Source organism: Mastomys coucha, unplaced genomic scaffold (assembly GCF_008632895.1).
Source record: "Mastomys coucha isolate ucsf_1 unplaced genomic scaffold, UCSF_Mcou_1 pScaffold22, whole genome shotgun sequence".
Lineage (NCBI taxonomy): Eukaryota > Metazoa > Chordata > Mammalia > Rodentia > Muridae > Mastomys > Mastomys coucha.
This window is the reverse complement of record NW_022196905.1, coordinates 231,953,819-232,025,907: the sequence shown is the minus strand read 5'-3', so window position 1 is coordinate 232,025,907 and position 72,089 is coordinate 231,953,819.

Sequence of the window (72,089 nt, the reverse complement as noted above, 5' to 3'; positions counted from 1 at the left end):
GGTTAAGATGAGCAGCTTCCCATGAGGGAAAAAGAAAGCTCTAGATTTCACTAGCCTGGGGAAGAAAGATTTAACTTTGATGTTGTGTATCCACTAGGGAAGCTTTCTTCTGTAGAATAATTTGATGCAGGCAGATAGATCACTTTACCAACATGACCAGAAACTAAAATACCCTCAACAAATAGGTTTGCAGTTCTTTCTTATTTCCTTTTTTAAAACAAAGGTGGTCTAAACCAGAACAAAAGCAGAAAATCCGTTATCCTTACACTTTCAGTAACTAAATTGCTTTGACCGCTATCTTAACCATCAAACCCTTTTCCTTCTCGTCTAAACACAGTTGCGAATATGAATGTATCACATATCCTCTGCCCCATCTTGATTTCTATATCATAACAACTTGTAGCTATATATCCTCACCATGAAAAAAAACCTAGACACAGTTATAAGTGTTTAAAGTAAAATAGTCTCCCAAACCCAGCCCACCTCCTCCAGGAAGCCTTCCAAGAATCAAGTAGAGATCAAGATGGTGAGACACTGATAGCCTGTTGTGTTCCAAATTCATTTAGTTAATAATAATAATAATAATAATAATAATAATAATAATAATAATAAAACAAAGTCAATAGCAATTATGGCAATGATGAATTCAGATGCAAATGAATCACAAAACTAAAAAAAATTTAGATTTAAGTTTTAGGCTCCCTCACTTGCCTGCCCCTCACTCAAGGACCTGGAAGGGGTTCCAGCAGCGTCTTTACATGGTCTCACGTTCTGTGAGCTTTGCAAAAGAAAAGTATTTTCACCAAAGTCCAAGATCCACTGTCCCTTTTCATGCCAACTCTCCCCTTGTCAGAGTTCACTTCTATCATATGGCTTTGTAGTGACCATGAATAGATTCACTGTGCTCCTAAGCAGAAGCAAAGTGCAAGATGCATTGGTCTGACTTTAGTGGGGATACTTGAGTCAGCTAGAGAAATTCCCACAGTCCTCTGGGTCAAGTCATCCAGTGTTCAGAAACAAGGACATCAACCAGTGATTGGTGGGTCCTGTTCTCTCAGAATGAATTGAAGGTTAATCACATCATGAGAAAACCCAAAGTATTCTGAACTCTCTTAGCTCACATGGAAAAGAGTCCTTAGAGGATTTTCCATATTTGACTATAGCCCTAAGAATGGATACCTCACTATAAATAACAAGTCATAATGCTGAAGGAAATTTTTTTCTGAACTATATCAAGAGTAAGAAAGTGAATTTGACCAGCTAGGCCAAAGGGGCTGGGCTGTCTTTGTATTTTTCATTTTTCTGATTATTTATAGAAAAAAATTGTTTTCCTATGAAGGCATGGTTGAAAGCATAAAAACAGGAAAACATGTTATGAAGGTGTGTCAGCAGGTCATTGTCAAAAGTTTTACCCTCAAGGTTTTATGAAGTTTGCAGCATTTGTCAGCTTTGAAAAGCTGCACCATTCTCTCTTTTCCATTTAGAGTAGGTAAGAACTTCATTCTTTTTTTTTTTTTGTTTTGGTTTTTCAAGACAGAGTTTCTCTGTGTAGCCCTGGAACTCACTCTGTAGATCAGGCTTAAGTGGCACCCATAGCTCCCCATTCAAGTTGTTCCTAGTTCTTCATCTATATCAGACTCTACACAACTGGGCGGAGCTCTGGAGGAAACTCGGGGCAGGTAGAGGCTAGGTTATGGATTTCTCTCTCATTAGTCAGTCAGTCATCTGGAAGGACCTAAAGGTTCTCTCTGGTTCTTAAATGTGCTATGTATCAATGTGAAAGAGTATGTCTTTATACTTAGATATCCTTCAATATCCACTCCTGTTTTAGCAAAGCAACTTTCACCTTCAGTAGTTCTGGCAAACCTTGAAGGACTGGCCAGGGGAATTGTATGCTATTTATCTCAGTGCCAGAAGTTGCTTGCTTTCTGAGATCAAGTTAGGTTTCTGGTTTAAACTACCCTATACCTGCAAGGAGAAAGATAAACCTATTTTTCCAGAATAGTGTTTAGATTTCAATGGGATAAAAAAAAATCCCCCTTTGTGGGTTATTAACTTTAGGTTTCTTGGGAAGGAAGACAGAATATCCTTGTGGTGGGTTGAGTGAAATGGTCCTCATGCCGGGCAGTGGTGGCGCATGCCTTTAATCCCAGCGCTTGGGAGGCAGAGGCAGGCGGATTTCTGAGTTCGAGGCCAGCCTGGTCTACAGAGTGAGTTCCAGGACAGCCAGGGCTACACAGAGAAACCCTGTCTCGAAAAAAAACCAAAAAAAAAAAAAAAAAGAAAATGTTCCTCATAAGCGCATAAGGAACAGTACTACCATGATAAGATTTGGCCTTTTAGGAGTAGGTGTGGCCTTGTTGGAGGAAGTGTGTCACTGCTGGGGTCGGGGTGTGGGCTTTGAGGTTTCAAGTGCTTAAGACAGGCTAATGGTTTCTCTCTGCCTGCTGTCTATGGATCCAAATGTAGAACTCTCAGCTACCTGTCCAGGACCATGTCTGCCTGCACACCACCATGTTTCCCACCATGACTATAATGAACTAAACCCAAGAATTGTAAGCCAGCTCCAATTACGTGGTGTCTCCTCACAGCAAGAGAAACCCGAACTAAAACAGAACTTGGTACCAGGGACTCGGGTATTGCTATGACAGGCTTGATGCTTTTGTTAGGAGGAATGTGGTCTTTGGGACTTTGCATTAGGAAAGCAGTCAAAGGCTTTTAGTGGACCACACTAGTAGAGGCATGGAAGACAGTGGTGCTGAGGGTGGTTTGAACTATGGAGGCCTGGATCAAGAGGTTTCAGGGACGAATATATTGTTATATGGTCTAGAGACTATTGTGATATCTTAGGGGAGAATGTGGCTGCTTTCTGCCCTTGTCAAGTAAATATATATATATATATATATATATATATATATATATGTATGTATGTATGTATGTATGTATGTATGTATGTATGTATAGATAGATAGATAGATAGATAGATAGATGGATGGATAGATAGACAGATAGTTCTACCTGAGACTAAATTTAAAAGTTTTGGGTCAATAGCTTTGCCAGAGGATATTTTTAGACATTTACTGCCTGAACTGTACTTACTGTGTTACTTAGTTATTACTGGCCACACTTATGTAACTCTATAATGAAAAGGAGCAAGCCAGGAAGCTGCACTCTTCCATGGGCTCTGCATCAGCTCCTGCCTCCAGGTTCCTGCCTGTTTGAGTTCCTGTTTGGCTTCCTTCAGAGCCAGACTACAATGTGAATGTGTAAGCCCTTTCCTCCCTAACTGGCTTTGGGTCGTGGTGTTTCACCCTAGCAATAGAAACCCTAAGACACTTCTGGATTCATCTTCTAATATAGATAGGCCTGGCCTTACCAATCAGGAGTTCTTCTACAGATAGCACAGATTGAAAGGAAAACAAATGCCATTTATCTGAAAATGTTCCCTTCCATTGGTGGTAACTAAAAATCTTTTTATATTAACTTAAAATATGAATGCCCTCAAGACCTATCAGATGGAACAGTTCTCTCTATGTTTGACAAAGTGTCTCCAGCTGAAAGAGTTTCCTCACCCCACTTCAGAGAAAGGATGAAGTCCACATAAATCTCAGCTTTCCCCTTATGTATCTCTCTAGCTAGTTTAGCAGTAGCAGATGGTCAAGCATGCAGAGAGAAAATAGGAACTGAGCATTTTACTCTTTCCCTCCCATCATCTATGAAAGTCTAACTCACTAGACTCGCAGTCTAGTAGCAGATGGGATAGGAGGGGAGGTTTCTCCTCAGCCTCGTCTCCCCAAAACTCTCAAATCTATGCTACCACTAACCCAATGGTCCTTTTCATCCCTTTAAGACTGGGTTCATCAGGATGAACCATTTAGAAATGTAACTACACATAAATGTCTAGAACCCCACAGATGGGTAGCTTTCAGATTTCAGTCTCTTCCAGCTGATGTTTAACTGAGCTTGTTTACGTGAAGGACATCCTATGTAGAAGTGCCATGAAGAACTAGTCTTCTTCAGAGGGATAGCATAAGTTGGTTAATAGCATGCACAATTATCTTGCTAAGTCTTATTTTTTTTTTTTAAAAAAAAGAAAATTATCTCTGTGTGCTCAGTTTCTCATCCATGAAATAGGTGGAGTAAAGCTCTGCAAGTCAACTAACCGTTGGTTTGTCTTTGAGTCCATCCCTGAATTTCTCTGTTCTCATAGGAGAGCTCATTTCCCAGGACCTCTAGTCACCTGACCCCTTATGCAGGGTTAGCCAGTAGGAAGCCTTGACATAAGGTAGGCAAGCAACAGAGAGGAAAGGTCAGGTCTGTGCACATGCCACCCTGAGCATGCCCCATCTTATAAGCTAAGTGGGGTTGGACCTGGTGAGAACTTGAATAGGAGGAAGAGAAAAGGCAGTATCCCTTCTTGTTCATGTGGGGCGCTGGCTGTAATGTCCACCAGTGCCTACCACATAGCCCTCATCCACAGTCTCAGCTTCTATGTGCAGTCTTCACGGCAGCTGTGTCTAATGTTGGTTGGTTCCAGGTTTTGAGCATTACGGATTTTGTCTTCACGCACTGGCTCCCTAGCCTCAGGGTTGATGGCATTTTCCTAGTTTGCTCCTCTCTGAGCTGCCTCACAGCTTCAGGGCTCTCAGCATTTCTGCCACAACTGTGTCCTTTTATTCAATTCTGTATATTGGAAAAACTCGAAGAGGTTTCCATTTTCCTGGAGGTAACCCGGGTGGTTCTTAAAGATAACAAATTCCCAAGGAGGACCGAGTTGAGGTACGTAAGTGTTTGATATTGGTCTAGAACACAGCAAATATCTAGTAGATAGCGACTGTCAACACTGACCTTTCTCATCAGTGATTCAGAGTATTGTGCATGGATATTTTTTTTTTCTTTTAATCTTGTTGGTTAAAATATGACATCACTTAGAGAAGTCTGCAACGGTCACATCTGCTGGGAAGGACTATCGAGCATCTCTAGCTCATATGCACTCTCCAGTTTCCATAGAAACCAAGCAGAGGAAATTTGTTAAAAGAAGCCTGGAAAATAGGTAGATTCAGGTCTGTATGATTATTTCTCCAACCTTTTAGCACACAAGCAGCTTGCTATTCTGTATTGCAGAATACAGCATTGTATTGTACTGTATTGTATTGTTTACTTAATATCCCCTTTTTCTTATATGATCCAACAGACCCGGGTTCTTTTCTATGAGGAAGATGACATAAGGTTTAGGATCTCTTTGCCACAGCACAGTCCCTACCACAATCCCAGTACCAGTGACTCCAGGGCAAGCATCATTGTGCTTTTCCACCACATTGCTGCATAAACCTACCCCATTATCCTGTGTCTGTTCAAATGTTGTTTATTGTTTTCTGTTAAGAAACAAAAGCAAAGAAATAGCTAAACATATTATGTTAAGCAAAATTCCTGAATGTAGGGGGACCAATTGAAATCTCAATTACCATCCTGGCAGCGAGGGCTGAGCTGGAATGGAAAAATATTACATTTCTCTGTGTTGGAGTGGGGAAGCAGGAAGGATTCTTGGGTCATTTGATTACAAACCAAATCCTCAAAATCCCTCTTCAGCCATCAGAGCCGGTGGCAGTAACAGGGGAGACAGCTCTGAGTCAGATCTGGCAGAATCTGAATCAATAACCAGGCAATCTTGCTTCAATTTCCAAGCAATTTTAAATCTTTCTCTTTAAAATGCCTTGAGGGAGAAGGAGCTGAGGAGATGTGGGGGACATGCAGGCACCCAGAATTCCAAGGTGAACTTCAATTTTTCTGTCAAAAGATGCCCATGTGTTCCCAGAGGTATTCTCAGGACACTGGCAAGGCTGTGCTGCCCTGGGCACCATCAGAAGAATCCCCTGCCTCCACAACAGCCTTCCCTGAGCAGTTTCTATGGCTAAGTGCATGCTTAGTTAGCTTAGCTGGTTAGAGCAAAGAGAAAGGAAAAACAAACAAGCAATAGCAATGGAGGGCAGGATGCAAGAGCAGAGTCGCAGGCTGGAGGCCAGAGGCACTGGGACAATCTTGCTGCCTCCACTTTTAAAGCCGAGTGACCCTGAACAAATCATTTTCTTCATTTGTTTGCTTTTCACGAGTGACTTGGGACAGAGTGCGTGGCTCAGCACAAATATTGGCAGAAATCAGGAAGGCTTGCTTGGCGAGCACACGATGCCCACACAAACTTCAGAACATTACTGTCACAGTGACATTGTGTCAACAGCCCATGGAACCCTGTCCTTATGAGGGTGACAGGGAGCTGGGCTTTTTGTTTGTTTGTTTTGTTTTTTTAATGATAGTGAAGAGAACTTTTAAGTCAGAACCATTAAATCCATACATCTGCCACCCCCAGTTTCTGTTGGTCATCTTTAATTGTTTTAGGGTGACTTTTCTGTCTATGGTTTCTGAAATGACAGACAAGAATGTTGAATGTAGTTGACATCTTTGAAGGCATCCAGCAGCTTCTCTGTGTCCTTCTTTCCTAAGACAAAGCTAAGAGCCAAGTGCTTTCTCACTGGACTTTTTTTCATTTTTTTAAGGAAAGACAAGTCTTTGCTTTATGATTGAGTTAAAAATATAGAACTTCACTTGGAGTTCAGGAGTGACGACTCCATCAGGCTGACCTTGGTTGCTATGGCATCTAGACAGCCATTTAACCCACTCCAAGAAGAGTCATCCCAAAGGGGCTGAGGTGAATCTCAGATGTGCTATCATTTATGTTCTTCCGTGGTGAAGATCTCTACAATTGCCAGTGAGCTAATCCTCCCAACAGGCCTGGGCAGGCAGATCAATACTATTATCCCCTTTAGTGCACGGTATTATTACCCACTTTTAGGCTCATTATCTACCAGCCAATTAGTCCATCTTTAAAGTCGAATCAGTGTCTTATTGTAGTAATATCCCACTTTGTGGTTGTGACTTTGTGTTATCCATGAGACACTAAAACTGCTCTCACAAGAATGAGTGAGGCCAGAACTTGGGCAGGTGATGTAAGAACTATCGGGAGGCTGAATATCATCAGAATTTAAGAAGTCCATGCAAGGTGCCAAAGGCAGCAAGCCAGGGAACTGGACCACCTGCCTATTCATCCAGTGACTTTACAACATTCCTTCTTCCTGAGATTCTGCTAGAGATTCTTTGGAATAGGAAGCCACCTTAACTTTCTTGCTCTCTTTTCTCTTTTACAGAACTGGTGGGGTGAAGTGTGAAATGAGAAAGGTGTCCATAAAAGCAATAAAGCAGGAGCATCATTCAGGTCAGAGTACGAACAAACAGATGCACATCTGTTTAGATGGACAGTTTCAAAGAGATTAAAGTAAGCCCATCAATAAGGGGGCAAGGTGGAGACATCTCTTCGAGTTCAAGGCCAGCCTGGTCTATATATTGAGTTCCAGGACAGCCAGGGTTACATAGAGTGGTCCTGTCTCAGAAGACAAAACAGAAGAAGATGAAAATCTAATGGTGAAGAAATTAAGACCTACTTTGAAGTCTTTCAGTGAGACAAATGGCAAGGTCTCCGGAACAAAGTCTAAGGCCATGGAAGCGGCTCATCTCATTTTTCTTAGGGTTTCCTAGGGAATCTGATGGCTGTTTGACTCTCCCTGAGTCTAGAGCCCCCTGTCCTTACCCTTCCAGGACTGAGGATGTTTATGACAATCATGGGTAGCATTCTCAGAAATGATTTACCTAAGGTGAAGCAGAAGATTCTTTGTCAACTTCTGGGTCAGTGCTAGGCAGGCACAAACTGAGCTGTACCACCATCCTTTTGGATCTTGGAATTTAAAAATGTTTAATATTTATTTATCTGTCTGTCTATCTATCTATCTATCTATCTATCTATCTATCTATCTATCTATCTATCTATTTATTTTTGAGACAAAGTTCACTTTGTGGCTCTGGCTGGCTTAGAACTTTATATGTTGACTAAGCTGACCTGAAATTCATAGACATCTACATCCCTCTGTTGCCCAAGTTCTGGCATTAACGGTGCCACCACACTAGGTCATGGATGTTGGAGTCCTTAATGTTCACCAAGTTCACTTTCTATTGAAGACTATTCTAGGAGTTTCTCCTTTCCAGAAAGTCACTGAGATCTATGAAGAGGCTTGATATTATAGAATTGGGGGAGGGGTCAGGAAGCTCTCTGTCAACAATAGCCTACTTCCTCAGGTTTCCAATCTATGCTATTAGATAGTCCCTGTGATCAGGTAAGAAGGAGATATAGAAAAATCCCTGAAGCTCCTGAGCCAGCCAGCTTGGTGTGCGTAGCATCAGAAAACAAGAGGCCCTGACTCAAACAGGTAGGAGGGAAGGACCAACTGAGATGTCCTCTGACCTCCACATGTACACCATGGTACAGGCATGCTCAACATCAACACACACACATACATGTACACTTGCAAACACACACACATACCTGTCAGCATATACATACATCAACATACACATACATATCAACATGTACACACATACACACAAACATACACATGCACATACATCAACACATACATACACATCAACGTGTACACACATACACATAAACACATACATGCACACACATCAACACACACATACACATCAACATATACACACACATCAACACGCATGCACACACAGACACATTAACATATACAACATACACATCAACACACATGCATACATATCAACATACACATACACATCAACATATACACACATACACATATATACATACACATATCAACATACACATATACAAATACACATACACAAGAAAAAATGAATATTTAGGATCTTACCTTTGTTACCAATTTGAACATTATGTGTAATAATTGATACCATCCATATTTATTTTGGAAGTTCCATATGTATAGCTTGATGTAGTCATTAGACCACTGAAAGTACTCCCTTGACCCTTCTGTCATTCTCAAGTGGAGATTTTTACATACAATACCTATTGTGGATGGAGAAGCTTGGGCAGGTGAAAGCCTGGCTTGCCCTATGATGAAACAAACAAACAAACAAACTCCCTGCCGGCTATGCAGGGAACATTGACTAGCTGAATAAAGGCACTGTTCACATAGGAAATGGGGAGTTGTTGAAGGTGGAATCCATTTGGGACATCTGTCTCTGGGCCTTGACATTGCTACTCCTTTTCAATTCTATTCTGAAAGTGAACTTCCAGAGTCTCTGTTAGAGTCCATGGGCTCCATTCTTAAAGCCCTTCAGAGTCTTTCTGGATAAAGGTGGCTGGAAAGTTAAAGAAACCAAGGTCAAATGGCACGGTAGGAGTCCCATGGCCCAGGCAATGATGGGAACCACAGTGGGGTTAGAGGGAAGAAATGAGTTTGGCTGATAATTCCAAATGTCAAGTAATAACATAGAATCAGAGAGGTCTCACAAGCTGTGCTTCTGGGAACACTCTGGGCTCCCAGCGATTAGCTGGGATACAAGTAGGTGGCCTGGGCCTGGTGTGTGGTGCTGGCCATGGCTGGGTGGGAACCAGGTCACTGACAGATGAGTTCTCTTCCTCTTGCAGAGGAACTATTTTTCGAGACAGGATCTCATGATGTTGCTCAGGCTAGCTTAACCTTCTGGACTGAAGTGGTCCTCTTAGCTAACCCCCCAATTTCTGAGACATGTATTAATGAGCCTAGCACACATTTTATTATTAATGAGCCTAGCAATATTTTATTCTTTTCAGATGTTCAGAACCAAAATATATAAGATTGCAATCATATTGGAAATGGTTATAGAAATGTTTTAAAAACCCTTCAACTATATAATAAGGTATATGTTACTTATTTATCTTTTCATGTTGTGGACTGGATTTAGGATGCTAAGCATATACTCTATCACTAAGTTGATCTCTTGATCTCAGCCTGTATTTATTAATTTATTATTATTATTTATTTAAAATTTATTACTTATTTATTCATTTTTAACATTTTAAAGTGGTGAGATAAAATAGTAGTTGTGTTATTGTAACTTGGCGGGTAGAATGCACACCTACTGTGTGTGCTGGCACACAGATGCAATCCTAGCACCTGAGAGGTGAACACAGAAGGATTACTTTAAAGTCATCCCTGGCTACGCAGAAAACTTCTACCCAGCCTGGACTGCATGAGTACCTTCATAAAACTGAGAAGAAATTAATGCTGCAACAATTGTTCTAATTTTGAAAAATGGTTTAAAATGACATCTTATGACACACGGTGCTGGGCGGTAGTGGTGCACGCCTTTAATCCCAGCACTTGGGAGACAGAGACAGGCAGATTTCTGAGTTCGAGGCCAGCCTGGTCTACTGAGTGAGTTCCAGGAAGCCAGAGCTATACAGAAAAACCCTGTCTCGAAAAACAAAACCAAAAAACCAAAAAAAAAAAAAAAAAAAAAACCAAACGAACAAAACAAACAAAAAAAAGACACATGGCAACCAAAGACATTTGAAAATTCTGTTGGTAAAAATGTCACAGGTCCAGTTGTTTGTTGCCTTTATTCATAGTTGAAGAAAATACTAATCCTTAGTTACAACGGAGGTGGTCACACTTTTTCTATAAAGGTCCTGATCATAATCAGTTGAGCCATATGCTCCCTGTCAGGAAATATTCAACTCTTCCAATTCGTGTGAAAGCAGCCACAGATAATATGTAAATGAATGGGCATAGTTATACTTTAATAGCTTGACTTAAAGTTTTATCACGGACAGTCAAATTTGAATTTCATTTGAATTTCACATGTCCTGAAATAATATTTCTCTTTTGATTGTGGTTTCTATCCACTTGAAAATGGAAAAAATCATATTCACGGCTCACAGGCTAGGAAAAGAAAATAGGTGCATAAGAGCCATATTTGGTTTGTGGGCCATAGTGTGCTGACCAATGAGTCAGAGTGAGTCAGAATAATGATGCAGTCTTCGGGTACCATCTAGGTTTGTAGAAGGTTTTGAGAGATGCTTATCTCAAAGGAAATGGAGAACCATGGTAGAACCCCGAGAGTGAAGCTTAGCGCCAGTCCAGATTCAGGAACAGCTCAGTATAGAGTCAGCAGGGCTGCAGGGAGACCCAGGGCTCCCAAGAGAGTTGCACACATAGACCCTAGTTCCCACTGGACGGGGAGCAGGGGTCTCTGAAGTATTTACTGCTGTAGCCAAAAAAACTATTGCTCACTTTAGTAACTGGCTTTTCTTTAGCGATCATCATTCAGCTTGGCACATAGAAGGCATTCAAATACCATATGTCAAGCGAACGACTGAAAGCTATACAAGGCTTGTAAGTGGAATGAGCAGGAGAAGGAGCTTCAGAGGATGAACAAAAGGCTGGGGAAGGCTGCTGCTGCTGAGCAACACTTCTGCTTGAGTGGGGTGATGCCCTGCCAATCAGAGTCCACAATCCTAAGTTCCAGTTGGATGACAGTGTGTTTGCAGTAAGCTCTTTACTTCTCCCCAGACGCACAAAGTATTATAAATCCTACTCTCCTGATTTCAATAAGATCACACGGCTAGACTGTGTCTAATACAAGCTTGAAGGAAGTACTATACAATGTTTGTATTGCCCAAAGCCTTGGCTCTAAGCAAGTCTCTGAAATTTCCATTCACTTTCATTTTCTTCCAGAGTCCTCATAGAATATGTTCAGGACAGTAGAGTCATGTGATGGGAGGGCCAGAAACCGCAGAACAGACATCTGGAGGTTGAGAAGTTGCCCGGATTGGGAGAACAACTGTTGTGTTTTTTAAGTTGTCAAGTTCCTTTTTTGTTGCAATAACATACCTTAGTCTACCTGAGAATGCACTTTGTTCCCAAGGTCAGAGGGGATTCACATTTCATAAAGGAGTCATCCTTTGAGTTCTCTAGAAATAGGCCCTGAGGCACCAATCTGAGTACGCGTATTTATATGGGAGGAGTAGGAAATACCTTCAGGAGAGTAGGTAGAGAAAGACAGGAATGGGAAGGAGCTAGAAAGGGTGTTGATGGGGTCAGCTACTTTCCATGTACAACCGGAGCTTAATCCTGCAGGGAAACTGAACCAGAGTAGAAAGCATACCTCTTAAGTTCTCCCAAGGGGAGGAGGCCAGGGTATGAATACATCACTTTCTGCCAGTCTTTGGTGCCAGGCAATTGGGAAGCAGGGGTTTAATATCTCTGCCTATGAGGTTGCTGCTACTGCTAAGGCAGATGGGGAAGAGGCACACAAGGGCAGTTGGAACTGGACTGGAACTTGTTGAAGTTATGATGTTTCCCAGAACATAGATGGGGATCGGCAGCATCTTTATAAACTATTTTAAAAAGCATAACAGAACCAGGAATGGATTTCTGTGGCCACTCAGGCCTCCATGGCTGATTTCACTTGGTTAAGCCCTTTGCTTCTGATAGCATCGGCTTGCTTACAATTATGGCAAAGACAACAAAGAACACTTTCTATCCTTCAGGTTTTTTTTTTCTCCTTGGACCCCTCAGTTGTGCACGTGCCTCAGTTTCCCCACCTGTAAAACGGAAGGGGCTTGCATGATGATCTATGTACATCTTCCAGCCTGAACACTGGCCTGTGTGCCAGTGCTTTCCCAGTTACTGGGATGCGGAGGAAGCATAGCGTCAGAGCAGAGAGTGGGAGCTTCTCATGTAAGAGACATTTTCTGGGGACTAGAAGGCCAGAGAGCTAGCTGGAGCATTAGCTGAAGTTTTAAAGCATGCTTGACTGGGGTCTTCACCTTGATAAACTCACTCACTAAATATGTCATGGACCACGAGATATAATTTTGAGGGAGAATACAGATTATAATATGATTTTAATTTCTGCTCAGGAGTCTATATAGTGTGCAGGGCTAAAGAGACTCTTGGCTGATTTCTAAGGTAGCTTCAGGATAAGATGGGAAATCCTGAAATGGGAATCTGAGATCTGATTGTATTCAACAGATACAATCTGGTGTGCTTGACTTCAGGCTATCTTGGATTTTAGCCCCATAGAGTCCCAGTAACAAGACAAAAAAAAAAAAAAAAAAAAAAAAAAAAAAAAAAAAAAAATACAGAAGACACAGGACAAAGAGTGGAGACTGGAAGTCTAAGTTCCAGCTAAGAGTTTTAACATTCTCTATTTTTTAAAAATCAAACTTCCAAGCTATGCAGTAGAAGGAAAGATAATGGAGTCTTAAGTGATATGACTTTATTTACTTCCTGTTTCTGTTTAAATCCCAGGTCCTTGGTTATATGACAAGAATCACCCGTGTAAGTACACCAGTCAGCTTGGAGTCTTTTTCTTGAGTAATTTCCTCCAACCGAGAGGAATGAACACTGAGAAGCCTTGTGAGACCTAATGCTCCTGACCAGAGAAGGTTAAACTAATCTAGAACAATCATTTTCTCGTTTTGATACTGCTTTCAAATTGAGAAAGTTAAATGGTGCCTGCCTTGTCCCTGTGAGTGGCTGTTACATTTAAGGATGAGACTCTGATCCTATCTTCAGTAGGGGATGCATAGATTTGTTTTTCTTTACTAACTCAGAAGTAACTGTATGCCCAGGTTATGCAGAACAATGACCCGAGTCCCCCATTCCTTCCTTTATGAGTTTCCTTGGTTTTAGTTCTCATATTATTCTGATTTCTTAGGGTCTCTTCTCACTGACTCATAATGTTTTCCATTTTCTGGAATTCTTTTCAGAGCTCTCTATCCTGTTTCGTTGATCACTCTGTTCCTGTGCATTTTAAAATTAAAGATTTATTTTATTTTTAATTGTTTATAAGTATGGGTATATACATATGAGTACAGGTGCCTACAGAGGTCAGAGGAGTTGAACCCCTTGGAACTGGGGTTACTGGAAGTTGTGAGCCACTACATGTGGTGCTAGGAACTAAATTTGTGTCCTGTGCAAGAGCAGGAAGTACTCTTAACCACTGAGCCATCTTTCCAGTCCCTGTTTCCATATCTTTAAAAAAATATTTTGACTTACAGTATAGATAATTTCTCTTTGTCTCAAAGTTGATTTGTTATTCATGCATATTCTTCTTCAACACAGATCTTATAATCAAGTTGTTAAATTCCTTCAAAGTAGTCCATATTTTTTAAAATTAGAAATACGTTGAATTTATAGATTAATTAAATAAGAATTGATCTTTTGTACTAAGCTCTTTCGTCTGACAATGTGCATAATTCTTAACTTATTAAAATATATTATTTGATGTCTTTTAATTATTATTTTTATAGAGTTTCTCATTATATAGTCAGGCTGACTTCCAACTCATGAACCTTTTGCTTCAGCCTCCCCAGTGCTAGAGTTATAGACATGACCTACCACACTAGGTTGAAGGAGGTGTGTCATTGGATGTGGATTTTGAGGTATCAAAAATCCACACTAGGCCCAGTATCTCTCTTTCCACCCCCACTCTGCTTCCTGCATATCAGGATGTAAAGCCCTCAGGTACTTCTCTAGCACCATGCCTTCTTGTCTGCTGTCATACTCCCTGACAGGATGATCATGGACTAACCCTCTGAAACTATAAGCAAGCCCTCAATTAAATTCTTTCTTTTAAAAGAGTTGTCTAGGTCATGGTGTCTCCTCACAGAAACAGGAAAGTAACTAAGATAGAAGTTGGTACCAGGAGTGGGGTATACATGCCTGTAAGGTTAAAGATAAACATTAGACATTTGATGTGTTTGTAATTGTTTTCAACAATAATATTTTTTTTAAACAGCCTTTAACAGAGCCTAGAGATCACTGTTTTAGTTAAACTGGCTGTCCAGTGAGCTGTAGGGATCTTTTGTTTCTTCCCTCCAGCACAGGAATTACATGTGTTCACTTCTGGGCCTGGCTTTTTATGTGGCTGCAGAGGATTTAATGACATGTCTTCATGCTTGTGCAGTAAGTACTTTACTAACAGAACCATCTCTCCAGTTCTAACTTTTTTGAATGCATAAAAATTGTATGCATTGTCATGTATTTTTAAAAGGCTAGTTTAGAGATCTTTATAATTTTGTTGTTATACTGGCTGACATTTTATTTTCTGTTGGTCCTTGCATAAGAAATAAAGATCAACTGAAATAAAGCTGTCAGCTTATATGGGATCCTCAAGTTACACATTTATTAACTTCTTGCCAACTGAGCTCTATGTCTCTGGAGGTCAACTGTTAACACATCACAAGAACTTAGAGCTCTTGAACTAGGATGACCACAGGATTATCTAGTTCCCTTCTGGGTGATTTTATCTTTTCTGTGGCATATTAGTTTTATGTATGGCCAGCAGTTGTGAGAATTCCTCAGAGATGTTTCATCCACTTGAAGGAGCCAGCTCTCATCAGTGGCCTCCTTTGCCTACCTACAGAAGCAGTAACACTTTCTCCATTATATCTCTTTATTATGCCCTTCTACATATATATCTGACTTTATACTGCAATGATGGCATCTGGTATATGCATAGAACCATGGGTGTCTTTGGGGAAGCATCCATGACTTAATACATTCTATCTGTCTGTCTGTCTGTCTATCTATCTATCTATCTATCTATCTATCTATCTATCTATCTATCTATCTATCTATCTATTCGATCTACCTGCCTATGTATTTACTTAAAGTCTAGCAGGTTCCAAAAGACAACAAATAAAGAAGCATATATCGAACACTTCTTATATTTTTTCTTTTCTGATTCTCTTGGTACCTTGGTCTCTTGACATCCCTTGATTGTTCACCTCAGCTCCCCCACTGTGCCTCCCCTTATGAGACACTACAGACATCATTCTGAAAGGTGCTACAGCCACTCCTAAGCTTGATTCTACATGCCTTTGTTCCCTGAGTCTCATTGTTTTCTGTCCAGGGTCTAGTCCCTCTCCCTGGGCTGTTGTTCCATGGTCTGGTTAAGCACTTGGATACTTACAGACTTTACTACCCCTGCCACCAGTGCATTACCCAGCATTCCTAGTAACTGCCAAGGGAACACTGTTTCAACCTGGAAGTGGAGGGAAGGTAATTTCTCAAGCTGTCAAATTTCTACCAACGGACAACAAGTAACAGGAAGTCTGAAGTCTTCCTTCCCTTCCCTCCTTTCGCAGACTGTTCCAAGGAACAGATTACCAATATGCCTTCTTAAGAGCACCATTTATGAACAGACAAATGCACTAAACAAGTGACCACCCACGACTTTTCATAGATCACGATGCAGACTCACACATGACCTCACATAGTATAACTCTCACTCAGTATTACATGACTTCTTTTTTCCTTCACCCTCAGTGTCAGGAAATCCTACCTCTCAAGTAGACTCTCAGCACTTAATTCTTATCTTGTGCTTTTTGTTGAAGAGGAATCTTGATCTAAGACAGATACCATAGGGGAAAACAGCAACAGCAATGAGGACCGCAAAAGTTCTCAGGACTTGAACCTTTGGACCAGAACTGTCCCTTGAGAGTCTGACCTTAGCTTTCATTGAATGTTTCCCTGTAAGGTGGTGTTAGGCTTGCTCAAGCAGGTACAGATGGAGGCCAGAAGTTAATGTCTGGATGTCATGTCTTCAATCACTTAACCACTTTATTTTTTTGAGACCTCACTAATGGACTGAACCCGGAGCTTACCATTTCAGTCAGACAGTTCCACCTACCTCTTTTCTTTTCCTCTGGGGCTATAGGCAAGCACTGTCACACACAACTCTTACCTGTGCACTGGTGCTCTGAGTTCAGATGCTTGTGCTTGTGTGTTAAGCACTTTAACCACTGAGTCATGTCCCAGCCTCTTATTTCTAAATGTTAATCTATTTCATTCTGCCTTGAATTCTCTTCTCTAAACTGGGTGCTTGTTAAAACCCCTCTCAACTACACTGCTGAGAATTGAATGTCACGTACAATAAAAATATTGCTTTTTAAAGAATCATAAATGGAAGTCCACTCTGTTCCATGGTGCACACTACTGCATCTAAGACATTCTGTTCAGCATTATCTTACTTGACCTTAACAACCAATGGGCCATGCAAATGATGATTTTTTTCTCATCCCATACACAGTTCAATGATTTTCAGTGCCCTTGATATCTCGTTAAGCTGTTGAGTGGACTGATTGGGATTTGAACCCATCTCTAACACTCATGTATTACCAAACCCCCAGTACATTTAGCAGTTGTGGTGGTTTTAGTAGGAGTAGCCCCCAGAGGCTCATAGATTTGAATGCTTGGTCATTATGGAGTGGTGTTACTTGACAGGTGTTAGAAGGTGTGACCTTTTTAGAGTATGTGTGGCCTTGTTGGAGGAAGTGCATCACTGGGAGTGGAGTTTGGAGTTTCAAAAGCCCAGTGTCTTTCGTTTTTCCCGCTGTCTGCCAGTCTAGAAGTAGAACTCTCAGCTCCTTCTCCAGCACCATGTCTACCTACACGCCACCATGCTTCCCCTCATGATGATAATGGACTAAATCGCTGAAACTATATGACAACCCTAGTAAAATGTTTTACTTTATAAAACTTGTTTGGTCATGGTATCTTTTCCCAGCAATAGCACACTGACTAAGGCAATTTGATGATGTGGGAACAAACTTCTGTCATGGTTCTCACTAAGTGTTCCAAACATTGGATCTCTGCATGGAGGCCCAAAGAAGTGTTTGCATGAAGCTATGAAGGTAAAGCCTGGATTTCATTGGCGACCCAAAGATGTTAGAGATGCCAGAGTTGTGGGATACCTGCCAAGGAGAGCTTCTAACAGGATGTGGAACCAGCCCAAGAGAGAGAAGTGTGTTGCAGTCAATAAAGTTGAAAGGAGTTGGAGATCTGAAGAGCATTTTGCATCAGACACAAAGATGTGGAGTTTGGAGCTTGCTCAGTATGGCTGACAGTACCACTGCCAGAAAGAATAGCAAGCTAGCATATCATCATCTACCCAAGACACTGCCTTATGGCTACTGAGTTCAACTGGTGCCTCAGATGTGGTAAATAGTAAATAACATTTGACTGTATGGTACAGTCAGGGTGACTGAACGAAGGCAAGGAGATCTTCACGAAAAAATATTGGTCATACAACCAATTGTTTCCAACCAAAGTTTCAGGAATTTGTGTAACTGGGAAACCTAAGATATCTAATGGGGAAAGGCTCACCCACAGAATAGTGAGGGAAAAATATAATCAGAGTTGTAAGTGTGGTTGAGCCAGTGCCACAGCCTGGGATATACGTGGGAAAGCTCTCAAGGGAGAAGTAAAAGAACTTTGTTATGCTTCCAACCTCAGCAATAACTCTATTATGATTCTTGCTGTGTGGTCATCCATGGGCTTACATCTATCTTTCAGACTAGGCAAAGAATTATCCTGCCTCGGATGGAAGACAGCAGATAAAGTCATGTCGCTTGTAACCTGAGAAAGAAATGTTAGCAACTGAGAGCCCTGTGCAGCTCAATCCACACCCCTGGGCAGTGTGCATCGCTGGGTTTTCATCTAGTCATTTTTCAGAGCCAACACACTTCGCAGGGAGAGGCAGTGAAGATATCTTTCTTGCTGTCTTTCTCTCCTTCATTGCCAATACCATATTGTCTTCATCTCCTGGAAATCTCAGATGGCCCCTGACTTACAGTGGTTCACCTTAGAATGTTTTGACTTCACAAAGGTACAAGAGCAATATGTGCTCAGTAGAAACTGAACTTTGAATTTTGATCTTTTCCTGGGCTAGTGTTAGGTGGTGTGGCACTCTCAGGAGATGCCAGGCAGCAGTCCTGAGCCTGTCACTCCCTGTTAGCCATGAGATCATGAGAGCAAACAACTGATACTCTGCATTGTTCTGTGTTGCTAAGCTATGCTGTTTGCTAGGTTATGCATTAATACACTCCCCACTTAGTATATTTTTCAACTGCCAGAGGAATAAGTGGGACATCTGTGGTGTCATAATCCAAGCTTATTTCTCGACCCATCCTTCTTCCTCCCTCCCTCCCACTCTCCCACTTTTACATTGTTGACAGAGCTGCTTTCAATGACACAACTTAGTATGGAAGGTCACATCAACATCCTCCATGCTTTAGACCCCCTTGGAAAGCTTAGATTTTGTAATTGCTACTAATAGAGTGGGGTTTGACCATGGTGTTGGCCAATAAAGTGTAGTGAATGCAATGATGTGCCAGTTCCAAGCCCTGGGGGTTTAATGAGCTTGTGGCATTTCCTCTTGCTTGCTTGTTCTTTCTTGCCATGAGAGGGACAATTAGTTCATCTGTTGCTCTCAACACGAGGAAACTCTCTGCTTACTGTATCAGTTGCTCCATTCCCAAGTCTACAATAATCAATTTATGCTTTCTTTCTGACTCCACAACACTTTGTTGTCATTTTTGTGTAGTTCCCAAATATCGAGCTAGTTGTTGCTGCCCTGACTGTATTCTCTCCTTTTCCCTTCCTGCTACAAATCCTGATTTTGTTCAGCTTCTTAGTGTTCCCAGGGAGTCCTGAATACCTCCCTCTGTGTAGTCCAGGGTCTGATGAAGGCATAACATGCAATTCTGATGAATATAGTTGTTTTTATTTTTTACAACCTCCATATAAAGACCAAGAACTAAATCTTACTCACTTTTGTATCTTTAATACCCAGCAGAGTGGCAAACACATCCTTGTACAGGGAACTGGAAAAGAATATTGTCAATGCATGAACTTTTACTGTCTATTAAGAACTTGAAGCCACAGCGAATCAAGCACTTTACCTGTTAATGAGCTGACACCTCATTAAAACTAGTGTGAGGCAAGATAGTTAAGGGGATTACTCTCACCTTCCCAGCACTGTAGCCAGCTAAAAATTGTTTCTAATGGAACCCTGAGAACTTGAGGACAATGTCAAAGTAATGTACCAGGGTTTATTCTCTCTATTCTCACACAGGGACCAAGGAAGAGGGTCTCAGGACCATGTTCCCAGCTACCACGTTAGTCTTAGGGACAGTGTGCCAAAGCAAAGATGGTTAATAAACTGAAGTCCCTGCATACCACCTCATTCTCCAGCTTTATTTATCTTCCTCTTCTGGTATTTTCTTTCAGAGTTGGCCAGATTCTTCCTTTCTTACTTGAAATAAAAGAAAACCACTCCTTGGCATTTTCCGAAAATCATTCACCTCTTTGTCTTTCCTATTTATTTTTCTTCTCTCCCAAAGCCTTGTGGGGTCTTTGGTTCCATTGCTGTATTACTAGACAGGAATTACTAGACAGGGTGAGGTTTCCAGTACAGTTCTGTTCTCCTCAGCCTCTGCACACATTCTCTTGCCTACTTGGAGGAACGCACGGCTTCTCAGACCAGGTATCGGTCATACCGATCATCTCTTTCCACTGAAAACCCCAGGCAGTGTAGCACCACCTTGTATACATGTGTGTTTCCTTTCCTACTGCATCATAGGTATGTTGAGCCATGGGCGGAGAATGTTTGAGAAGTGGGTCTCCCTGCAGAAGGAGAACCAGGCGAGTAAAAGCTCGCACACAGTGCTGAATGTGACTCATTAATTAATTTTTTTTTTACTCTTAGTATTATTAATCAATGTAATGTTTTCATTCCTTTCTTCCTGATGAAATTTGACCTCTATTTAAGTTTCCCCCAAGCCTGTTCTTATGCCATCTTTCCTGGCCAAAGCCAAGCTCTTTTTGGTCACCTGTCACTGTGTGAAAGGTTACATTAATGTCCCCAATGTTTTATTCTTCCTATTTTCCAGAAGCCTTAGACTTTGTCGTTCCTATCTATGGTGAGAGGAGTTGTACATGGAATTACATATTCTATCGAGACTATATAAAAGACACGCAATCTTGTTGTTTTATTAATAAGCTGTTAGCCCAGATTGGCAGGTTTTGGAGCTGATTTAACTTACATCCCACCCATAATTCCCTTGTTTCTTGTTGTTTCTCCTGGCTTCATGTTTGTGGTCCATCTTCTCTCATGGTGGCCTCCTCCCTTCATTTCCTTTCCTTTCCTTCCCTTGGTCTCTCCTGAGACTCTTCACTCAATCCTTAAATCCTGCCTTTATCTATCTATTGCCCAATCATGGGACTTTAGCCTTTTATTGACCACTTAACTTGGCTTTGTACAACAAAAGCTAGCATACATGAGAATTCACTGGTCTTGGGGCCACCACATCTTGAGGTACAGAATTTAACATTTGAATACAAAACATTAACAGACTCACCTCAACAGAGAGATATTTCTGACCTTTTGATTTGAGCTTTGCCCATGTGGTTGTTTTCAGTTCTGTAGACGGGTGCTGCTGCTGCAACAGGATGGTCTGGATAAAAATCTCCTAAAATGCCCATGCCCTAATCTCTCATAACCTGTGACTTGTTAATTATATGGTCAAAGAGGCTTTGCCGAGGAGATTAAACTAAACCAAGGGTCTTGAGATTATTACTCTGGTTTCAGAGTAGGCCGTAGGTGCAACCACAGATACCCCTGGAGGACATAGACAGAGGGAGATTTGAGTAGAGAAGACCAGTGAACATGGCCAGAGAATCAGAGACTGGATGAGGTCACCACATCCCAAAAAAGGTTTGCAGCCCTGCCAGTTCCTGACTTTAGTTCCTAGCAAATGTTTTGGACCTCTGGCCTCCAGGACAGTTAGAGAATAAATACGTATTGCTTTAAACCACCAGTCTTTGTTGTGATTTGTTATAGCAGCCAGCAATTATGTTTCTGAGGCATAACATGATGTTTTGACATATATGTAGAGTACAAAATGATAAGATTAAATTAATGGGCATACCTACCTCCTTAGACATACATCATGCATTAGTGTTGGGAACACTCAAAATCCTGTATCCTCGCTATTTTTCCTATATCCTAGCTATTTTGAAGCATTCAGTTAATTGCTGTCAATGTTATCTACTGTGCCATTGAACTTTAGAAGTCATTGCCATATAATGTTGCTCCTCTAAACCCTTTAACCACACCCTCCCTATCCTTTCCTACCAATGCCTTTCCCAGCATCTGGAAGCCTCACTATTCTACTCTCTGCTTATTTGAGATTGAGTCTGTAGCCTTCACAGGTGAGCAAAAATATGTGGTATTTGTCTTCATGGCTAACCTATTTTATTAAGGATCTGGTCCCCAGTTTCTCCAAATGATAGAATTTCATCATTTTTATGTTTATATAATATTCCATTGTGAATATATACCACATTTTTCTTATTCATCTGGTTGTCAATGGGCACTTTGGTCATATATATGTATGTATATATGTGTGTGTATGTATATATGTATGTATATATGTATATATGTATGTATATATATGTATATAAAACAGTGGATGAACAGTGGGTGCTCCAACAAACATTGGGGGCCAATGTTTCTTCATCTTCCAATAGCAATATCTTTGGATATATAGTAAGTAGTGGAATTTCTGGGTTATATGGTAGATCTTTTCTAGGTGTAAGTATGTGTGTGTGTGTGTGTGTGTGTGTGTGTGTGTGTGTGTGTGTATGTGCATGTATGTATGTGTGTGTCACTCATACTGTTTTAGTCAATGTGTTAATGCCATGAGGAGGCACCATGACCATGGCAACCCTTATAAAAAGAAAGCATTGAGCTGGGGCTTGTTTATGGTTTCAGAGGTTTAATTCACTATTCTCATGGAGGAGAGCATGGCTGGCATGCAGGCAGACATTGTAGCTGAGAGTCCTACATCCAGATCTGAGAGCAGCAGGAAGAGAGAGTCACCGGGCCTGGCTTAGGCTTTTGAAAACCAAAGCCCTACCTCTAGCAACACATCTTTTTTATTCCCTCTGGAGTATCATCACTCCTTAATGATCAAGCATTTAAATATATAAGCCCGTTGTGTGGATTCCATTTGTAGAGCTGAGAAGGCAACTTCTGGAATCCCCCCTCAGTCACATTCTATCTTTGGTTTGAGACAGGGTCTCTCACTGGCCTGGGTTTTTGACAAGTAGGCTATGTTGGCTAGCCAGTGAGCGCCAGGGTTCTTCCTGCCTCTGCCTCCCATTTTATCATTGCTGGGGTTACAAGCACATACCTTCACTCTGGCTTTTTATATGTGTTCTAGAAATCTGACCTCAGGTTGAAAGACAAGCACTTTACTGACTGAGTCATTTCCCCAGACCTATTTCTAGTTGTTGTTGAGGAGTCCTTGATGAAGGATATCTGTTGTTTAAGGGGCATCATTCTAACTATCCTGCCTACAGTTCAAACTATCTTTCAATTGTATACAATACATGGCACAGCATAGTTGTTACATGGTGCAATAAGGACAAGAGTAAAAGTCTGAACATGTTCAATGGGGACTCAAGCTTTTCCTGGTGGTCTGATCGTTTAGTCAAGTCTTCGGTTAAGGAAGCCATAGATACAGAGGCTCCCTTATACTTTCCTACAAGAAGTTGATCTCCACTGAAGCCCAGCAATCGTCACAGGGTAACCCAGCCAAGGTCACGAGCCAAGGTTCTATAGCATTAATGGCACCAAATGGCCTGTTTCTTGAAAGCCATGCCACAAAGGACAGGAAAGTCACAGTGAGGGTAGTGCCCAGCCCTTCAGTGTACTGATACTGTTCATCTTAGTAGCCCTGCAAGACAAGTTGAACATTTTGTCCCTGCCCCAGGGAAGTGTGGCTAGGGAAGAAAACCCTGGAGGTCAAATGACCCTCACTTTGCCTCTTAGCAGGTAGATATGTAACAATGAATGATAGACTTTTCTCCCCCTTTCTAACTATTCTTCAGAGCAAAATTCCTGTAGCTCAACTATATTTTATCATGTTAAGTCAAAAAAAATTAAAAGTACCTTAGCATATCCAGTTGCTACCATTTCTGGATTTCTTGTTAAATTCATGTCCTTTCTTTGACTTGACTCTCTGTGGCTGTAAAAATATCTGATTTTCATCTGCTTGTGACTGAAGCTTGAAGTGAAAGGCATTAGGCAATTATTTCCCATTTTGAAGAGAACATCTCTCTTGTGAGAAAAAGAAGAAGGAGGTAACCCACGTCTTGTTTCCATTCCTCTAAAGATGTGTAAGAACATCGTCCATTTAAATGGCCTGTAAGAATACAGTATAGGATAAGGTACATGCAATGCATGCATTTAAAGCAGCTTTATCAAGACATGGCCCATGTCCCACCATAGTTCACCCGTTTGAAGTGAATGACTCAGTGCTTTTCAGTTCATTCAAGTGGTTGTGCACAGACTGTCAAAAACTAATTTTCGAACATTTGTGTTTCTTTCAAAAGAAACACTCACTGTGCAGCAGCGCATTTCTGTAATTTCAGTGTGCAGGGGGCTGAGGCTGAAAGCTCAAGAGTGAAGCCACTTGAATGGCAAGCTCTAGATTAGCTTGAGGTATGTAATGTTTCTGCTTCAAAAATCAAGCCACTACCACCACTGCCGCTGCTGCCGCCCACCGCCGCCACCACTGCTGCCACCATTGCTTCCACCACCACTATCACCGCAGTCACCACTACTGCCACCACCACTATCACCACCGCCGCTGCCGCAGCCGCCGCTGCCGCCGCCACCACCACCACCACCACCACCACCACCACCGCCACCGCCACCGCCGCTGCCGCCACCGCCGCTGCCGCTGCCGCCACCACCACTGCGCTGCCATCACCACCACCACCACCGCCAAACAAACCAAGCAAGCAAACCTAAGTCCTGAACCAATGAGCATTTGCATATACTTTGTTTCTAGGTATTTGTCCTCTCTGGACATTTTGTGAATGGAATGCTACACACAATATTGGGGGTGTTTCCCCTTTGAGGCTATGATAACAGACTGGGGCCACTAGGAATATTTGTATCAAGTTTTTGTGTGGGCATAGGCTTATAGTTTTCTGTTTTAAAAAATTAATTCTCTTTCTCTCTCTCTCTCTCTCTCTCTCTCTCTCTCTCTCTCTCTCTCTCTCTCTCTGTGTGTGTGTGTGTGTGTGTGTGTGTAAGCACATGCATGCATGCATATATCCTGTGGATCCTGGGATCACACTCAGGTTGTCAAGCTTGGTGATCCAGTGAGCCATCTAGGTGGCCCTCAGATTTTTTCCATATACACACACGGGAGTATAACTATTAGACTGCATGTAACACTGAGCTTACATTTTTGAAGACACTCCCAGGCTATATTTTAAAAGAAGTTCATGATAGGTGGCAGGGAGTGTACCTAGAGAGAGGGAGAGGATGAAAAAGGGCTTCAGGGTGACAAGGCCCCAGGAACTGTAACGTATGCTCAGCCAAAGCATCCGGTCCCAGATTGACTGCTGTCATGGGAACAGAGCCAAGTTAATCTACGGAAGTGCCACAAAGCACAAGGGGTGTTGGTTATGTTTTGCCAGGCTCAAGAAGTGCCCCAGAGTCAGTTGTTTTGATTGGGATGGGGCCGGAACAGGAAGTTCATTTTTGACCTTGGGGAAAACACACTGTGGAGGGGCTGATACATTGGTTTTCTTAGCCAAGACAATTGCTGTGAACAGGGACCTCATCGCCAAGCCTGTCCTTGTGTACCAGCCCACCCCGCAGAACAGCAAGCCTGGCTGGGATTGTGTTTTCTGACCGTTTTTGTCCTCTCATCTGCTTAAGCTAGTTACACTGTCACTTTGAGCTCTGGCTCTGATTCCTCTGGAAAGGCTCTGTCCAGATGTTCATGTATTTAGCAAATGCACTTTTCTGATGCTTTGGCACGGTTGCTCTCAGATGGGGACGGATATTTGATGCTGTTGGCTGTTGGGAACATGCACACTCAAATGAACAGCAAAGTCTGTTACTCAGATTCCCCGTGTCTCTAATTCTTTCCGTAATACAGCTGATATGTCATTTTAAAGAGAAACAGACAAGAGAGCATAGGGGAAAGTGGTTCTGTACCCTCTCGTGGGTCATGCAGGAGCTCTTCATAAAGAGAAGGGTGTCTTGTGTCTCTTTCCACATTATAGGATACTTACTTCCACCTTGATTTAGGGATTTGCTTCTCATTTTAAAACCACTCCTTCCATACACATAGGCAGAAACCTTTAACCCACCAAGTTTTATGGCCTAACCCAATACTTTGGATTTTTGATCCTCTTTGAGCTAGGGATATCTCAGAAACTCTTTTACATTTTACAGAGTGCACTGGGACTAGAGATGGAAAAGACCTTCTTAAAGGCCACCAGATCAGTAGAGGACCTGCCTCCCATACCTCTCTCTACACCTCTCTGTTCTCAGGCGTCACTACCCTGGGATTGTGTAGTGCCTGGCATATGATCCTGGAGCCAGTCTGTGCCATTTTGAATACCGATTCCAATAAGTACTACCTGTGGAGAGACTTGAACCTCTTTCTCTCACTTTCTTTATGAAGTGTAGCTAATGATGGCAGCCATCTCAAATATGTATACACTGTAAGAAGTCAATGAATTAGTGGTTTTGCAGTGATTTAGGAAAGTGTCTTTTGTGTACTAGGACTCCATGAATATTGATTGATTGGATGGATGAATGCCTAGGTTATAGGAGGGCCCCCTGAGGAGCTAGCATAGTATCCTTCAGTCTATTAGACCCTCGTCTACACAATCAAGTCTTAGGGTTGGGAAGCTGAGCCAAGAAGGGTAGCCCTGTAAAGGCCAATGGGTCATAATAATCTCCTCCTGGATATCCCATCAACCCTAACTGCTCTCGTGAGGATTCGAAAACATAAGCTGTTCTGGATACAGTTCATTGTTTTTGGTGATCACCAGTTTGTGTTCTAGGAGATCTTGTCTCAGCTGCCCTTTCACACCAAAGCCTTTGGATGCTTAATATAAAATTTGAGATCTTGAGCCTACTGGGCTTTGCATAGGAAGATGATGGAATTTTCAGCATTTCAAAGGGAGGTTTACATTGACAGAGATATGGATCAAGGACACTGGCATCTCTGTTCATTTCACTTAAATGCTGTCAATAGAAGGTTTCCTCTATCCATGATGGCCCATGACCTGGCTATGTTGTGTGGGGATCCTGAACTCCATCTGAGAGTGTGTGAGCAGGCCATGACCAACACTCCTGAAAAGCCATCCATGTATGATACATATCTAGATTCCTGAAAGGCAAGGAGTAGATACATGCCCATGTTTCTGGTCTACCTTTCTGCTTCACTTATCCATTCCTCCTCAGTTCCATGATTTCAGAGATGTTGGGTTGGAAGGGATTCCATGATGTCACTAAGCTCTTAGAACAGTCCAATGAAGGGTGCCCAAGGAAATGAATGACTCCTTAACGTTGACCCCAGGGCCAGCAAGATGCACAGAGTAATGAACCTTCGTGAGACCCTTCCATGTTTAACTTGAAACAGCTGTCTGTGATTTCTGAATGCCAGTGAGATGGCTGAATTGGTAAAAGGACCTGCCACACAATCCTGGAGGCCTGAGTCCAGTGCCTGGAACACATGGGAGGCGGGGAAAACTGACTCTTGAAAGTTGTCCTCTGGTTCCACACACAGTGGGGCACATATGTACCTGTTCCCCCCCCTCTCTCTCTCTCACACACACACACACACACACACACTAGCTACTACTACTACTAAATAAAATAAAATAAAATAAAAATTGTCAGATTTCTAAACACCAGCCTGAATCATGACACCAATAGACTTATTTGGGACACTTGAAAATACAGATTCTTTGGCTCTGGGATTTCTGACTTAGAATGTCTGGAGTACAACTGAAGAATCTAAATTTTTATTCAAGTCCTCTCCAGGTAATTGTACCAGAGAGTCAGGCCTGTAATGCTCTCAGTCAGGGCTCATTGCTGGCTGCATCCCAGCTGTGCCTCCAGACGCTGGTTCCATGCATGTGGGTAGAAGTTTCTAGAGAGTTAGATTTTTTCTCTTCTCTTCTTTTCTCTTCTCTGTTTTTCTTTCTCCCTCTTCTTCCTCCTCTCCTTCCTCCTTCTCCTCCTCCTTCTTTTTGAGACAGGGTTTCTCTGTATAGCCCTTACTGTCCTGGTACTTACTCTCTAGACCAGGCCGGCCTTGAACTCAGAAATTCACCCGTCTCTGCCTCCAAAGTGCAGGGATTAAAGGTGTGCGCCACCATTGCCCAGATTTAAAAGTTTTATTTATTTTTAAATTTTTCTACAAGCATGTAGTATATATTAAGCATGTTCAGCATTGCAGGCTGCCATGTGAACCTAGGTGTAGCCACAGTAGAGAAGCAGAAAAAAAAACTGAAAAATTTGTCAACTACTCCATTCCTTAGTAAAGACAGTGGTGGCGTGAACACCTGCAGATATGACAACCCGACCCTGAGCATTCTTCCCAAAGGGCCCAGAAGTCATTTAATCCAGAGGGTCCTTAATATTTACTTGTTTCAGAGCAAAAGATCATTGCAAAAGATCCTTTAGGACTGACAAAGTTGGTGGGGTTTTCAATTCATTAACTACTTAATTGCCAACTTTTAATTTTGCTAGGTTAAGGCACTGAAAACAAAATACAACCCAAGCTCCATTTATCTGTACCATTCTGCAATTTGTTTTATATGATAGGGCTGGAGGGATAGCTCAGAAGTAAGAGTACTTGTTTGGCTCAGAAGGCTCTAGGGGTAGTTTCCAGCACCCACGTGGCCTCACAGCCACCTGTGACTCAAGTTCCAGGGATCCGGACACTCTCTCCTGGACTCTTCTGCACTTTGATGACACTAGGTCCATATGTGGTACACATACATATATGCAAGCAAGCTGTTCATACCCATGAAATGAAAATCGATCTTTAAATGAAGGTTTTACATTTTATATACAGAACAGGCCTGAAATAAAGCCAAAGGTAGGTCTTATGGTGATAGCATTGGCTTAAGAGGAACTTGCTTCACAGTCTTCATCTTCCTTTAAATTCTAGTTAGACAGTAGTCAGCTTCCAAGCCAAGGCCAGACTTTCACAGGTGAAGCAATTGGGCCCTGGAGAAAGGAATGGCTTTGGCTCTGGCCATCGAGTTAGGAGGGCTGGGACCAGAACCTATTCTAAGGATGTCTGCTCAGATTGCTATATATGCTCTGGTGACGACCTGGCACCCCTGTTCTTCCCAGCTAACATGTATGGATCAGAGCCACTGGGAATGGCTTCCCAGTCCCCTAGCCAAGCTCAAGCTTACTTAGAATGGCCACCATGGTAATGACTAGGCCAATGGCTCTGCTAGGTGGAATCGTCTCCAGGCAGGCATTGCTGTGTATACCTATAAACTCCTGACTTGAGAGTTGAAGCAGCAGGATGGTGAGTTCAAGGCCAGCCTGGGCAACATACCTAACAACAAACAACAAACAAACAAAGAGGTAAATATCTAAAACCTGTAGCAGCAATGGAATGTAGAGTCTGATTATGTGGGTCCCTGAAGTAGCAGAGTGGAACTTCAGTTGTATGATATAGGAGCATATCTCTGCTTCTTCCACTAGGACACTACTTTGGACATTAAAAAATCTGTGAAGGATTAATTTTCTGATTATCTCCTGCAGAGTCCAAATATCTTCCCTTACCATGTTGTTAATTTTAATAAGTCAACAAATTGGCTTATTCTCTTGGAAAGGTTTCCATTGAGGAGAGTTTACATAATTCTTTTGGAGAGAGAAGAAAACAGACTTACAAAAGCATTATCAATAAGTAGGGCATTTGAGCCCCGAGATAGGATACGGACAAGATGTGCCGAGCTCTTGGGTGCAGATGCTCAAGTCAATGTGTAAAGGAGGTGGGGCAGCCATGGCTTTGGCAGTACTTGTTTCCTCTGGACCAGTGCGGGACTTTTGAAGGGCAAGGCCCACATCCAACTTGAATCTCAAGTCCACCCAAAGTGGTCAGATTCACTGCCTTGAGGAGAACAGTCAGGACGCAAACACAGGAAGGCACACGCCCCTCTCCTGAAGGGCAGGGCCATGACCTAGTGTTTCCTAGCACAGGACTGGCCCTTATGGATTGTAACACCTAATTTGTTGAAACAAAGTGTCTTTTAGGGATCCAAAGGCATTTCCCTACATTGCAATCAAGTGGAGATCTGGAGTAAACCAGGGCAGGTTTGTGGGGGCGGGGGAGGGTGTGTGAAGAGCCTGGGAGGTCAGGAGGGACCGTCTGCCACGAAGCCATTGGATAGCTGCCCTGAAAATGGGTCGTGAAGGTGCCCTGGATGGGAAGGAGAAACACAGAGCAGAAATGTCATCAACCTCATAATTTGGCTGCTTCCCTAGCCCTTCCCTCTTAAACCTATTTCCCGCAGCCAAACTGCAGGTTTAATATACCAGCTGCGGATCCCTCTGGACACTCTGGCTCCTTTGAGATCCTACCTACCAGAGGTAAAAAAGACTAAAGGAATCCAGTTTCCTTTAAAGTCACCATCCGACTTCATTTTTGACCTGTTTCCTCATTCTAATTTAGTCAAATAAACCCACATACCTTAAAACGGTGCCCTGTACCACCGAGGTGCTGTGACTCATTTAAGCACCAGTGCATCGGCTGAAGAGAGGAAAGAAGCTAGCTCTCAGCTCAGCCAAACCCCTGCCCCGAAGCCCCTCTGTCTCACTGGACTAGAAGTGGGACAGGACAACTCCCTCGCCAATTGCTGATTGACGAAGGAGGCTAAGAAACCCACAGCTACAGAGGCTAAAGTATGAACAGAATGCTGAGACCAGCGTCCTTGTTTTCTTTTTGGGGGGAGGGAGGAGTGAGAGGCAACTGGAACACATGGTTATAAGCGACAAGCCCCAAGCATCATCAGCCTGTGTCAGAGCTGGGCCTAGAACAGAATACTTTCGTCGTCCCTGAATCACACTCACTCTCCAAGTGCCTGGTGGAATGGACTCATGCCTCTAACTTTAGGCAGCAGCCTTATTTTGGAGAAACAGGAAGTGGTCAATTTAGATGCTAAATGATATAAGTAATTCATAGGGATTACGCTGGACAACCCTTGCTACATGTTGCATCTGTATGAGAGAGCCTACAGCGACTCTATTAACGATAATACGTGGCGGCATGTGCCTCCGCGCGTCTCTATGCTTGTGTGCGTAAATATTTAAATTGGGGCGAAGGCATCCCCAGGGTTGGGGAGAAGGAGGATCGGCAGGAGAGCTCTGCTCAGATCCTGGCTCCTGAGCTCTGAACACACCCAGAAGAACCTTCCGTTTACGCTAGGTAGGGTCCAAGGTGAGCTCACCACTGCCCTCTGCTGCACTGAGATGAATCGTCTCCATGGCAGCTTCCCCTTAGCCAGAGTGGGGGTGGGCACTGAGTAAAAAGCTGCACAACCCGCTGATCTGCACCTCTTGAGGTCACACCCCCACAGACACACACACCTTTGATGTTCTTAGCTTCAGGTTGGGTAGGGTAGGGACACCTGGTGCTTGGAGGCTCAATTGTAAGGTCAGCCATTGCCCCAGGGCCTCCCCAGGCCTAGTCTGAAGAGGCTGAAAGTTCTGGCAATTCCATCTTTTATCTTTCTGGCTGTACTGGAGGTCAAAACTCAGAATATAAAAATGCTTCTTAAAGGCTCCCTATTGCCTTGGGCTGGTTCTCATTTGTAGGCACAGAGGTTCCAGAGAAGAAGCCAGAAGACTACTTCCCTGAAAGAGCTCCCTCCCTGCCTTGCAGAATTTGTTGGCTGAATTCCCATGAGTTGCCTCACACGATCTTTATAAACCTGTGTGTTACGTAGAATGGCAATTATTCTTGTTTAATAGATGGGGAAACTAAGGCCCGGGAAGTTCGTTGCATTTTGATTGATTTGGAGGTGATTAACTAAGACAGAAAATGTTCCTCTGGCTGGAATGAAATTCATCAGGCTTTAGATGAAAACAAATTAAACTTCAAAGTAGTGACAAACAAGGCATTCAGTAATTAACTGGGTGATACGAGGGCAAAGCTCATAGCAGAGCCTTGAGCCTCATTCCCGGTATCTCAGCGGCCTCAGAGTATGACTGACTCCGAGGTCTAAGATATGTCTGTTTTTAATGGGGTCACCAGGGAGCCTTATGGTAGAGACTTATTTAACTAACATTTTTTCTTTATATGATAAAAAATGTTTATGAATTTTCGGTCTCAAGTTTAAAATAAGCTATCTTAATCTACAAAGCTAGGGCTACAGTCATTGCTGCCTCCATTTTGATGCTGCTGACATTAACCTCAGAAGAACCACCCAACCTTTGGCCATTGGTGTCTGCTTTGGGTTCATTCTATGTCAGGCTCTCTGCTAGCCCAGGAATACAGGAGTGGTCAAGGCACAAAGGGTCTTGGTGACCATGAAGCTCATAGACAAGCTTGGAAGAGAGACACACAGATAACTGCCCATTTGAGTATATAGGGACTGTATCCTGTGGCAAGTGCCAAGAGCTGGGGCCAGACACTGTGGACTCTAACTACAGGGCTCTGTCGGGCCAGGGCTTCAGAGACACTCCTCTGGAATGCACAGGCTTTGAGGAGTTGGCCTAGCAGTCAAGGCAGAGGCATTGGGAAGGTCCCGAAGAAATCAGTTGTTTGGGTCATTCAGTGACCAAGAAAACCAACCTAACTAAAGCTCAGAGGTCAAAAGAGAGACTGGCTCAAGGTGTGGTCAGTGGGATCTGCATGGCACAAGTTAATCTTTTAGCCAAAAAATACAACTAGTTATGGCACAGTGGAGATCAAAACAGTCTGTACTCTTTTTCCAGGAGTTGTTTTTTTTTCTCCCACTTTGCTACTCTGTATTCGAATCCTGATTCTTCAGGACTATAGCTCCTCCCAACCCAGTCTCTGCCCAGGCGGTGCTCCCCACGGCGCTCTTGCTTCCACCTGTAGCCCCAGTTAAAATTCCACGAACTCCTTCATAGACACACCTTTTAGCGAATGAGGTCAGTGAGGCAGATGATACCAGCAAGTGGTGGGGTCTTCACACATTGAAGCATGCCTCCGCCCCCTTGCTCCATATTCAAGCTCAGCACTGTGTGGCAGAATGGCCTATATTGAGACAGTCCTCTGGCCTATATTGGGACAGGACTCTGACCTCACAGTCTAATATAGTCGACACTAGTCATACCTAGCTACTGTAATCTGGAACTGGAAATTTTCAGTTAATTTTAACTTAAACTTTCAGAGTGCCGTGGTTTGAATGAAATTTGTCCTCCATGGGTTCCTGTGTCTGGACCCTTGGTCCCTAGGTCGTGGTGCTGTTTGAAAAGGTGAACCCTTTAAGAGGCAGAGCCTTTCTGGAGGAAGTAGGTCACTAGGGGTGGGCCTTGAGGTTTTACAGACTAGACCCACTTCCTGTCCACTCTCTGCCTCGTGTTTCTGCCACCTTGTCTTCCCCTCCGTGATGGACTATATCCCTTCTCTAAACCCAAACAACCCCTTCCTTCTTTAATGTGCTTCCAGTTGGGCATTTGGTCAGTGATGAGAAAAGAACCTAATACACACACAGCCCTTGTAGCTAGCAGGTAAGCATAGTGGTTAGCTCACCCCATGTTATTTCTTTCCATTGTGGAGTATGGGCCAAACTTGCCAGGTATTTTCAAGAGAAGCAAAAATCACTGAATTCTAATTTGAAATGTTCTAATTTAAAAGTGCTGGCAACAATTCAAAATTTAAATATGCATAGTGGGTACTTATCATGCCTTTGGGAAGATAGAATAGACACATTCTTATATTCTTTACATTCTTTAAATGTATGTATGTGTGTATATGTATGTATATGCATATGTATGCATATATGGGGGTGTGGTGGTTTGCAGAATAAATATATACATACATATATATGTGTTTATATATGTGTACATACATTCATATATGTAATAAAGATGATTCTGAATAGTAGAAACAAGAAAGCAAGATTTTGGGACCTGTTATGGTCTGGATCATAAATGCCCCCACTGGCTCATATGCCTACACTTTAGTCTTTGGCCTGTAGCACTATTGGGAGTGACGGAAACTTTAGAAGGTGGGGTCTTGTACAAGGCAAGAAAGCCAGGGCATTGTGGGCATGCTCTGAAAGCGGGTATGAGGGACATTGGCCCTCTCCTTCTCTCTTTCCATTTTTTTTCTAGCTACCAAGGATGCACAGGCTTTAACCCAGGCTTTTCCCCCTGAGTGAGCCTCCTCACATGCTCAAAACAAGACAGCCAAGTAACTGGTTGAAGTCATGAACCAAAATAAAACTTCCTTTCAGACTGGTCATCTCAGACATATTGTCAAGGCAATAGAAACCTAGGTGACCCAGGACCCAAGATAAGACCCAGTGGTGAGCTCTCTAGGTTTTCTTCTTATGTCACATATTCTAGGCATGGAACCAAAGAGCACACCAGAAACCCCAACAGGCACGGAAAAGCTGAGTCCCAAGGAAATCTTTCTCTCTCCAGCCAAATACTAGGAAGGGAGGCCACCTCTCCGCACAAGCAGTTTTCAGACAGAATATATGACTCAAGTCAAATACTATGAAAAACTGTGTGGTTCCTCTCCCACCCGTGCTAGCAGAGGTCAGGCTTTCATCCACGGAGGCAGCAGCAGCTCTGCTTGGGCCTCATCAGGCAAAACCAAGAAGAGAACTGCAACTCACCTTTTGTGAACTTAGGAGACACAACTGTACCACCTTTTCCTCCAGCACACAACTCTGCCAGTAGTGGCGACTACTCAGGGAACTTGTGCATTTGGGCTTTCTCTTCGCTTGCAGTGGTGAGGATGCCCTGCCCTTTTTGCTGGGCTGGTGCTGGAGAGGTCGCAAAAAGGAAGGACTCCCCAGTGGCCTGCCCATTGGCAAGGTATATGTATGGAGAATGTTACAGAGATAATAATTACAGAGTAATTACTAATAAGTAGAAGACCATGCAAACATAAACTCAGAAGTGGTATGCACAAAAGAAATGGCTTGGAAAAAAATTGTTCTAGGAAAGCAATGAGACAGGTGTACAGGCTGGTTTTGTGTGTCAACTTGACACAAGCTGGAGTTATCATAGAGAAAGGGGCCTCCCTTAGAGGAAATGGCCTCCATGAGATCCTATTGTAAGGCATTTTCTCAAATAGTGATCAAGGTGGGGAGGGCCCAGCCCATTGTGGGTGTGCCATCCCTGGGCTGGTAGTCTTGGGTTCTATAAGGAAGCAAGCTGAGCAAGCCAGGGGAAGCAAGCCAGTAAAGAACATCCCTCCATGGCCTCTGCATCAGCTCCTGCTTCCTGACCTGCTTGAGTTCCAGTCCTGACTTCCTTTGGTGATAACAGCAATGTGGAAGTAAGCTGAATAAACCCTTTCCTCCCCAACATGCTTCTTGGTCATGATGTTTTGTACAGGAATAGAAACCCTGACTAAGACAACAAGAGGATATTAGGCAAAAAAAAAAAAAAAAGACTGGAGGAAGAAGAAATCATTATTATCAAGACTGAAATGAAGCATGGATGGCCCCTGTCATTTTCTACATCCAACATGGTGTTTTGACCACACAATAGTGTCTTAAGACAGAAAAAGAAAATAAAAGGAAACAGCATAAAGGAAGAAAAGCTGTCCTTGGTAGGCAGCATGACCAACTATTTGGAAGTTCTTAGGGAATCTACAAAGCCAAGCCAAATGTACTCGGTGTCCTGATAAATGAATTAAGCAAGGTCACCAGAAATCAAATCAACATTAAAGGCTTTTAGCTGTGGCCACATGTACACTGAAGCTGAAAAATGCAAGATACAGTCACTCAAAAGTAGAATACTTAGGTATGAATCTAATAAAACTTAGACAGAACTAAATTCTGAGTGCTGAGGAAGACCACAAAGACCCCATAAATAGAGACAAGCATACCTATGGAGAAGAAACTCAGCATATTAAAGCTTCACTTCATCCCAGACTGATATATTGACATACAGATTTAATGAAATTCCTATCAGTATTTCTATAATGCTTTTTTTTCTTTCCATTTGTGTGTGTGTGTGTGTGTGTGTGTGCGTGTATAGTAGTAGTAGTAATAGTAGTAGTAGTAGTAGTAGGCATATGTGTGAAGAATATATGTGTATATGGGTCCATGTATATGTCAAGGCCAGAGGATGAAGTCAGGATTATTCTTAATGGTTCTTCCACCTTACACAATGAGACAGGGAACCTAGAACTTGCCATGTGCCTGATATTGCTAGCCAATTTGCTCTGGGGCTCCCTGACTCTGGTTTCTGAGGCTGGGCCACCATGCCCATTTGGCATTTACATGGATTGTAGGGATCCAGACTTCTGACTTTATACTTTTGTGACAAGCACTTTGACCTCTGCACCACCTTACCATCCCTACAATGTCTTTTATGGGGATAGGTAAGGATATTCCCAAAATATTTCCATGGATATTCCATAGAAAGCAAGAAAATCCAATTAGCTAAGATAATTTTTGAAGAGATCAATAAAATAGAAAGACTCAGTCTATCCAATGCTGAAATTCACTGTATAGCAGCGTTGTAAAGACTGTGTCTTAAATATGTTAGCAGAGGAATAGGTCAATGGAACTAAATGGAAAACCTAGAACCAGACCTGCAGAAATGGACCCCACTCATTTCTAGCAAAGATTCAAAAGTAATTCAGCGGGGAAGAAAGCTTTTCCAAGAACCATACCATAGCACCTGGACATAGTATAACAACAACAACAACAACAACAACAACAACATTCTCTCTTTGTCTCATGTCACACATGCAAATTACCCCAAACCAATCATGAACTCCAGGTGAGAAATATAAAACTTTGAAACTTTTACAATAAAATCTAAGAGACCTTTAGGATGTAGGTTTAGGCAAGATTCTTAGACAATGTGCAACAGCGCAATCCATAAAAAGAAATGCTGACAAATTGGGCTTCATTAAAATGAAAGACTTCTGTGAGCGGCTGTTAGGAAGATGAAGAAAGAAGCTCTCTCTGGGAGAAAAATGACTGCAACTGCACATCCAAAGGGGTCGGAACCTAGAATCCACCACACACGAAGAAGCCCGGAAATGCAACACAAAAAGTGTCCAATTAGAAAACATTTGAAGGGAATGAACAGACATTTCAGTGAAGGTGGATCCAGGGGCAAGTATTACAATGAGGACCATAATGAGATGCTATGACAGAACTATCAAAGTAGCTAATAATAGAGTAGTAAGACTCTCAAATGCTGTAGCTGCAGAGAAACTAGATCACATACATACAGCAAGTAGGATTGTGAAATGGTGGGGTGTTTTGGGAAACACTTGGATAGTTAAAAAAAAACACTACTGAATGTGGAGCTGGGGAAACAGCTCAGTGCATAAAGAGCTTGCCGTGCAAAGTATGACCTGAGTTCAAATCTCCCCCACCTACATAAAAACTCAGGGGTGGTGGCACTTTACTGTGAACCCAGTGATGCAAGACAGAGACATGAAGGTTGCAGGACTGTGCTGACCAGGATCAGTAAAAGGATGCTTCAAAAAGAAGGTACAGAGCAATCGAGAAAGACAGGCATTATCTATCTCTGCCTCTCCATGTGAGCATATAGGCACAGGCACCCACACACGTATACACACATGTATACACCCCCACACACACCTACACACAGCTGCACACACACTTGTATATATGCTCTAAACCCATATATCTCAGCCCAGCAAGTGTGCCATGGGCCATACATATTATGATATACTAATGAGGAAAAAAAAAGAAAGACAAACTAACCTTATATGCCAGTGAGGATGGATTTCCAGAAGGGCACAGTGAGTGAGAAATTCCATTGTTTTGTTAGAGATGGAATGAAGTTAATCTGGCCATAGATGTAGATGTAAGCACTTCCATATTGTGATGATGAATGTATTTGATATTTTATCTGCATAATGCAAGATATTATGGTCAGGTACCACTATGTGAAGGACATAGGAAATTATTATTTTTTTTTCTTTTAGAAGTCTCTGTTTTCTTTTTCTTTTTTTAAAATTTACATGTCATATGATTTTTCCTTTCCCAGTTTCCCCTCCAACAAAACAAAACAAAACAAAACAACAAGAACAAACCCCTGTTGCCTCCCCCCTCCCCCTGCTTACCACCCCACTTATTGGCCCTGGCATTTCCCTACACTGGGGCACAGAACCTTCACAGGGCCAAGGGCCTCTCCTCCCACTGATGATCAACTTTGCAATTCTCTACTATACACGTGCTGCCAGAACAATCAGTCCCACCATATATAGCCCTTGGTTAGTGGTTGAGTCCCTGGGAGCTCTGAGGGTACTAGTTAGTTCATATTGTTGTTCGTCCTAAGGGGCTGCAAACCCTTCAGCTCCTTGGGTCTTTTCTCTGACTCCTTCATTAGGGACCCTGCACTCAATTCAATGGATGGCTGTGAGCTTCTACATCTGTATTAGTCAGGTACTGTCAGAGCCTCTCAGGAGACAGCTATATCAGGCTGGCTTGTTCTTCCTTCAGTCTCTGCTCCATAGTTAGTCTCTGCAACTCCTTCTGTGGGTATTTTGTTCATAGGGAAATTCTTTACAACTGCATATGAGTAACAATTGTCTGAATATGAAAAAGAATATGTTATGAGCACCAAATAAAAATTTATCTCTTGGGGTCAGAAAGATGGCTCAGTAGTTAAAGGTGCTTATCATCAAGTTTAATGCCACCAAACTTGATGACCTGAGTTTGATCTCTGGAAGCCACATTGTGTGAGGAGAGAACCAACTCCCATAAGTTGTCCTCTGACCTCCACATATGCACTGTGGTACACATAGATATGCACACAAATACACACTCACAATAAATAAATGCTAGGAAAATATATGTTGCATCTCCTAAGCCAGACATTAGGACTCATGTTTCTAGTCCCTGAACTTGGAAGACTGAGACAGGATTTCAAGTTCAAGGCCAGCTTGGGGTATATATAGCAAGTGTGAGGCCAACTGAGCTGTATAGTGAGACTCTCAAAATACCAACTACACATGGCACACTTAACCACCATCTTCTGATGTGTGCCATCCAATTCCTCTTCCTCTGAGTCTTTGCAGGCCTTTCCTGGCAGCCTGGAGTGTGCTGCGACTCTTCACACCTTCCCCCTGGTTGTAGGGCTTCACATGCATGAGTCACGTCACCCTACTTACTGTGTGCTTGCGACATGGTTTCTATTTGTCAAAATTCTATTTAGGTGAATCTACATATCTGCTTCACCCCCACCCTCTCTCCCTCACATTATTTTCCTTCTGCTCCCTTGATGATATAAAATATATACATTTTATCTACTGTAAGTTAATTAATTTATTTCCAGTCTCTGATGTTACAGCGGGAGAGCCAACTCACCCTCAGCCGCCCCGAAACAGAAATGAAAACACAGCGCTTTTCTGTGACGCCAGAATGCTCAGAGATAGCTCTTCACCTGCAAGCAGGCAGGCAGGTCTGCTGAGGATACCCGCTGGCTGGCCTCCAATTCATTTCCCACCTGCTGCTCTGCACCTGGAGATGGTGTCAGCTCTCACAGGTTGAGGCCTCAGTTCCTCAGACTGATCCCATGTCGGACATCAGCCCCAAGTCCAGGCCTTCTTAACTTCTGACCCATGTCTACACAATGGGGCTTTCCTAAGACCCCACACCTACCACACCCTGCTCAGCTCATGGAACTCATAGAAACACTGTGCTTTTACTGATGGGTTTATTGTAGAGGACACTTAAAAGATGCTAACGAGAAACACTGTGCTTTTACTAATGTGTTTATTGTAAAGGACCCTTAAAAGATGTTAAGTCGGGTGAAAGTGAAGTCTGGGAGGGTCCTGGGTCAGGCGTCTCTGCTCTTTGCAGTTCGAGCATAACACCCTCCCAGCTCAGTTTCCTGTCCCCAAGACCCTAGGTGTTCAGCTGTCTAGATGCTTTCTGCATCTAACTTTTTCTTTGGGTTTTTACAGAGCTGCCTTTGCACAACCAGGATTTAAGCAAGGACACCTATGCTGAAGTGGGATTGGACAGAAGGGTGTGCCCTAATGCCAGCAGATGGAGTGGGAACCATCACAGGAACCATCTGTCTAGCATCCCCTCCCCAGGGAACAGAACAGCACCTCTTTCTGGAATTAGGGTCTTGGAATCTGCTGTGTGGCCAGGGAGACCCTCAGAGAGTTTCTTTCTTGCCTGCTCACCCCAGGAAGGCAGGGAGTGGGTGATAAGAGTGTGCTTTTAGTTTCTATGACCCTCTGTGGGGAAAAAAATTCTAGTCTTGATGGCGCACATTTGAGAAATGAAAGGGACAAATGAAGGGGATATGGGAGCTTATAAGAGAAGGAAGAAGGGAAGGAGGGAGACAGAGAGCTAGGGAAAGAGCTCCAAGATTATGGTGAAGAGTGCTTAGGTAGTGTTCTGGGGAGCGGACCAATGAGGAGAAAAGAGTATGAGGACTGTCTTAGATGTGGTTTTACTGCTGTGAACAGACACCATGACCAAAGCAAGTCTTATAAAGGATAACATTTAATTGGAGCTAGCTTTCAGGCTCAGAGGTTCAGTCCATAACCATCAAGGCAGGAGCATGGCAGCATCCAGGCAGGATGCAAAAGGAGCTGAGAGTTCGACATCTTTATGTGAAGGCTGCCCGCTGAATACTGACTTCTAGGCAGCTAGGATGAGGGTCTTAAAGCTCACACCCACAATGACACACCTCCTCCAACAAGGCCACACCTTCTAATAGTGCCACTCACTGGGCTGAGCATATAAAAACCATCATAAGGGTCAATGGGGTAAGGGAATAAATAGGAACAAAATATTAATATTTTTGTCATAATTAAATCCATTATTTCATATGCCAACTTTAAAAAATTGACCACTCCCGGTCTGTGAGATGGTTCTGTGGGTAAAGGTGTTGGTGCCAAGACTGGTGACTTTAGATTAATTCCCTGGTGATCCACATGTAGGAAGAAGAGAACCAGTTCCTGCACTCATGCACTGTCTAGTACACAAGCATTCATGCACATGCATATACTACTACTGCTAATTATAATTATAGTTATAATTATAATTAAAAATGATCACTGAGCCAGGTGGGGCTGGCACACATCTTTAGTCCCAGCACTAGGGAGGCAGAGACAGGCAGATGTCTGAGTTTAAGGTCATCTTGGTCTACAGAGTGAGTTCTAGGACAGCCAGGGCTACACAGAGAAACCAACAAGAATGATCGTTCTGAGGCATTCCAAAGCTGATCCAAGAAGCAAGATCAAAAGGCCAAACACTGTTCTTTCATCTATTATTCTTACTGTTCTGGTGAATCAGGAATATCAAGGGGTACAGAATTTATGAGCCAAGAACCTCAGATAAAATCAAAACGCATAAACCAAAACAGCAGGCAATCGATTTCATAGCTTATTGTAGTTTTTTTTTTTTTTTCTCATGTGGTAGTTGTTGTATCCAATATTACAGAGTTTTCCTTTGTGAATTTATCCTCAGTGAGACTTCATAGGATCCCACAAAGCCCGAGGTGACAGCACTTTCTGTAACAGTGATTTTAACATTGATCAATCTGGGGACTCAGTGGGAATCAATGGAAGAATTATCAGCGCAAGACAATTCCCATTCTCCTTGGCCTGAAGCTATAGCCAAGTAGAAGAACCCTTGCCTGGTATCCAAGACACCATGGACTCCACTTTCAGTACGGAGGAAACAAACAACCCAAGTATGTCAGTGAACCAATAAATAAAAGCATTGATTCCTTTCTTTTCCAAGGAAGGCTGTAGAGACCAGCATTCCTGTTCCCCAAAGGGGGCAGGTGGGGATTTCTCCACCTCACAGTGCAGGCGACCCAGATGTGAACCTCAGGAGCTCTAACCCTGCATCGTTGCAGGAGTATTGCCTTTTTCTGTTCCATCCATGGCTTAAATTAACTTTCTTCTTTGTTTTTTTTTTTTCTCTTTCTCTTTTCACTTTTCTGCAAATGCCTTATGAATACTTTGTGGATTTTATTAACATGATTTGATGTATTTGATGCAACTTCCTTCTCTATTTTAATACACAGTTGCTAATATATACTGATTTCAACATTTTACTATTTCTAGTGAATTGTGAAATCCTGCCTTCCATTTAATTCCCTTTATCTTTACCAATTTTCAATATTAGCATTGCAGGGGTTTTAATTCTATTAAAAATAGTGGTTTTTAAATTAAATTAATTTTTTTTTTACTTATTCACTTTACATTCTGCTCACTGCCCCCTTCCTGGTTACCCCCTCCCACAATCCTTTCCCATTCCACCTCCCCTTCTTCTCTGAGGGGATGGGACTCTCTGGGTACCCCCCTCCCCCTGGCACTCCAGTCTCTGTGAGGCTAGGTGCTTCCTCTCCCACTTGAGACCAGATGAGGCATCCCAGCTAGAAGAACGTATCCCACATACAGGCAACAGCTTTTGGGATAACCCCTGTTCCAGTTGTTCAGGACCCACATGAAGACCAAGCTGAATATCTGCTACATATACGTGCTGGGAAGCCTTAAGTTCATCCCATGTATGTTCTTGGTTGGTGGTTCAGACTCTGAGAGCCCCAAGGGTCCAGGTTAGTTGACTCTGTTAGTCTTCCGATTGAGTTCTTATCCCCTTCGGGGCCCACAATCCTTCCTCCTATTCTTCCATATGAGTCTCTAAGCTTTGTGGTGTGGGTGTTGATATCTGTATCTCTCTGATTCAGCTCCTGGGTGGAGCCTCTCAGAGGACAACTTGCTCCTGTCTGCAAGCATAATAAAGCATCATTAACAGTGTTTGGAATTGGTGCTTGCCTATGGGATGGGTCTCAAGTTGGGGTGGTTGTTGGCTGGCCATTCCCTCAGTCTCTGCTCCATCCCCTCTGCCTGCATTTCTTGTAGACAGGATAAATTTTGTGTTGAAAGTTTTGTGGGTGTGTTGGTGTCCCTATTGCTCCATTGGGGTTCCTGCTTGGCTACAGGAGGTGGTCTCTTCAGGTCCCATATCCTTAATGTAGTGAGTCACAGCTAAAGTCACCCCCATTGATTTTGGGGCACCTCCCTAAAAATACAACTCACCAAGGTGTATAATCCATTGCATGTAAGCCCCAGTTTTATTCTTTTATTTTAGAAAAACTTGGGTTTCTGTCTTTTATCACTTCTTCTGTTTGGAGAACCTCCCTTGATTTCTTAAAAGACATTCTTCTATGATAATTATTTTAAAATACTTTTTTTCCTGTAGTTACCTTCAAGAAAATTAAATATGTTGTGTTTTGGTTTGGATTTTTGAACATGGAGATTGTGAGTGTCAGTAGGTAGGAAAATCTCAGGTGCATGTGAGTGGTAGCCTTTCTGGGCTGAGCTACCTGTCTTGACAGAATTCTTCTTGCTGGTGTCCCCTGAATACCTGGTACCTCCCATGAAGGAGGAGAGTCGTAATCTCAGTGGGGAAGACCACGTCTTCTGGCCATTTGTGATGGCCAACAAGAGTACTTTGACTGTTTTGTGATGCTATTGATCATCGTGAGAGTGTTTGACTCTCATTTGTTCCAGGGGAGAAATGAGGCACCCAGACGACTTTCTGTGGGTAACCAGGAGGTTGGGAATGCATTTTATCCATTGGATGGGAGGTCAAGAGAAGCAACTCTTCTCTTCCACAGTCCTGAGTTCTCTAACTAGTCCTTCTTTTCAACATTACAAATTCTTCAACTGTGTCTTCATTCTGAGTTTATAGCTGTCCCCAGATGGGAGGGTTAGGAAGTAGCAGGTCTATGCAATCTTGGCCAAGATAGTACATCCTTAACTCACTTTTTAATTTGGGAATTTGAAATTAGCATGATTTTACAAATGAACAGTTTTATTCATATTACTTTTTACAACCTTTCCCATATAAAAATTATGCACTAATTTAAAAATATTTATATTTTCAGTTGGCATACAGCAGCTATGCATATTTATGTATACAGTATAGTATTTCCACATCTATATATGATGTGTAATGATCAGCTAATGGTAATTGGCATATCTATGTCCTCAGGCAAACACATTTGCTTTGTGTTGGGAACTCTGGAAACCCTCTTTCCTAGCTACGTCAAGATATTCAACTCATTGTGGTGAGCCATATTATCCTAATGTGCCACTGAGAGACTAGTCCCTCCTGCCAGCCTCACTTTTACCCATCCTGTCTCTGTGCCCCTTACGCTCCATACTCTCCTCAGAGACTGGCACCTACATTGTTTCCCACTTCTTGAGATCAGCTTTGTAGATTCTACACATAAGGAAAGCATATAAGAGCTTCTCTTCAGTCTCTGACTTTAAACTTAAATCAGTATATTATATACTTCTATCAGCTGTCTAGACCCACCTGTGTTGCTACAAATGACAGGATTTCATTCTTCATGACTGCATAATATCCTATTGTGCATATATCTCACCTTGTTTATCAATTTGACAGTTGATTGGAGTGAGGATTTTGGTTTCTTTAAACAACACAGCAATATTGTAAGAATATGTTTTTGTTTTAACTCCAGGTGTGGGGGATGTGAGGCTGCTTCACAGGAGGTGACTGAGATTTGCCTTGTGCTCTAGCAGAGGTGTGGTTTTGCCAGCTACAGATAGCTTCTTTGTGTGAAATTTGGAATTCTGGGAACTTTTCAGAGGATATATAAATTCTAGAGCTCCGATAGGTCGTGGCTGGCTCATGGGTTGTTGGTGGCATGCTGCTGGTTGCAGTTTGTTAATTTTCATGAGCAAAGAAAAAATTAGATATCCTGATAGTGTATATCAAATTTTCCCCAAGGAACTTGATTCTTCCAATCAGCAGTAAGTAGTCTAATGATAATGATGCCCTCTCTCCCATCTCTCCTTTTTTCTCTCCTATCTAGTGCTAGGGATTGAACAAAGCACCCAAAAGTCCAGCTATGGTTGACTCTATTAGACATTCAAGTTGATTCTGCTATGCAGATTTTCTCCATGATACATTATTACTTTGTATTTATTTATTTTTTATATTATGCATGAGTTTTTACATTGCCTTCTTCTCTGCTCCCAACATTGATTCACTTACCAAGTTTTTTTTTTCCTTCCCCTGCTGGGGATAGAACACAGGTCTCATACATCCTAGATATGCACACTATTACTAAGCCAAGATCTCGGCCTTGACAAAAAGTATTTTGAAGTGATTTGAGGGATTTGTGAAGAGTTATGGTGGAGGAAATCATTCCACAAAGATGCTTCTCTGGGTGTCTGTCAGCTCACTCTCTTCATGTATAAACAACGTGGCCAAATTAGCTGAGGGAGCCAGATGGGCTTCAAAAATATACATGGGCTGTAAAGAGAGGATGACTCTGCCCCGTTGAAGAGAGTAGATGGACAGCTCGGAGGCTGTAAACAACAGGAGACAAACTTCTGCTGATATCTTTATGCTCGGGTCTATACGGGATCAAGGCTGGCTGGGCTGGCTGAAGGGCACCCCGTTTTAAGTGCATCAGTGTATCTTGGAGAGGGACATAAAGGGGTGCTGGTGCTTTGCAGGGTCTCCACAGCAACAACACCCATGCTTTAAGCAGATAAGGCTGGTTTCCTTAGAAATGATACCAAAAAAAGGAAGGGAGTTCATGAGGAGTAGGTTTGCCTTGGTGAAAAGCATAGAAAATTCTAGAAACCTGAAAATACATCTTCATTTGGCAAAACTTAGGAAGGTAGTATTAGGCCATATTAAATATTTGGCTTGGAGGGAGAAAGTATTCACAATTATTTTCAAAATTCCCCAGAGAAACTTTATGTTTTAGGACATAACCCATGCAAAAATAAAAATAAAAATAAAAATAAAACAAAAACTTTTCCTGTTGTAAGCATTTCTCCATTATGTCCATCAGATGGCAATTTTCTTCTGGCAAAATGTCCGAAGGCTAAGAGAACAATGAGGAGGAGCTTTGTCTGGTGCCACTGACTGTGGTGTGGTGAAGAAAAGACCAACCCCCGCCCCCACCTCTGCTCCTTAGGTTGCCCGTGGGACCGCCAAGTTTCAGCCTCACAGGGTACAGAGTCACTAATCTTAATGTGCACCGAGCGGGGCTTAACTCAGAAGGGGCTTCACTGTAAGTGATACTTGTGAGACAGTGAACCTGGCCAGGCAGTTGAGAAGGGAATTTCAGACTTTGGGGACTGGGTGGGAAGTTTTACGTACATGGCCTTTGGGAGTAAGAATCCCTGGCTCCAGGCTGGAGAGATGGCTCAGCGGTAAAGAGCACTGATTGCTCTTCCAGAGGTCCTGAGTTCAATTCCCAGCAACCACATGGTGGCTCACAACCATCTGTGATGGGATCTGACGCTCTCTTCTGGTGTGTCTGAAAACAGTGTACTCACATATATAAAATAAATACATCTAAAAAAAAAAAATCCCTGACTCTGGGTAGGCGTTCAAGAACGGTTCTGGAAATGTTGGGAATAATTTCCATTTGCCTCTCTGGGAGGCTTGCATCCTCTGACCAGGAGAACCATCTGGACTAAACCTGAAAGCTTCTACACCCTCCGTCTGGTGGGAAGCCCTGTGAGAAACAGTGAGGAAGGAGGTAAATGAGGCCAGGGTGTTTCATCCTGCATCTCTGTTTCTGTGGCTTCTCCATGAACCACACACCATGGTCTCTCTAGGCACAGTCTGCTGCTTCTGCATCATCACTGTCTTTTTCCACCACTGAAGCCCAGAGGCGGGTGGAGCTGCCCAGCTACTGACGACCTTGTGACTCTGGCTACTCCTCATCTTCCTGTTCCCTCTATTGGCCACAGTGTGGTAAGTAATCCCTTTGTTAAACTATAACCAATCAGCCTGTGTATGTGTGTGTGCGTGCATGCGTGTGTGTGTGTGTGTGTGTGTGTGTGTGTGTGATTTAGTTTTCCCAATATGCTGACAGATCCACTTGTCTAAATAGGTAAAGTAAAGGATGTATGATATGCTCCTCTTTCTGAGTTCTGAGAACTTCTAAAGAAGTAGAAGAAGATAGGGTAAAACATTCTAAAAGAAAAGTTATGTCTCTGGACAAATCTTCTTTCTTAAAAAATGTTTTTCAAAACAAATCTCGTTGTAACTTCATCATAAAGAGTACAAAAGTCAGATCATAAACCAGCAATCAATTCATACTTTTATCATCTCCTAAAAATGTAACATTAGATATTAGTAAGGCAAACTATACTGGGGAGTATGGAAAGATACAATAGAAGCCTTCTAGAATTAGGATCCTTGGGCTTTGTATTGACACACATGGACCAGAAAAACAGACCTCTTAATTCTTTTGAAGCATCCTTACCATCCTTTTCTCACTGATAAAATAAAGGGATTGGGCCACGTGGTTCTTAAACGATCTTGTAGCTCTAATAGACTATGTGATTAACCGGGCACAGAAGGAAGCCATAGCGTAGTTTATGAATAGGGACAACATTGTGTACAGAGTGAAGACTGGAGAGTGTGGTGTATATATGGGTAGTACTAGTATGTGGTGAAGGTGTAGAGGGGAGGGCACTGAAAGTCAACTTTGAAGAAATAGAGAAATTCATGGCATGATTTGGGATATTGCTTGATGGCACAGAATCAGGAAAGCAACGGCAGCTCTCCATGGTGACAGGAATACCAGCTCTAAGTCCAGTTGGCACTGGGGTCAAGCTGTGTGAAATTTTATAAGGAATAGTACAGAGGGTCAAAGTTTGGGGACGTGCTCCTACTGGCTAGTTGGATAAACATGGCTGCTTTCTCCTTTTTAAGTTTTTGAGTGAGGCCGGATAATTGTTTATGACATGTAAGATCACTTCCACACTGGAATCCTAGAAGCCCATAATTTGGGCTGTATTCTCAGGGATTTTAGGATTTCTCAGAAGGTAGGATGCTGACTTATATAAAGCAAGAGATGGTGATATAGACAGAGACCAAGGGAAGGATGAGGGGAGGGAGAGGCAGTAGACGCCTTCACCCTCTTCCCAAGCCTTCTCTTATGGTCCAATGGCATCTTCCTCCTCTTCTGTATTAGCTTGGAGCCATATGCACTTTGCTAATCATTGACAAATATTCAAGGATTTCTTTCTGTCCAGAAAAGATTCAGTTTATGTGGGACCTAAAGCATATACAAAAAATTCTCAATTTAAGAGTGTTCACAAGGCACACAATTGTGTGAACACATTGCCTTGGCCTCTCCTGGGCACTGTAAGAAGCTCCATACGCACAGAGGGGCTGAAGCTTCGCTTTTACTGCTTTCCTAGAGTACATTCATTCCCGGCTGCTGGTAGAAATCTGTTTTCATCTCTTCAAAAGCTCTGTATGGCTGTCTAACTTGAGTTAGTACCTGAACTATAATCGGAATTGATACCCTCCACGTTGCGATTTCTGAGCCTGTGTGTGATGTGACATGTCCATATCTACCTTGCGTGGGGACTGTAAAAAGCAGCTGTCAAGCACAGAGTTCCCACTGCCTGGGTTCCCTGGACTACCAGAAGCCCACTGTCACAGGGAATGCACTGGGAGAAAAACAGCCACGGATAGTGTGGAACCAAGGAGACTTCGGGATCTCTTTGTTTGTAACAGTGAGGCCTGGTGTGCTTTTACAGGTACAATGGTATTTTTTCTGGAAGATCAGATCAAGCTCGGGAAGGCTGAGTGTGTTCAGGAAGGGTCAGAAGTGAGAAGGTGGCCAGCCTGCAATGGAACCCAGGCGGCTTGGCTCTTAGGCTCTAATGGTAATAGAATGTGGTTCAGGACCCCCTTGCAAGGCATCTACATTACCTGTCTCTTCTGTTTCCCTCCTCGTGATCCTTAGCGAAGTCTGGACATCTCCTGGACAAATGCTTCACATCCTTTTCCATGGTCCAGCTGGATCTCTGAAGGGAAATGTTATCATCAGACAGATGAAACCTTACAAAGAAGGACCACTGGTTCTCTTTTCTGGAATCCAGATGAGTTAGAAAAGGGCATTTCGAGTATAAAAGCACACACCCACAGATGTCTCATCTATTTCAGACTTTAAGTTATACTTGCATGTGATTATTGCCAACCCCACCACATCCCATGGAAAATAGACTTGAGAGAAATCACTATAGTTTAAATTCTTAGTGATCATTAGACCAAAACTAGTGGGGTTATTTTGACTTAGTAAAAACAGGAGCCTCAAAGAAGGACTCCTTTCCCAGGAAGTGTACTGTAAGCCCCTAGCTACACTTTCAGTTCTAACGCCAAGGGTCAAAAGGGAGGAGAGGATTCCCATAGGATGAAGGTATTTGGTCCAGGGCACTGATGGAAAAAACTCAGAACTCACATCATCTCAACTCAAGCAGCTCATCTGGCAGGGGATCAATAAGCTTGTGCTGCGATGGGACCCATCAGGAAAGTGAAGAAATACTGCTTGCAGAATTGCATTAGATGGTGTTACACTCAATATAGTTTGGTTCTGTCCACCACTGCCCTGTCTTTGATTCAAGCAGGCTTTGTCAGATGGGAACTGGTGTGCTGGAGAAGCCATTACACAAGAGCAGACTTTCTCTTTGTGAGAACTAAACCATGTGAACTCTGGGGGCTTCAGAATCCCTTTACAGACAGGTAAGAACTCGATAGTCAAATATTCTCCTAAAAGAAGCTTTTCTGTTGGCTTAGGCCTCCCATCCCCCATATGCATTTTTCTGTTCCTTTCTGTTATTATTATTATTATCATTATTACCACCCCAAAGCCTATCACTTCATGAGACTTTCCAGACTTCTTGAAGCATGCTTCAGAACGACTCATGGAGTAGACAGCACAAGCTAGACCAAGAGGCAAGCCTTGGGGAGAGTAGATATTTTTTTCTTTTTACTACACGGTTCTCCTCAAAATAAATAAATTTTAAGTCTAAATAACTCTTCACTAATGGAACAATACCCCCATTATTCAGAATAGCGAGGAAAACTACAGGGCTGTTAAAAGGAGGCTATTATATAGACATCCTGTGGATTGCCAATGCTTGGCTCATTGCAATGCAGGGAAGTGTATTTAAAAGTCTGAGCATGTGCTTCTGGTGTTTCCAAAGGTCCATCATGGGCTGGTGGGTTTGTTAACTTGTTATATTCTAAGTGATTCTCATTATTTAGGACACCAGCTGGGTGGATATAGGAGGCTGAGCTGAGCCTTTGCTGACACGTGGACCTCCCCCCCCCCCCGGGAAAATTTATATATAATCTGTCTGATGTAAGCTTGATTTATTTGACATTTCTCTCTTTCATAAGAATAAAAGGCTGCAAGAAGTGTCTGTTTATTTTAGCTTTACTTTTGTTTGGGTTCTGAGAAGCAGGAGGGAAGCTCATAATCCTCTGGCTTCTTACCATCTTTCCAACGATTTCCCACCTATGACTTCATCCATCATCCTAGCCGCCTAGATAGCTAGGAAGGGGCAATTAGCATTAGCTTCATTCCTACAAGCAGAACTCCTGTCATAAGTGAAATGTATTCTCTCCTGTCTCCCAAGCTGGAACTCCCCTGTGTCTTCATCCATCGCCTTGCGTCAAGGGCCAGGGAGTACAGAATCATCTCTTCTTTCTAGTATGTATCTCGGCTCCTGCACAGTTGGGCCAATGGTTGCCACCTTGTGGGCTCTTTCCTAAAGGGGCAAGGCAGGATAAGAGAAACATTTATTCAGACTCTCACATCCTGGCTTCACCTAAAACTTCTTAGCCTTTTGCCAAAAGCAAAACATTCAGATTCCCCTGAGCCCAGTTTCCCTTCTGTAAAATGCCTTAGTCATCTTGCCCCGCCATCTGTGTGAACGTCTAGTGAGGAATGACTGAAGAAGTTGGCAGGGAAGACTTGCAGGGCTAGCTGGGTGGGAGAGCTGTTCCTCTCCTTGTCTTTTGGTCCCACTGGTGAGGTTTTGAGATTTGTCTGAAGTTGAGAAGTTTGGAAGGACCCAGTTTTCCAAGAAGGAAGCCCCTGTGAACTTGAACCAATGGAGGGCCAAGCTCATGTCTAGATAGAAGGCTGGTGAAGTATCTAGGTCAGGATAGGATGCGCTCTTCAGAAAGCACCTGTTCTCACTCCTCTCACCCACTCTCCTCTGCAGGTGGACCAAGGGCAGTGATGTGCAAGCCCTTGAGAGGTCTGTTTACACTTGTCTTCTGGTCCTTCTGGATCTCACCATCAGCCTTGTCCTGAAGAGCTCTCAGCAGGGAAAAAAATGTTCTCTATCTATACTGCCTACCACAACAACCGCTGGCCACAGGTAGGTATTGAATGCTTGAAGTGTGGCTCCTGTGACTGAGGCACTGAATTGTTAATTTAATTTAATCTGCATTAATTTAAATAGCCACCTGTGGGCACATGGGCCAGGATCCTTCTTTTCATTAAGTTTCACCGTGCGGAACACTGTTCAATTGCTTCTGTGTTATTATTATTTTGAAGCAAGGCCATATGGCTAAAGATGGGTTTTGGCATGTGTATGGGGACAAGGGAGGGCAGACAAGAGGAAGTTTGCCAGTCAGGCCAGCTTGGTGGCTCTCAGGAGACCTCTAAGAGAACATCTGGCTCTGTCTTCAGGTTCAGAAACAGGATTTTTCAGGGCATGGAGAATCAAATTGATCTTCTGAGGTGAGAGCTCTTTAATCAAGCTCCCCAAATGGATGCAGTCAGCCAGAAAGCTAACATGTCAATGTGCAAGGAGGCTGGGAAGCCTCCACCTGCTAGGCACTGGGTGAGGGAAGGACTTCTGAGGTCTGAAGTAGAGGGTAGCTTGGTGAGTGTGCACCCTGATCAAGTAATATGCAATCATTCAAATGGCGATGGGCATGTTCTCAGTGTACCTCAGATCTAACATGTCCTGGGAGTGAGGCAGCTATTCCGGGCTATAGTCCTCTCTGTCTTTAGCATGCTATTTAGAGTCTTGCTGTATGGCTTAGGCTGGCCTCGAACTCCTGAGCCTCTGGCTTCCTGTGGTTAGAGGCTCATGCCATCAAGCCTGGCTATCAAAGCAGGCTTGCGTCTGTCTTCCGCTTTATTTTCTAACCTTTATGGTCATTTTTAGCCCATTTCCTTGGCTGTAACAGAAGTCATCTGAGAAACCTATACATTGAAAGTTTTCCCCTACCGTCAGTGCTCAGTTGTTTTGACATAGGTCTTAGATTCTGCATTTGGTGAGCCCAACCTCAGCTTCCCAAACAGTCATGCTTTTAGAGCTATGTCCACATCTGGTGACAAGAATGAAAGAGCTTTCAGGGTATGTTGCGACCGGTCTCGCCAGCAAGAACGACGCGGCAACAGGATCCTTCTCAGCAGCACTTTATTGGGAGCTCCTCTTGAAGTTTGAAGTGAAGGACCCCGATACCCGGGAGCTGCTGGCTTATATAGCCGAGCGAGACTGTCTGATTGGTGCACCATGCAGACACCTCATTAACCTACCTCCGCGGGAGGGGGGCGAGCAAACGTGTTACTGTCTGATTAGTTTAGTGCAAGCACCTTATTAGCATATCCCCATTGGGAGGAGGAGAGCCCAGGGAGAGACGTGTCACTGTTACCGCGCGCCTGCGCCAAGTAGCTGTCAGTGGTACGGAAGTGAAGTTTGGCGCCATTTTGAATAGACGCTGGTCGGCGGCCAACAAGGGTACTCAAAACAAGGGTGCATGGGTCTTCTCCCTCATAACCTCACATGCTCCACCTCCTAATACCATCTCATGTAGAATCAAGTTTCAGTGTAAATTTAGGGGACAGTTCACAAACATTCAGTCTTTTGTTCGTAGTGATGCATTCTTTAGTTGTATCACACGTATAGTAAGGTTCCTGGCTTTCCCTGAACATTTGTTGGGAGTGCATTTCTTTAAAAAATTACTTAGCCTGAATAGCCTTGAATTGATGTTACAGTTTTGTTGTTTCCAAATCCTTGGAGGCCTCAAGTACTGACTGTTTCCATGAACTGTGGGGAACAGTACATAGGTTAGATATCAATAGCCATGTGTGCCCTTGATAAGTATTTTGGCATAAAGTCTGATCACTGAAGTGCTTATTGGGACCAAATAATAACATAACGAGGAACCTGTGTTGGCATCGTTGCTTTGACACACCTGGAAATGGACAGCTGTGGTTCAGATTGTGGGTAGACAGACTGGAATGTGGGACAAGAGTCACCAGTTCTTTCTAAAGAAAAAGTCAATAATCTGGATATTACTGTGAAATCCGCTGCTGCTTGAATCATGAAATGTCTCCCCAAAGCAACAGTTTAATAGTCTGGTTTCCAGTCTGTGACACTATTAGGAAGTGGGGGGACCTTTAGGAGATTGAGCCTACTGGAAAGAAGTCAGGTCATTGAAGTGTATCCTTGAGCAGGATGTTGGGACCCTGGCTCCTCCTCTTTCTCTTTCTCCTCTTCCTCCTCTTTCTCCTCCTTTTCCTCTCTCTCCTCTCCCTCCTTTTCCTCCCTTCTCTTCCTCCTCTTCCTCCTCCTCTCTCTCCTTTTCCTCCTCCTCCTCTCTCTCCTCTTCTTCCTCTCCCTCCTCCTCTTCTTCCTCCTCCGCCCTCTTCTTCTTTCTCTTCTTCCTCCTCCTTTTCTCTTCCTCCTCCTTCTTCCTCTTCTTCCTCCTCTTCTCCCCCTCTTCCTCTTTCTTCTTCTCCTTCTTCCTGGCCACCCTGAAGTGAGCAGCTTTGTTCCAAAACGTGCTCCTTGTTGTGATATACTGACTTGCCACAGGCTCCTAAATAATGGAACCCACCAAACATGGGTTAAAACTTTAAAACCATAAGTCAGAATAAACCTTTCTTTTTAGTTGATTGTCTCAAGTATTTTTATCACAACAATGGAAAGCTAACAAATCTACTAGTTTTTCAAAGATAGAAACTGACTTAGTTAAAATGTGGTTCTGGGGCTGGAGAAATATTTAGGTGATCGAGTGTTTGTCTAACATAAGAAAAGTCCTCAGTTCAGTCATTTGCATTGCAAGAAAAATAATAATACGGCATAAGTAATATGATATAAATCTACTAAACTACACCAGTAAGTCATATTTAACTCGTGATCTAAGGTTTAGAGTTTCTGGCTACCATGGGAGTTTCCTAGCCTGCTTGTTTGAGTTCTTGTTGAAAATAAATCACAGGTGTTGCAGAAGGCACATCCCTCTTCCTCCTCCAACTCTGTGAATGTAGTGTCATTGAGCTGATGTCTTAGATTTCCTCTTGCTTGACATTAGTCTCCTAGGGTTGACTTACTGTGAACTAAATGCCCAAAATAAAATCTCATTTTCGCACAGTTCTGAAAATGGATAAAAGTCTTCGGTCTTCTGAGATCAGTTTCTCTGGTTCGTAGATGGCCGAGTCTTTTGGGCCTACACATGGCTTTTTTGTACATAGGCATCTCAGACACCCCTTCTTTTCTTCCTTTTCTTCCTTGCCCCCACTCCTTCTTTTAAAAAAAAATCTTCCTATTTAAAATTTTTTCATTAGTTCTTTGAGCGTTTTTGTACATCTTTATCATACTCACCTGCCCCAATTCTTCCCAGATCCACCCCTCTCTTCTCTACCTCTGAATCCTGTAAAAGAAAACATGAAGAACGGTTTGGGTTGTCTAAATATTCTTGTATGTATGGGCTTTGACTGGAGTGTAGTTGACTTACCAGGGGTTTAAAGAAAATGGTTTCTCCCTTTCCAGCAGCAGCTAACAATTGCCAATAGTGCAACTCCCACTTTACGCTGGGGTTTGGTCTGACCTGGGCTTGCACTGGCCCTGTGTAGGCCATCACAACTGCTGTGAGTTCAGCTGCCTGTTGTGTCTGGAAGACACCACAGTCATCCACCACATCTGACTCTTCTACTTTCCATCCCCTCCTCTGTGACAATCCTGAGCTTTGGGAAGAGGAGATGCAGGATTTTTTTGGGACTGATCATTCCACAGACTCATTCTCTGAACTTGGCCAGTTGTAAATCTTTAAGTTAATCACTATGTACTGTAAATAGAAGCTTATCAGAGGGTTGAGAAATGCATGGATTAATGCTATAATGGAGTCATTAGGAGTTGATTTAATACTGTGTTCATTAACCAAAATAATAGTAGTAGGTTGTCCTGTCTTTCCATAGGTTCTTGATCCAATAATAGTTCCAGGTACGAGTTCATCTCTGGACTAGAACTTAAATCCAATCAGAAATGGTGGTTGGTTACTCCCATTATATTTGTGCTACTATTGAACTAGTGAGCTGGTCTTGTCAATCTATTCATTATTGTGGCTTGCAGATATACCTGGGCATAACTGATGTTGACTTTTCTCCTTGCAGCACTGTGAAAGCTAGGCAGTAGGGATGAAGCTTCTAGGTCAGCACCCTCTTGATTTCCTCATGTTCTATGACTCAAGTATAACCAAAGGCAAGAGTGATAACAATAGTCGATAGTAGGCTTTTTACTTGTTAGCCTCTGATATTTATGAAAGACATTGTTGCCCCTTTACAGGGTAACTCCATTTCTCTCAGTATATGAGTATGTCCATGCACGTGTATGGGAGTATATGGATACAAGCATGTGGAGGCCAGAGGTGGGCATTGGGTGTCTTTCTTGCTCACTCTCCATCTTCTCCTTTGAGTGAGGATATCTCTCTGAACCTGGTGTTCTTTAATTGGCTAGGCTGGCTAGTTAGTAAGCTATGGCTGAATTCACCCCTGCATTATAGCTTACCTGTGGCTACCTTCTCTCTGTGCTCACACATGACCCTTTATGCACAGGTGTCTCAGATATCTCTTCCTAGTCTCTTTTTCTTCTTCCTCCCCCTCCTCACTTTAAAAGAAGTGCATTCATCCATTTTTATTTTTAAGTTACAGATTGCACAAACTCATCCAGCCTTTCCATGTGGGTTCTGGGAATCTGAACTCAGGTCCTCATGCTTATACAGTCTTTTCTTCCTCTTAATTTAGGAGCACCCTTTATATGGGTTAGCCCCCACTCTTTGTTTGTTTGTTTTTTGGTTTTTTGAGACAGGGTTTCTCTGTGTAGCCCTGGCTGTCCTGGAACTCACTTTGTAGACCAGGCTGGCCTCGAACTCGGAAATCCACCTGCCTCTGCCTCCCAAGTGCTGAGATTAAAGGCGTGCGCCACCACCGCCCGGCAAGCCCCCACTCTTAAGACCTCATTTAACCCTAAGTACCTCCCTAAAGCAGTTACGTTGGGATTAGGATTTCAGCATTTGCCTTTGCCAGGCATGAAGAAGAAACATTCAGCCTGTGAAATGCTCTTGCGATCTACACCTTACTAACAGGTAACTGCAGCAAAGGCCATCACTCCAACTCGGCTGTCTTCCTCTCCTCCCTCTAGGTCCTTCCTCCACCCTGTTCTGCCCTACCTTGTGCCTGGTCTCCGGTCTTTATGGACAAGATCGCTCCACTTCCCTGCCTTTTGCTTTTGGTTAGGCTTGGCTCATAAGGAGTCTAAGAATAGGAGAGAGTGAGAGTGAGAGAGAGAAAGAGAGACAGAGAGAGATACATAGACAGACAGAGACAGACAGACAGAGAGACAGGGAGAAACAGAGACAGAGACAGACAGGGAGGCAGAGGGAAACAGAGAGACAAAGAGAAACAGAGAGACAGGGAGGCAGAAGGAAACAGAGAGACAGAGAAACAGAGAGACAGAGACAGAGATACAGGGACAGACAGAGACAGAGAAATCGAGGGGAGAGGATGGGAAGGGGGAGAGGGACAAAGAGAGGGACAGGGACTGGGAGGGAAGATTGGGAGATGTTGCCATGACCTGGCTAGGTCCTTTCAAGGTCTTATCTCTTGTCTTCCAGCTTCTGTCTCCAGGTTTCCCAACAGTCCTGAGGTAGTAATGCTTCTATGATTACTGACCACAGGACTTAGCACTAACCCTAGGACTTTCCTACCCCCCACTACTCCTTATTATACTAACCTCAAATCACCCAGCCTGCAGAAGCTGGGGCCTTGACTGGCATGGCTCCAGGAAGGAGTTCCATTGATACCTCCTCCTAACCCCCCTCTCCTTTTGCAGCCTCCCTCCCTTCCCTTCAGTTTCTAGACTGCCCTGCCCCAGCCTGAGGCTTGGCTAGCTTCCCTCAGGCCACACATTTTCTTTCTGAGGTCAACCACATCACAGCTCTCACTTTCTCCGTGCACCTGCCACCAACCATCACAGCCTCTTTCTTAGAGGGAAACGCTGGTTAGAAAATGAGATCTTCTCAGCTGATGTTCCTGTGTGGTGAGATGTCTCAGTATGTGCTTAGATTTGGATGCCTGGTCCCCAGCTGGTGTCACTGTAAGGTTGTGGAACTTTCTAGGAGGTTGCTTGCTGGAGGAAATAAAGGGACCCTGGGGTGTGAGCCTAAGGTTGTTATAGCCCAACCCTACTTCTTATTTGATCTTTGATTTTGTTCCACTATGGTGTGAGGAGATCCCAGATTCATTCGCCTGCTCTGTAGCCTCCTGACTGAGCCTTTCCATCTATAATGGCTGTATCCCTTCAAACTATGAGCAAAACAACAGATCCTCCCCCACCTCCAGCTTTTTGGTCTTTGTTGGGGGTTTGGTCACAGTGACAAGAAAAGAACCTGACATAACTGGGGTCTGAACTCTGCCTGGATAAAGAGATGATAGTGTTTGGAGTACCTGTTCCAAGCAAGCAGGTTTTTTCCCAAGGATGAAAGGGTATTAGAATGGCTTTTAGACAGTTTCTTTTAATGTTCACAGCCCTCTGTGGGTATGGCAGGTTCTTTTCTTTATCACAATGTCTCCACTGGCATTACCACTCCTTATAGCTATGTCTCACTGAAGAGTCAGACATATCCTGGCTATTGATATAGATGGAAATTAATGTATTGGTCAAAGTCAGTAAAGCGTTTGACACCAGAAGAGAGTGAGGAAGACAGATAAGTGGTGTCATATGAGCTGAGGACACAACTAGGAGAGCGCTACAGGGAGCCTATCCCTCAGAGCCTCGGTAGCAGCACGGGAAGCTATTGAAAAGGAAGTGTGCAGGATGTTTCAGTTCACTTCTCAGCAGTTCAGGCAAGAAGCTCAATTTCTTAAACTTTTGCTTCCTCTGCAGTAAAATATAGACAGTTATAGGTCGTCACGTCAGTATAAGACAGGTGCTGGTGACACCAGCACTGTGCTTTGTCCAGTATCTGGCATATGCCAAGTGCCTACTTCTAGCTTTGGGGATTTAGTCTCTCCTATGCTAGCTAAGTGTGACCCACTGAACTATATCTCTGGGTTGCTTAACTCGACTTTGAAATAGGGTCTTTGTGGTGACAGTTGTGTGTGTGTGTGTGTATGTGTGTGTGTGTGTGTGTGTGTGTGTAGGTCAGAGATTAATATCTCTGTCATTCCTTAGCAGTGGTCTACCTTGTCTTGAGATAAGGTTTTTCTCTGGGAGTTGTGGCATACAGATTGAGTTAGGTGGGTCAGCAAGCCCCAAGGATCTGCCTTTCTCTGTTTCCCTAGATTGAACTCAGGTGCCCGGGGCTTATGTGCCGAGCATTTTACTGAATAACATCTCTCCCCAGCCCTTGGCAGCTAATCTTGATTGTCATTTTGGCAGAATCTAGAACCACATAGGAGACAAGCTTTGGAGCATTTCTATGAGGAGGCCTCTAGAGTGGCCAACCGAGGTTGGAAGGCTCACCCTGGCTATGGGTGGCACCATTCCATTGGGATGAAATTCAGAACTAATAAACAGAACGTGAGGTGAGTACCAGCAGTCATCTTTCTTTGTTTCTTCTAAAAATATTTATTTATTTTATTTCTGGGTGTTTTGTCTTCATGTATGATTGCAGATCACAGTGTACACCTGGTACCTGATGAAGCCCAGAAGAAAGTGTCAGAGTCCCTGGGTCTGGTGTTACAGACTACTGTGAGCCACTGTATGGGTGGTGAGAGTTGAATTCAGATCCTCTTAGAAGATCACCCAGTGCTTTTAACTTCTGAGCTAACTATCTAGGTACTCTCTCTGTATCTTGACTCAGGGTGGCCAACCACTAACGTTCCAGCCTTGGTGGCAACCCCATCATTATGAGGGGAGACTGTATCATCCCCAACTGTGAGCCAACACAAACCCTTCCATCCTTACATTGCTTTTGTAATTTTGTTTGTTTGTTTTTATTTTCCAGCAACAAGAAAAGGAACTAATATATTTTTGCTAAGTTGCCCAGGCTGGCCTTGAAGCCCCTTGCTTAACTTGTAATTTGGCAAAGATTGTACAAAGAAACAGGGTTAGTAGAAGCCTTGAATAATGGGGAGAGTTTATAGGAGGAAGGAGATCTTTCTAGAATACACATAAACATAGATAATGGTTCAAAGGAAGCATGATATAAACTATTAATGCAACATTTAAAGGTGGCTATTTGTTAGGAAAACAACAGGGTAAGTAGGTTGTCATACCAAGAGTCATATACCACTTAATACCAAGTAAAGTGTCTGTAGATATTTTATAGACATTGAAGAGACATTAAAGGGGGCAGGTAGCTGGAGTGGTGGCTCAACTATTAAAAACACTAGCTCCTCTTCCAGAGGACTCAGGTACTCAGGTTCTATTCCTAGCACCCACAAGGTGGTTCACAACTGCCTGCAACTTGGTCACAGAAGATCCAGTGCCCTATTCTGGCATCCTTGGGTACCAGGCATGCACACAGCACACAGACATGCAAGCAGAAAAAATACCCATACATATGAAAGTAAGTAAAAAGACTTTTTTGAGGCAGGGTCTTTCTATGTTGCTTAGGCTGTCCTGGAACTCATTAAACAGGCTGGCCTCAAACTCACAGAGGTTTCCTGGCTTCTACCTCCAAAGTTCTGAAATTTAAGGCATGTGCCACAATACCTCATCCAGAATAAATAAGATGAGAGATGGGGTGGGGTTAGGAAGAAACTGGGGGTGAGTGGATATGGGAGGCATTAGGAAAAGGGATGGAGGGCATCAAAATATAATCAAAATACATTGTGAACATGTATACGGTTCTCAAAGAAGTCATAAAATATGTATTAAAAAATAAGGAGAGTCAGGTGTGGTAGGGAAATGTTTTTAAACCCAGCACTTGGTGAGCTGAGGTAAGGGCTGTGAGTTTGAGACCAGCCTGGTCTACGTAGTGTTCCAGCCAAGCCAAAGCTACATAGGGAGACCCTGTCTCAAAACAAAACAAGGCAAAACAAATCCCCTCAAACTCAAGGGAACTGGGCTCAGCAGTTAAGAGTACTTGCTGCTCTCCCAGGGACCCCAAGTTCAATTAGGATCTCCAGCTCCAGGAGATCTGAAACCCTCTTCTGGCCTCCAAGAGAACCTGCACTTGGATGAATGCACACACTTAAATAAAAATAAACAAATCTTAAACAAACAAACAAAATGATTTAAACAGGACTACATATATTTATATAAAATTTAGCAAATATGCACCTGGAAGCTTTTCTTCTTTCCTCCCTCTCTCCCTCCTTCCCTCCCTTCCTTCATTCATTTGTTCATTTTTGGGACAGTTTCAAATGCTGTGGCCCCAGATGGCCTGGAATTCACAGTCTGGCTCACAATAACCTTAATCTGGTTGACCCTCCAGCCTTAGTCTCCTGAGTGCTGGGATCACAAACATGGGTTACCATGCTCTGCTTGTCTGGCAGGGGACTGTAAACTGGGCTGGCACTGGTGAGAAGGGGAACACGAGGCTATTGTTATCCATAGAGGTAGCCTATCCAGACAAGAGACTGGATACACATCAAGCTACTGACATCACACCGAGCTCATTTGGCAGAAGTCAGCTTAGCTCAACAAGATATGTTGAGCCGCTCAAGTCTGATGGCCATGCCTAACTTCAGTCAGAAATGGAAAGGTGGTTCTCAATCCTAGAACTACCCAGCTACAGAGCAGCAAGGACTTTGGAAGATTCCAACTTTCACATGTATTTTTTTTTTCAGGAGCAAAATGACAGGGCCTACCTGAATCTCCACCAATGGTGCTGGCTTAGAGGTGTCAAGATATACGCCTCGGTGGGTGGGTGGGGCACAGGGTGTGCATATGCCTGCCTTTGCGTGGGCAGCCACGCGGAGCATGTGGTAGAAATTTGAGCAGCTGATGCCTGTCATTAAAGAGCACATCTCCATGTTTGTTCAGCACCCCCTTGCAGCTCCTGCCCTGTGCTGATGAAGACGCCTGTTAACATTTTCTCCGTATTTTTTTAGACTGTGCCTTGGCTGGCATTTTCCCTCGTGGGAGCTAGATGTCCCAAATGTAGCAAGAGAGTGCCCCCAAACCCACGTACCGGTCCAAGGAAGGCATGGAGAAAGGCCATGGTCTACCAGGGAAACGAAGGTTAGTTAAACAATACAGTAAGAAGGGAGCCTGAATGTTCCTGTCCTAACATCCAGGAAGAGTTTAGTGAACCTTTTACTATCTATTAAAGGTATATTGAACCTTTTGAGAGTGGAGGTGGGAGAGGAGGTAGTAGAGGTATATCTTGAAGTTAAGAGAGTTTAATAGGAGTGAGTCTTTGATGAGACAGGTTAAGTGTGTATACCCGTATTTCACACAGTTGATTAGAAAGGCTGTATAAACCTCAAAATATTTTGGTGAGAAGAGAAAGAGAAGTTAAGTCCTCAGTCAGGGACAACCAAACCACGAATTATTTTGTGAACATAAATCTGACCTTTCTAATCATTAATAATTTTCTCTTTTCTTTTTTCCTAGTAATAGGATCAAAATAAATAGGCTCCAAGGCATTGAAGATAGACAAGAAAATAAAGGCCTGTGTTTCATTAAATTGGGAGAAATCTTTGCTAGGGCATTTAACAGTATAATAAGGAAAACTCATGTGGGCTTTTGATGTAGAATATTTGATAGATCACAGGTTCTAAATTATCACTTTATACGGAAGAGATTTTTTTGGAACCATAATGTTATAACAATCCAAGGAGAGGACAGCATAGTGTCTAGGTTAAGACCAGGGCTGTGAACTAAGCCAGGTGTGGTCATCTGGCTCTGTAGATATTGTGGGTAGGAAAGAAAGGCTTTGGGGGGTCTATCATTACAAAGTGTAAGCAAATAATTTCAGGGATGCAGTTTTACAGAGGGAAGTTGATAGCCTTAAAGAGATTCCCAAAATGTCTAGGAATACCTGTTAGATAAGAGCCACAGATTTAGATAGTCTCTTAAGAAAACTAGAGCTGGAGAGATGGCCCAGCAGTTAAAAGCATTAATTCCTCTTCCAGAGGTCCTGAGTTCAATTCCCAGCAACCACTTGATGGCTCATAACCATCTGTAACGGAATCTGATGTCCTCTTCTGGTGTGTCTGAACACAGCGACAGTGTACTCATATACATTAAATAAATAAATAAATAAATAAATGTTAAAAAAGAAAAAAAAACTAGAGCTCAGTGAGTAAAAGATCCAATTATATCTCATATTTATGCTTATGAGATGTAAACACATGGCCCATTTCAAAGTCATTTATGAGAATTCAAATTAATGGTCATGTTATATATTTTATCAAAGTGTTCTAACTATATAGAACACTATATTAGAGATATTTCTAATTAAGTAAAATCAGCATTGTTCTTTTCTATTGAATGCATTCTTTAGGGGAGTCTAAAAAGTGAAGAAAACACTAGTTAGCCAGGAGATGCCTCACAAGAGCTTATGATTTGGCAAGACGGTTGCTTACCTGCCTGACATTCAGGGGTGCTCCCGGCATAAAACATCCACATTCCTGCATCAATGCTGCCTGTCACTCTGGGTCCCATCTATCACTAATTGTGGCCTACTAACAATTGCTGAGACAGGAGAACCGGGGAAGCCTGAAGTGTAGCCAGCAGAGCTGCTGACTTAACTTTGGCAGCCACGTGCTTGATTTGCCTTGATGAGGGTAAGAACTGGAACTCTGCTATTGAAGGGCCAAAGCTTCATCCCAGAAGAACAAGAGGTAGGCACATATAACATTCTCTTCCTGCACACCAATCTTCTATGTTCCCTGACCGTCCCTATGCAATGATTTAAAGAGCAGAGTGATCAAGGGAGTGAAGGTGAGGGGTGTGGCCACACCATCTGCAGAGAACATTTGATTTCTCTCAAGTGTCTTCGACAGTTCAGGGAGCCGACATAACCTAGAAAACCTGTGACGTTATTTTGGTAAAGACAAAGAAGCATGGTTTTGTGTCAGAGTGTCCCATGAAAAGACCCAAGCTCACTAAAGGCAAAAGGAATATAATCCATGGCCTGTGATCTGTCATGTCCCAGAAGGTTCTAAGTACCTAGGAAGGTGGGGGATCCAGAAGTGAGGAGGATGACAGGGAGCACCCTGTCTAGTGCCATCATCTTAGCTAAAGAACAAGGCGAGGTGTGGTAGCCCCAAGTAGATGGAGAGGGTGTCATAACTGAATGGAATGGTCTAACCACACCCAATGCTAGCACATGGTGTCCTTTCTAGACCTTAACCCTCGAGTTAGGGAAATATTGGTGGTGGATAGGATAGTACATCTCAAACCTAGGCTACAAGACCTTTCATTCTTGTGAAGTTTTATATTATTCTAAATAAACTGCTAATGTCTCCTCAAATTAAAAGCTAGGCACATTCAACTTGAAAGTTGGCGAGCTACTCATTCATTTTTTTTTCTAAGCCTCATGGCTTCTCGTACGGAGTAAGATACAAGCTCTTAGTGAGCTGTTTAAATATTGATGAGATGCTGAATATTGTTTTCCCTACGCATTGAAGTGAATTTATGGTGCTCTGAAATGAAGGGACATTGCATGCTGAAGAAGAAAGATGAAAATCTGAAGAGTGTTCCCCTTTCCAATGTTTCATTCGAGAGGCTAAGTCAACATGTGTTATGTTTCAACATACACCAATAAAGCCTGATATCAGAGACAGGAATATATGGCCAAAACTTGAAAACGTGTTTCCAGGTTCTCTGCATGGTGATTTGAGATGCGGTTTCACTTTGGAGCTACACCCAACTCCCAGAAAGACATTTAGACCATTAGAACTACATCTAAATCTTGTTTGAAGTTGATGACCTGCGTATGAGAACCAGATCCCTCTTCACCATCTGATTATTCCATCTAATTATTGAGGAAGTTTACACTACAGATTACCAGCAAAGACAGGAACCCAGGCCAGTTTTGGGAGCAATTTACTGGAGATCCTTGTCTAGCTCCAGCTGAAGCCCCTCCCTAGAGGTTGAAAGGGGACTCATTCATTGTTTTCACCCATTAGCTTTGAGCTACGCCTGAGCTCTTCCACTTTTCTGGGTCCATCAGTGCTTATGGGTGGTGGATGTGTGCCCATATCTAAATGCACCGGATCTGCATTTTATGTATAAAAACATGCACTTTGGATCTCCTGGAGATTTATTTAGTCCTGATTCCTGCATTTCCTAGTCTTTAGTCTCCACAAAGTACTGAGTTTGCAGCATTGAGCAACTGATATTTTGTCTGCTGTGAAGAGTGTAGACCATATGAGCCTGGGGCCCTTGGGAACCAGCTCCTGGTTGCAGCCCGGAAGACTGTCCCATTAAGAAGGCCTGTGACAGGTTCAAGTCCCAACCTTCACAGTCAACCTCCACCTGCAGTTTTCTCTCAGACCTTTATTTTCTGATCAATTGTAGAGCTGTCCCTGCTTATGATAAAGTAGAGCCGGCTTCCTGGGCTTGTTTTGATCTCCCTTGCTGGGCTAATGGCACAACACCTTCTACAGAGGTGCAAATTAACAAATGAATGATTAGATAATTATCAAACAAAACAGCGACATTCCTAGAATCAGTCACCAAATCAAGGACCTCAGGAACAGACATCCTTTTATGGTTTTACTTTGTTAAATGGCTTTTAGAACACCATCCTAACCGATTACATTAGAAACAACAGCTAAATACCAAACCATTGCCTCTCTTGGCTCTGTGGACATCCTAAGCTCAGCTCTGTGTGTGTGTGTGTGTGTGTGTGTGTGTGTGTGTGTGTGTTTTAACATGAGATCTGTCATGCAGTTTTAGAATGGAGAAGCCAGGGTTAGAGTCATTGGAAGACTCGATTGGGCAGATATCCAAGATACACTGAGGATAGCTGATGTCAGCGGCTGGATTACCCACACTTGTCAACTGGACAGGACCAGTTTATGACACTTGGTCTTTCCACGTGGCTTGGGTTTTTCACAGAATGGCATCTGGGTGCCCAAAGGGAACATCTGTCAGTGAGCATTCTGAGAGAGCCGATAACGAGCAGCAAGCTTCTGATTATCTAGTCTTGGGAGCCATAGCATATGGCTACAAGCACACATACGATCTTAGGGGAGTTGGTAGAGTGCTTGCCTAGCAGGTAGGATGGCCTGGGATTGAAAAGTAAACAAACAAACAAACAAACAACAAAACTTCAAACATGTTATCCCAGAGGACAGCCTATCTCTGCAAGCACCTTCCTTTATCAGGTGATCTGTTGGGCTGCTGAGCACCGGGAATGGTCACTATCAGCTGGATTTAGTGGAGTTAAGTGGGAGCAAGGAAGGGGAGAAACAGTAGTATGTGAGATCATGGGTAAGAGTTAGGTTTGATGGAGCTAAGGCAAGAGATAAAATGGGATTGGGAGGTGGAGGGCTGGGGAATATTGCAGACAAATCTCACCTGCTCCCTTCACTGGCTCAGTGTGTGTTGGTGTGGATAAGACAGAAGGTGAGCACAGGTCACAGAGTTTCTGCAAATGCTTTTGTGTGTTATTTGTCTTGTATAATTCTAATGAAGATTGCCCTAGCAACTGGACCTAAACGAGTTCAGTTCTTTTTCACGCATGTGTTGCTTTGCATCTGTGGCCTCCTGTTGTGTAGAGCAGGGGCTCTATGCCTTTTGTCTGGACTCCGTTCAGAAATGTCCCAACGTTAGCTGCTGTCTTTGCCTGTGTCCCATTCAGGTTGAGGGAGCTTGGCGAAAGGCCAGTGAGCTGTGCTTGATTAGGGAGGTGACTCAGGACTCCCATTGTGTAGGCCTCACTGGTGCATGGACAAAGCTCTAGGGAAGCTGGATTCGATACCTCCCATTCTGTCTCACTACCAGGGATGAAGCCCTTAGGGTGCTTCATGAATGTTTATAACTCCCAGCAGGAAGCATCCATCCTTAAGGGGGGAGAAGAGCGCAGGTGTTTTCTTCTTTTTCTCTTTAACCTTTCAAGGAGCATGCTGGTTTCTTTAAAACGGTTAACCCAGACACCAAGGTTTTGATTTCCTGTCTCTGTAAGGACTTTCTTCTGAAAAGGGGGATTTTATTTTACTGTTCTAGCAATATTTAGGGCAAGAATCTGCTTACTTCTTTTTCAGATGCTGAGATGCCAGGCTTGGCATACTCTGAACAGACCATAGTCTCTGCAGTGTCCTCTACTATGTGCCATTGCATCCCTGTGTGTCCTTCAAAGCCCACTTCACATGGCTGGTTGTCTTCCATACAGCTTCCCTACAGCCAGTTTCAGACATTTTAAACCCATTTGCTCAGTCAGAATCTCCCAGAAAATGGCATGTATTGTGAATGGACCCTGAGCTGAAAACCAGGGCACTTCAGAGCGCGTCCCACTCTTCCATCTGCATGACCTTGGTTAAATCTTTGCAATCAATCCCCCAGCTCTTGATTCTCTAGATTTAATAAAATGAGAGACTGATCTCTTTAGTTTCTTCCTTTTGACATTAGAGGTTACAGTTGATATAATTCTATAGAATTCTGGCACTTTACCAGGTTTGTTTACATTCATTCCCTCCCAATAGCCTTGAGTCTTCTTGTTCATAAGATGCCATCTCTAGACAATGTGGAAATGTATGTTATTACTGAAAACATGGACTGGGCTCTCCTTTCCCTGCTTTGCCCCTTATCGCTCACGTTTCATCCAGTAAGTAGGCTCACGATGTTCTTCCTAGCTGCTGATGCTCTGAAATCTCCTCTTAGGATAAAGTACAGCAAATGGAAGCAACTGTCTGAAGACTGAACTTCAAACATTTTATTAATGCAACACGCAACATAGCAGTCCCAGTAGAATGCCCACAGACTGATTTGGCTCTCCTTTGATGAGGCTCGGATGCAAGGCGATAACTCCCCTTTCTTGGAGGGAGGCGTGATTAGCTAGAGGGCTGCAGAATCCCTGCTAGCTCTATCACCAGAGTATGAAGAACAGCCCCAAGGACGAGCGCTCAGCTCTGGCAGTGAGATTTTGCTTACTTCGACATTGTACGAGGTTCTTTTGAGCTACAAAGATTCTAGAAGCAGTCTTGAGGGGGATGAACATGATTTGGCTTGAAAAATCAGAAAACATTAGAGATTTTTAAAGCCATTTTTATGTTCTGTATGTTTGGGGGAAGCCACCTTTGTGGCAAGCCAGTGGCCATCACATGTTCCCCAACTGTACAAGAGGTTCCACATCCTCTGCTTTCTGCCACTGGTATCCACTTTATACTCTCAGCTCCTGGGCATTCTTTCATGTTCTCTATGCTTGGAATACACAGGCCCAAATGATCACCATTATCATTGCCTTCACTCTTTGGGGCCAAATGATGGGCCTTGGAGTCTGAATAATTTAGGATGAAATCCCAATTTTCTCCTTCTAAGGAAGGTTGTCTAATTTCTCTGAATCTCTTTAATTTTCTTATTTGTAATAGGAAGCTAATAATTCGGGCCTTACAGGGTTGTAGTGAGAATTATGTGTGACAGCAGGAGACTTAATAGCACCAAACACAGTACCTAGCATCCACAGGGCCCAATGAGCAGCATTTACTGTCCTTCCCTTCTGTTTATCTCTTATGGGACATGACAGAGCTTTTTTGGATTGGTTTGTCTTCTAAGGGTTAGTGTTTTGGAAGCCTGGTCCCTAGGCTGAAGATGTTAAGAGGTCGTTGGGAGGAATAGTCCTAGAAAGGCACTAGCCTTGCAGTCTTAATACTCGTCTCGTAAAGTACCCTAGTCCCTCAGTGAGTGAGTTATTATACATGAGCAGGACTCGTGTCTTTTGGGGCAATGGCTTCTCGCTTCGCTGTGTCCCCAGCCTCTCTTGCGTCACCGTGTCCCCAGCCTCTCAGTTCTTTTTCCTGTGCCCCTGTCCCCCACAAAGACGTCTACAGTGTTATGATGGCCCTCACTAGACCCAACAGATAGGACTAGCCTGTCTTGGACTTCCCGTCTTCTAAACTATGAACTGATTCAAGTTTTTTATTTACAAAATACCCAGCCGTGGATATTCTGTTATGTAACAGGAATGGAAGGTTATACCATTAACAGTGCTGTATTTACGTAAACACATAATTTATCCCACTGGTTGAAATTTATCCCGTTAAACCAACAGCTTCTTGAGGGTAGGAATTAGTTGGCAATCCTTTGTTTCCAATGTTGGAAATCCATTGGCTTTCAACGTAAAGCACAGAGGTTTCAGTAAAGCAAACTCCATATATTTGGTTCAGATGAATTAAATTGAATTAAACTGAATTGAATTGAGTATTTTATTTTACTTACCTCTTCCTTCCAATTTTTATCTAACAAAGAAGAAAAAGTCAGTCATGCAGAAACCAGGACAAAGCATTTTATATTTTAAGTTTAAAACACTATTTTATCAAGAGTTTAGCTTTGGGGTCTTGTATGTTTTAGAGAGAAGGGAGGCAATTGAAAGCGTGACCTTTGTATGTGCCTTCAGTATTTAGCACTCTACAGGGTGCCTGCTGAATATTTAAGTATGTTGGTATTCACGATAAAAGCTCGTAGGGGGACAGATCTATGAGCAGAGAGGTAACTCAGTAATGGATTTCATCTCAGACAAATGGAGGAGAAAGCCTGCTTAATATTATAGCTGCCCTAGCTACTCAGTCCCATCCCGATATCCTCCACAAGGGCAGCTCTGCAGTATGGGCTTTTCTTCCTGTGAGGAGTCCTGGTGTTCACTCCTGATGCAGGGGAGAGGCTCCGAAAGCCAGGGTAAGCTCTACTCCAGAGAATGTTTTATATTCTGTTAACAAGTAGTCCACCCAGTGAGGAAGTTGTCCTGTAAGCTGGCTTTGGTTTCTGTGTTGGTGACCCTAGCAAGACAGATAAAGCTTAGGGAAGCCGGATCAGTACAAATGTCAGGTAAAGAGTGCTGGCTTGGGCCAGTTGTCTGGGTTTATCTTCAGTCCCAAACCCTGCTTGTTTGTGACCTTGGGCACATTACTAAATTTCATCAAGTCTCGGTTTCTCTGATTTCTCCAGTAACTTGGAGGTGGTAGTGTGTCTACCTCCTAAGTTTATAATGAAGGTCACAGGACAGATCTAGATGAGGCATCTAGAACTCTGCCTTGGGTAGCAGCAGTAGTTGGAACAACTACTCAGACAATGCTGTCATTTTACTGGAGATATAAGGCCTGCTCTGTAGCCTGTGTTTCTTGCATATCTCAGCTTGGCAGCATCTCCTCCCTTCATTAAGAAAGGACTCCACAGGTGACAAGGATACCATCTTCAGTGTTCCATGCAGGAGTCCAAGGTCAGCCTGACAACACTGAGGGGTAGAGGAGACAGATTTGAGGAATGGGTAAGAGGAATATGTGGTCACTTCATGCCTAGCTCAAGAAGGTCCAAGCTGGCCAAGACCCAGAGTCTAGGAGCCAGTGATGACTTAAAAGAGTAAGAGGCACTGTAGGAAAAGAGGTTCATATGAGGATATCAAAGAACAGTGGGGCGGCACATAGAGATGCCCACAACATTTTGGTAAAAGGTTCAAGTAGAGCTTTACACTGAACACCACGAGAGCCAGTATAGCCAGAAAGCTTACTGCAAAGTGCCTGGCGTGAAGCCCAGACCCAGAAGTAAACACTTCACTGGTTTGGGGTTTTAAGGTCTCTGTTTCCAGTACTCTGTGCCATTTTAGTTCGACATAGACCATGCAAAATGAATGATGATGTTGTTTTAATAAAACTTTATTTACAAAATAGTTGAAGGATTTGCTTGTCCTTGTTCCAGAGCTGTGCTTTGCACAAGGTAGGTACACAACGGATGTTTGTTGGGTTAATTTAGTAGTTCCAAGGACATGAATCTCTCTGTCTCTCTCTCTCCTCCCTTCTCCCCCTCTCTCTTTCTCTGTGGTTGTTGTTGGGATTGAACCTAGGACTCTGTATATGCTAAGTAATCACTTGACCATAGAGCTACACTCCAAATTCATGCAGGTTTTATAAACACTTGTGATAAATAATGTGAAGTGCAAACAACTTTTGTGAATGATACACAAAGATACCCACAAGGACAGATCAGAGCAAGGAGGCCTGGGTTACTTATTGTAGCCATGATATAAAATTAACTACTCCGGGTTTGAGATATGCTTTAAAACTGCAAAGTATCTCACTCAAAACTTTATCTGAATGGAGTCCTAGGCCACTGGCAAAATAATTGCAATGATGAACTTCAGGGTCAGGTGATGCAAGAACCAGCAGATTTTACCCCACCCAAGGGCCAGGCGGGAGGTATTGGCTTCCAGAAGAGCACTCTGAGAGTGCCCAGGGACCCTGCGTGGCACTCTCTTCAGGTCCAGAAAATTGACTGCAAACACATTAAATAATTAAGAAACAGAACAAGAGTATGCATAGCGTCCCTTGTGAAGAGCTGGTCAGTGTGAGGAAATGGAACATTTCCAGTGGGAGGAAATGGAACAGTAGATGGGGAATTGGAACCATGTGAAGAAGCGGTTCATTTTGTAGTCAGGAAACTAGTCAGAGAAAATGGGGCAGAAAGAAAGGGAGAGGAAAAGAAAGGGAGGGAGATGGAGAGGGAGAGGGGAGAAAAAAAGAAAGGGAGGGGAGAGGGGGTAGGGAAAGGGGAGAGGGAGAGGGGAGAGGCAGAGGAAGAGGGGAAAGGGAGAAGGGAGAAGGGAGAAGGGAGAGGGGAGAGGGAGAGAGAAGAGGGAGAGGAAAAGAAAGGGAAGGGAGAGGCAGAGGGAGAGGGGAGAGGGAGATGGGAGAGGGAAAGGGGAGGGGAAAAGAAAAGGAGGGAAGAGGGGAGAGGGAGAAGGGAGAGGGAGAGGGAAAAGGAGAGGGAGAGGGAGAGGGAGAGGGGAGAAAGGAGAAGGGAGGGGGAGAAGGGAGAGGGGAGAGGGATAGGGGGAGGGGGAGGGGGAGGGAGAGGGATTCTTTCATCAAAACAACCACATAGTAGGACACGTTGAAAGTCAACACTAAACCTGTACTGTTAATTCCTTGGCTACCTTCCCAAGGATGATTTTGAGCTCTGTCAAAAAAATGGAAAGCTATCTTGAAGAGGAAGCTTGCATTTGACCACAAGTTACAATAAGTTTTCTGTTTCCAAGAACAATGTGTAAGGGATTGCAGAAGCCCAGGGTTCCTGAGGGATCTGGCTACTCTGCAGTATGGCATATCTGTGGATGGCAGCAGCTGCCTTCTTACACATGTGTGTAGATTAAACATATATTTGTCTGCCTTACATATGCCTTACAAGTTTTTATATATACTCAGCTGGGTTGCTAGCAGATAATGCACTACCTGAATCTGCCCCATCTCTCACATAGGTCTGTAGATGTTCACATGAAGCATGAGGACAAATCTTTATTTAGTTCTAGAGTTTAGACAATACTGGGGATGGCAAAAACCAAAGGGATACTATACTTTAGAAGTCAAGATTTCTTTAAGTAATTTAAGAACACCCATGTCTGTGGGTGACTTTCCAATGTGGCAATGTATGCTGGCCCTGATTATGGACTGTTGACAGTGCTTTACTCCTAGCATGCTCCCTACAGTTTATGTAGGTCCGGTGGGGGTCAGTTCCCAGCCTGGCAGCACTGATGTCCTGGACACATTCACACTCTGTCCCTTGGCTGCTGTACTCAAGCCAGTCTTCACAGATCAAATTCAACTAGACTAACTTCTCTGAAAGAGAAGTGTAAGCTTGCTCGTCTGGTAACAGGGCTTTTATCACCTCCAACAGATGGCTGCCTCCTTTCTATCACTTCTTTACCACCAACAGATGGCCGCCTCCTCCTCTCCTACTTTCTCTCACTTCTTTACCATGTCATACGCCCTACCCTCTCATTCCCCTTGCCTTCATCTGGCCATTAAACATGTGTTTTCCATCGACTTAATCACCTAGTAGACTTCAGACTTCTACACATGCTTTGGGACCCAGTTCATTTGCTCTTCTGTGTGGAGCATGGCTGATCCAAAACACCTCTTACTTCTATGGTTCTCTGGGTCTCTGCTTCAGCGGTGTATTACCTCTTTCTTCTGTCTGGACATGGGTTTTGGAGATATCTTGGTCAAATCCTAGTTATTCTGTTTGCTGCGTGTTTTTCTTTGAGACCTTAGCCTTTAGGTCTTAAAAAATGAGGCTATTCAGATGGCCCAGTCACAGGATTGTTGGAGGTCTCTCTCCCTCTGTATGTCTGTCTCTGTCTCTGTCTCTCTCTCTGTTGGGGCTTATTTATCACAGAGTCTAGAATAAAGCAGGTATTCAATAG